At 42.1% G+C, this 71725-nt stretch overlaps 3 protein-coding genes across 5 annotated transcripts in view; 2 read left to right on the top strand and 1 right to left on the bottom strand.

The window, feature by feature from the left end:
- Positions 1 to 928: 928 nt before the first annotated feature.
- On the top strand, positions 929 to 47996 carry gas7a (growth arrest-specific 7a). Of its 3 annotated transcripts, XM_030735858.1 has the most exons (14): positions 929 to 949; positions 5418 to 5541; positions 11385 to 11462; positions 15554 to 15636; positions 18181 to 18243; positions 26362 to 26451; positions 29255 to 29370; positions 31624 to 31698; positions 33295 to 33373; positions 35596 to 35727; positions 38575 to 38698; positions 40698 to 40777; positions 41856 to 41954; positions 46282 to 47996. In XM_030735858.1, exons 1-14 carry the CDS (start codon positions 947 to 949, stop codon positions 46393 to 46395), a joined length of 1260 nt encoding a protein of 419 aa, XP_030591718.1. In that variant the 5' UTR covers positions 929 to 946; the 3' UTR covers positions 46396 to 47996. The 3 variants fall into 3 exon arrangements, with proteins under 3 accessions (XP_030591718.1, XP_030591721.1, XP_030591719.1); XM_030735861.1 differs by lacking the exons at positions 929 to 949; positions 5418 to 5541; positions 11385 to 11462; positions 15554 to 15636 and adding an exon at positions 17002 to 17101; XM_030735859.1 differs by lacking the exons at positions 929 to 949; positions 5418 to 5541; positions 11385 to 11462; positions 15554 to 15636 and having other exon boundaries at positions 17640 to 18243.
- A 3018-nt stretch (positions 47997 to 51014) lies between these two features.
- On the bottom strand, positions 51015 to 54020 carry rcvrna (recoverin a). The gene is made up of 3 exons (XM_030735863.1): positions 53511 to 54020; positions 53014 to 53125; positions 51015 to 52921 (listed from the first exon to the last, which is right to left on the bottom strand). Exons 1-3 carry the CDS (start codon positions 53889 to 53891, stop codon positions 52803 to 52805), a joined length of 612 nt encoding a protein of 203 aa, XP_030591723.1. The 5' UTR covers positions 53892 to 54020; the 3' UTR covers positions 51015 to 52802.
- An 8090-nt stretch (positions 54021 to 62110) lies between these two features.
- Positions 62111 to 71725, top strand: part of LOC115784580 (germ cell-specific gene 1-like protein) — a 10281-nt gene continuing 666 nt past the window's right edge. The window contains exons 1-4 of the mRNA XM_030735862.1: positions 62111 to 62414; positions 63599 to 63646; positions 64834 to 64986; positions 67544 to 67655. Of these exons, the coding sequence (XP_030591722.1) occupies positions 62111 to 62414; positions 63599 to 63646; positions 64834 to 64986; positions 67544 to 67655 (617 nt within the window). The remainder of the gene's footprint in view (positions 62415 to 63598; positions 63647 to 64833; positions 64987 to 67543; positions 67656 to 71725) is intronic.

A 71725-nucleotide genomic window follows, 5' to 3' on the forward strand; every position in this document is an offset into this window, starting at 1 on the left:
TTTCATGTTTTCGCCATATTTGTGTGGATTTGCTTCAGGTTCTCCAGTTTTCTCCCACGGTCCAGAGTCACGAACTTAGTGGGGTTAGGTATGAACATGAGTGTGAATGGTTGTCTGTCTCTCCGTGTTAGCCCTGAGACGAGCTGGTAACCTGTCCAGCGTGTACCTTGCCTTACACCCTATGATAGCTGGGAAGGCTAAGTGGGAGAAAATGGATGGATTAAAAACTAATGGATGATTCTGTACGGCAGTCTTATGTTCATAAGTAGTTTCTGCTGCCCCCAAGTGGCCAAAAAGAAAGAAAAATTCTATTGCAGGATTTGACAGTTTGCTTTCTTTTTAATACTATTACCTTTACAGCATTTATATTTTTTGCTTTTATTTTTGCTTTGCAAACTGCCCTCATGCACATCTGCACTGTGCAAACCCAAATCTCTAAAATCCTTCAGGGCGGGAGCCGCTGCAGCCACAGGCATCTTTATTCTCTGAGAGACACAGACAGACCTCATCTGTCTGAGCATGAGCAGTCTGACACTCATATATGTAGAGCTAATTCATTTTAACAGAAGAGAACAAGCCGGTGAGACAGAGAAGTTCTTGTTGTGCACCCCTACATCACAGCTCCGTCTGACAGTGCCCGCTTTTGTGTTCCCCAAAAACAGACTGACAACCACTGGCCTTCCCTGCTCAACAAAGCTTTATAGAAAATGGCCTGCATTGATCAAAACCAAAGCGTGTCTGTCTGCCAGGCCTTTTATTTGGTACAAGCAGGAAAAAAGCCTCTCAGTGGAAAAAGATATTCAGTGTCTCTCCTCCTTCTGCGTCTTGAGCTGTGACCCTGGAGAGACTCTGGATCATTCTGGACAGTAATGAGCTCTAATAATGCTTTCAGTCTCTTCATTCGTTTCCAGTGGCTGGTTGACTGACTGCTTCTCAGCTCAACAGCATGGTAGGAACTTTATTTTAATTGCCTTATGTGATTAAAAAGAAGGGAGTAGCATCAAATGGACTTTAATTATTAAAAGGAGATACTGTAGCTAAGTGAGACCTTGTATTTAGTTTAGCTTTTTTTGCTTCTAAAGGAAGCAAACATGTAGACACACAGCAAATGTTTATGATTCTGTGTAAAGTAATTTAAATTAATTTGAATATTAATGGTTCTGGAAGAGCTAACACATCCATATACTGACCATAACATATAAAGAAAGGGTAAGGAAACCGTGTTGCTATAGACAGTTTCACAGCATCCCATGATGAGTCAACATAGTCTCAGTTTATAAAATATTCACAACTTTTAATCTATTGATTCATATTTCAGAACATGAATTCTCAGACTTTTCATGTTCTTTGGACACAATTTTTTATTCTGACAAGTCTCACATGTGCGCTGCTGATTGATTATGAGTATTATTATCATTTAAAGGTGCCATTAGGGTTAGACAATAAAAAGCATTTTTTTAATGATAATTATTTTTTTCTGAGGCCCTCATTAAAAAAGTGCTTGGTTTGAGTTAGGGCCCAGTCACACAGGCATAAAGACTGGTCTTCTAACTCTTAGCAACCAATGGCTGTGGGCTGTGTGGTTGCTGGAGGTTGCTGCCAGTGAAACTGGTTGCAAAGAGGTTGTTGTGATTGTTCTTAGTTTGCATGGAAGATGCCAACTTGTCTGCAAATACTTGTCAGTTGCTCACCGTGTCATAGTGAAGCAGAGACCATTCACCTCTGAAGTAGAAAAAAAAAAGTTTGCATCACACTTCTTACAGTTTTACTGCACTTGGCCAGTAGTTGACGAGTATTTGCAGACAAGTTGGCACCTTCTGTGCAAACCAAAGGGCGAGTGTGCTGGGAACCAAAGCGATGACAGAGTTGTTTTTTTTTTTGGTGCATCATCAGGTTTCACCTGGCAGCTGTGAGTAGCAGCAAGTTTTCCATTAAATTTCAATGCAAGTGGATCTTTACTGCAGGTCTTTATCCCAGCATTTCCTTCCTTTCTGTTTCAATTTGATTCCCAGGTAAAAGTAGCCTGTGCACACCTTACCTGTTATATGGCTGTCAAACAGTTCCTGCATTTGCTGAAGTTCTCATTGGACACATAATGAATCACAATGTGAGCTTACAGGTAACCAAAACTGAAAGACTCCTACATTGTTATGGCTGCACAGAGAAACCCTTATCATTAGGTTCTTATCAGCCACTGATTTGCTGTTCGCATTCATTTCACACGTCCTCTGGCTGGCAGTGAAAAGTGAGGTGATATCTGAGCTTTCATCAAAGCTCTTTTAAAAAAACATACAAATCTGTAAGATATCTCAGCCAAATCCCACAATCCTCTGGGGCGCTGCTCTTGATGTAACTGTCGACTCGTGGTGGTGCAGTTTTCTCTGAAAAGGAAGAAACTAACAAGACAGGCTGTGTCAGAGCTCTCGCTGCTTTCCTGAGCTTCTGCTGGTTGATGAGGTGCTGGCGGGGAAAGAAAGGAAGCATTTAGATCACTTACTACACAGAAAACCAGATTAAGGAGCCTGAACTTTATTATCTGCTCCATAATGAAATTTAAAACACTTAACACCACAGAAAGGGATTCATTTTAGACTGCAAAAAACTGACTGCGGGCCATAGTAAATTAAGAAAATATGTGTAGAAATAACTTAAAATTAGAACTTCTCTTCACTGAGATGTCAAAGTAATCTTAAATCTATTTGAGGCTCTTAATCTGAATGCAGTGGTTAAGCAACCTTAATTTATCTAAGCACCAGTGTGTAATTGTAGACCGCTCCAACAACATCTAAAGCACCATTTTTCTCACGGTTTGTTTCTGTGTCCCGGGGCAGCTGCTGACACTTTCAAACAGCAGCAATTATAAAAACAAGAGGAAGCCTTGGGGGGGGACGTACTCCCACTCGACACAGGACGCTGATTTAGAAAAAGAAAAGAAGGAGTGGAGGGCGTGGAAATTATCTCAGAGGCTAAATTAACTTGTAGTGATACATTGCTCAGCCTGGTAGTAGGCTGTTTTTTTAATCTTTCTGCAGCCACTCTAAAAACTAAAATACCTGCAGCTGTGAAAGAAGATGCTGCAGTTTAGGAGATCTGTGAAATGAAGACTGGTGTCATTTAACCAGAGGACACAGCCCTGCTAGCAGCTCCGGGATGAACAAGATAAACAGGAGCTGTGCTTCCATCAGAAATAGGGGACTGTGTTTCCACTGCCATCTAAAGCCACGTTAAGATTAGGGAGATTAGTCTTGAGACGGTGACAGTTGTGTTATTACATCATTATTTTTTTTACAAAACAGCGACTGGCTGAATGGTGTAGCTGGTGTCTCACATCCCGGTGGATGTTTTTCTTTGTATTCTTTATAAACACTAGTTATCATCTAGGGCAGTTATTCCCAATTAATCCACACTGAGCTAACGGCACGCCCTGTTTGGAGGAGTTAACTAATGTTAACGTGATGCCAAGTGAACTAAAGAGGCGCGTTAAAAACCAAACATCCCTCAAAAAAAAAAAAAAGCCCTGGATCTGAACCAGAGGCAGGACCGAGGGGCCACTGCATAAAAGTGTCTGGGATAGGTACGACTTATATGCAAAACAGCTGCAGATGTCATGTTCAAAAGTGCCTTCATCTCATAAAACAGTCTAAATTATTGGTGATATAATTCCAGTTGATAGAAAGGGTAGTTTGTGTAGATATGAATACAGATATGCTTTGAAGTTTTGACCTGCTTTTGGCCCGCCTTGGGAACAAAAAGTCTGAAAACCAGTGGTCCACGGGTTCCAACTCACCCTACACTGGTTAAACAGTCAAGAAAATGGATGGGATGGAGAGACTTTATTAATATTAGAGGGCCTTTGTCACCATAGTTAAAATAGTCAAATTCAGTATTGATAGTTTCCCATGTAGAAGTTTTTTTTCTTTTTTGGTCCTTCCATTAACCCTGGCCTCCTCACAGTGCCAGAATTTGGGGAGTGCATCCATTATGGCACGCTGCTTTCTACAGAAATATTTAAACTACAAAGGCTGTAAAATATTCTTTATTTAATTACAAGAATGTGTGTCATGGTCCTGGGCCTGCGACCTTGAGTTCTGCACCTTTTAGTTCCTTGTCAGAGTTTCATTTGTAGCGTCAGACCTTCTTAGTTTAGTTATTTATGTTCTTGGTCAGGCTTTATTGCATTCCCTGAGTTTCATCTTAAGTCTGTGTCTGTCATGTCCAGTCACGTTTCCTGCTCTTGTTTCGTGTGTATGATGTTCTGTTTTGCTTTCCCTCGTCTTATTAGTTAACTCGGTTCACCTGCTTCCCCCGGCTGTCTCCTCTCTCCCCTCAGCAGCTAACGCACTGCAGAGATCCACAGCTGAAGCTCTCTGCTGCTCTCACAGCAGAAGCAGAGATAGAAAAGAGCCATTGAGTCCCTTTTAATGTTGCACATCAATCGCCTTTATCCACCCACTCCGCCCTGTTACCCGTTTGAACAAAGAAACATGATACGACTCCTTTATCGCTCCAGTTATAATCTCCCCGTTTATATATCTGTCCGATCCCATCCGCCCACCTCCCCTCAGATGTCTGATTGGAGTGCACCGTCCTGGAGTTCAGCAGAGCCTCTGTCACACTCAGCAGACAGATCTGTACGGGATACGCTCGGCTGCGTCTGAAAATGAACAGCCAGGCGGCGGCGATCCCTGCAGATTAAAAACGACTTCTTCCTTGTAAAGCACATTGCAGTAATTTCTGGCCCTGCGCGCCTCGGAGTGCAGCCCAAATAAAATGGCTTCACCGTGGTGGAGGCTCCTGGGGATCGCTGATAAGGTGGAGCGAGCATTTATCATTATTTACCCATTCACTGGATCATATTTCACCACATGAATAACACCATTATTTAGCAAGTGAGAAGTGCTGAAGAGCTGAATGGGAATGTGATGATAATGACATTACTTATCCCAGAGGCTGTCATGACTCCTTTCATTTACGGTGTAAGCAAGCTTGTGGAAATGTGGTAACTTGATATAAACTTTAATGACGCAGCAGCAGCATCACATTAAAGACATTCTGACTCAGTGCTCCTGTACTCAGGGTAAACTCAGCTATCTGTTTGCACAGCCTTCAGGATCCTCAGCAGTTAATGGCCACATTATTAAAACAAAATAGCTTCAGCTGCCTGCATCCATGATTAATGAACTAAATGTGCCACTGTGCAACTTGATAGAAAATTAGGAGACAAACCAGCTAATTAAAAAATTTGCAGCGCTAACCAAAAGGACATATGGTTGTCTAAAAGGTCAAATATAACAATATGTTGCCTCCTGAAGGCTGTACATCTATATTAAAACAATTTACTGTAATATTTGCATGCAGAAACACTCAAACACATGCTGGGTTTATGTGGTAGTAAACTGGGAATTTGTTTGTGACAGAAGTCAGCCGTTGAGAGCTCTGCGGCACCCGGAGAGGAGACCGACAGGCAGCCTCTTCCCCCGGGATGGAAGAGCTACATGTCACCTGAGGGACTGAGGTATTATGTCAACAGCTCCAGTAAAGGTACAGTAAGAGCCACGACTGAAACAAAAGATTAGAGATAACAGGCAAATGATGGTTAATGATCAAATGAGGGTTCCTCTGTCTCTCTAGCATGTGTAACCACACACTAAACATTCAAGCTGCATGTAGCCACAGTGGCATCACCCATTCATTTCTGGAATCTGCACTTTGAACTCCCACTGCTGGCGTTTTAGCCTCAACCGTGCTGAGGCTCACCTGCCTGAATATAAAACCAAAATAATTCTTCATTCTTTATAAGGAATCAACTGCATAAGCATGGTAGAGGTCCAGTTCAGTAACTCATGTTAGTGGAGGTAGAGCCTGAGGCCTCAGTCACCGGTCAGTGACCTCTTGGATATTCCCCGACTGGTTTGAGAGTGGTTCCTGGAGGTTACTAGCTGCTGCTGCTGCTGCTGCTGCTGCTGCTGCTGGGTGAAATCAATTGCAAAATGGTGGCTGCACCAAAAAAACCTCCTTAATATTGCTTTGGTCACTAGAAGATGGCTGCTGTCACCCATAGTCTGAACGGGAGATGCTGATTGCCTGCAAACACTCGCCATTTACTTTCGGAGCTTGAAGAACTGAGATGCAAACCTGGAAACGAAGAACTTCCACCTTCAAAGTAAAAGCTGTGCCTTATTCCTGCAACCAACACATTTCAAAAGGCTCCACTTTTACTCAGAAGGTGAACCGTCTTCATTTTGAATTTGCTTCACACTTTTTAAGCTCAGAGAGAAAATATTAAAACTACCTGTGAATGCGGCAACTGTTGGGGATTTTTTATTGCATTGGTGGTAGTAGTTGCATTAATCATTTCTAGTAACATTTGTTAGTAACAATAGTGGTCACATACACTGGATTGATGAACACTGTATGCTTTAGGTTAGTAGTTTAGGGCTGAGGCCTGTTATATTTACACTCATATGCACGAGGCCTCATATTCACACATTTTGTTCACATTACATCATATCACCTCATATTGTGTTTTATTTCACTTTATGACTGTGTACCCCGTGAAGCATGGCTCAGGGTCTGTCTAAAAGTGGAGGTGTAATGAAGGCCTTTTAATTGGAGGAGGATCGATTAGTTCCCATGCCTGTCAGATCTGTTATAAAGTATGGGGTACTCTGGTGACGTGTGTATTTTTAGCACACATGGGAACATAGTTGGAAGTTTGCCCAGAAGTTATTGGTCTGTGATCAGGTTTCAGGGGAAGACACTTTATGCAAATTAGCGAGGAACCAAGGCGGCGGGGGGTGGAGATAGTCCTGTGGGGAATCCTATACGAGCCCCCCTATAGGTGTGTGCAGGAGCTTTTCTGTCTTTGTCTCTTTTGCCTTGTTTTGCTGTTGTGCACTTTGCTAACACTTAACTGCTTAAGGCAGACACCCCGGGGAGGTGCTTAAACACTTTCTTGTGTTTTTGTCTAACTCTGTGTGTTGCAACAAACCTGCTCGTTCTGGTTTTAACTGAGTTTTGCAAAAATTCGAATTGTAATCTCCTCGTCCGGAGGAGAGTTCATGGGGACACCGGTCCGCCACCCAACAAAATCTGCTAGAAACTAAAGTCACCAACTGGTCTGTGGGCCTGTGTAACTGTATTGGCATGCCCCCAACTTTAAGCCTTAACAAAAATCCAAATGGATATGCGATATAAAAAAATTAATACCCTATACAGTTTTTATGGGGGGATTAGCTACAGAGACCAAACCTGTGTTTTTGTTGCAGACATGTTGATTTCAGCTGTGGACATTTTAACATGGGAGTGTGCGGGGAATGACTCGCTTGTGTATCCAGCCTAAAGTGGCCACTGGAGGAACTCCAGTTTTTGGTTTTTACACATCAGCTCATTTTTCAGCGCCAGGAGTCGCTGCTTGGTTTTAATTGAAAAGCTCTGATCAAGGTTATTATTATTATTTCCAACTACTAAAAATTAAAACCAGGTGAGAAAATGGGCTGAAAATAATAAATAAAGGCTTTACATGCATTTTGTGATATTGCTTTGTTTTTGTTTGTAAGACTTTTTTTGTTGTTTGTTTTATATGAGTAATTTTGGCCCTCCATAGTCACAGAGACTTCTATACAAAGGTACTTAAAACAGCTTATGCTGTGCTTGTTGTGTGACTTAATTGCCCTGCATATCCATAATGATTTTTTTCTTTTTTTTAAACACAGTCTTATCTTTCTATAAAGGAATCGATAGCCAGTGACAAAAGGCTCCGTCTGAATCCAAATGAAACTGAGGATTACAGTTCTTTGGTTGCACATACTGAAAATCAATTTAAACAATCAAACTATGCTGTTCTTGCCTTTGGGCGGTACAGTAAAGCTACACCTCCAATATGCTGATTTCAGTAGATGTGGTTTAGTTTAGATATCTCAGCATTCAGCTCTCAGTGCTTTAACACCGCGGACTGTGAGGCCTCATTATCATTCCTCCCTATCATTGTCTCTCAGCAGCCCGTTCATGTGGAGAAAGGCCTGCAGATTCGATCCACTTTAATCTGATTATCTTAAACGTGCGGCACTCGAAGGCCGAGCAGCGCGGCCAATATCTCAGCAGTGAGATCTGCGAATTCAGGGACGTTTCTGCTGTTTGTGTTCGGCTCCCAGCGCTGAAGAGTCGTATTAATACAGAGGCTCGAAGACAAGTGACCTTTCACAAACATCTGCTCTAGAGTGTGTGTGTGTGTGTGTGTGTGTGTGTGTGTGTGTGTGTGTGTGTGTGTGTGTGTGTGTGTGTGTGTTTAACACCTCATTTGGGAAGGAATCCAGGGGGAAAGGACAGGATCCCATGGGACAAACTGAGGCTACATCAACAGCAACTCTGGCAATGATTGCTCTTTCACTCAAACACACACATACACACACACACACACACACACACACACACACACACACACACACACACACACACACACACACACACACACACACATACACACAAACACAAACAGATGCACAGAGCAGAAGAAAATAACCCCAAAGCTATTTTTATATTCAGAAGCCATATGCCGCAGCAGTCTCTTTTTATTTGTTAGTTTGCTGCTGTTTCACGTCTGAATTTGAAGCTTAAAAAAAAAACACTGCCACTGGGATGCCAACATGCATCGCTGTGTTTATTAGAAAGCTGCTTGTTGTTTTAAGTCTGTGCCATTTACTGTAATAGAGGAGCTGCACAAAGGAGAATCAGCTGAAATCTTTCCACTTAATCCCTTTGGAGCTGCAAATGTGACAGTAGGATTTGGAATGATGAAAAGAGCTACTGGGAGGACGCGAGGCTTGAAAATTTGTTATTGTGCATGATAACCTTTGGTGCTGTTAGCAGAAATACAGAAACAATGAACAGTTTACAGTCAGCCTGGAGTAAGCTGATGAAGCATGTCTCCAACTACAGCCCCCCCCCCCCCCCCCCCCCCCCCCCCCCACACACACACACACACACACACACACAGACACCACCACCACCACCGCCAAATAAACATTTATTTACAGTTAAAGAACCTCTTGCCATGTTCATGTAATGTGGGATAGATGGTAATAATAGGCCAAGATTAACATGTCTTTATGGGCTGATATTAATTATCAGCCAGGTTCAGCACATCAGTTATTGCAGTTTTGTTGGAAAGCCACAGACAAGACTCAGTTATGTCGAAGGTGTTATTTGATGATTGAGTTTAACGCACTGGATTATGGCATTTCTTAATGATGATGGTTGCAGGTTGTATCATACCCAAACAACAATCTTTTCCAAAACCAAGTAACTTTTCAGTAGCTACATTTAATCAATTCATTTTCAGTGATGTCACCAAAAAGGTTTCTTTGTTACTAAATCTCACAAAATAGTTTAGTACCTTCTCTTCTTACTCATTTTTATTGCCTCAAACTAACCAAGTACTTTTTAGAGCCTGATAAATCTAATCAAGTAGTTCTTAGTGCCTAAACCTCACCTGGTATTTAAACCTATTGTGTGAAAGCAAAAAACAAAAACAAAAAAAGCTCAAACCTGCAACTTACACCACTGCCACCTTTCACCCATATTTTGAGAACTTTGTACGTCTCCAGAACTGAATCATTATTTCTCAGTGGCCAGTATTGCCATAGCCAGTGCATCGATGCAGCAACACCAAAGGACAAGTTGGGTATGACAGGAAGGCACAAAACTGCATTCTATTAAACCCTGTGAAACCGTTCCCCACACTTGTGGAGTTCCACAAGGCTCCATTTTTGGGCCTCTCTCATTCAACATGCTCACAGTCGCTCAGATCGTAAAAAACATGAACTGGTTCATTTTAAGGCAGTGAGCAGGACAATTGCTCTCATTGACTGACCAGTTAAACAAGGACAAAACCAAAATATTGTTATTAGCCCAAATAGTCAGCATCTACCGAAATTAGAAGGTGTGAATTGTGTGTTTAAATAAATAAAAAATTGTGATATGTAGTGACTGTTTATGGATTAAAATGGCTGAAACAGATTTCAGCAGTTCTTGATTTTAAGCTTTTGGTTTCACACATATTTGGACATGACAGTAACGTCACTGCTGAATATCGTTCCTGATCCACACTTAGTGTTTCTCTTGGAAGAAGCCGCCTGATGAGGACCCATACTAATTCACCCACAGTTATTGCAGCGTAAAGGACTTCCTGCTCTGCTAAGTGGAATGATTGATCATGCTAAATGGCTAAACTAAAGGAAGCAAGTTGAAATTGATCCAGAATGGCATTTTGCACCTAAAAGGTTTGCATACATGGATGAGTACGATCTCATTTTCTTGTATTTTTCAGGAAATTAACTCTTCTCCTTTCTCCCCTCCCCCTTATCTGCACTCAGTTTTGTTCTGATGCCTGAAAAAATTTTTAAATTTAAAAAGTCTTTCTGTGCTGAGATGGGTTCAAAAGAATAAGAAAAAATCCAGATAAAATTTCAGAAAAGAATAAAAAATAATAGTCCATATTTTCAAATGAAATTATAATATTTAAATCCTTGCAAATCATTTCTACATCAAGCCATCTATCCATACGCAGCATGCTGTAATGTTCTCCACTTTCCTGGTACTGAGCTGCTATTTAAGTTTGTTCTTATTGGTTTGGACTGGTTTGGTCACACAGGTCTCCTGTTCATCGGCTGCCTGTTAATTCCAGATATTAATACTGCTTTCCTCATCCAGCGACCTGAATGATCAGCCCCCCCCCTCCCATTATTACAATAATGTGATACTTCACAGTATCACATTATTGTAATAGAGCACCTCGCTCTCAGACTGCAGGCTCACTTGTGGCTCCTAGAGTTTGTAAAAGTACAACAGGAGGCAGAGCCTTCAGCTTTCAGGCTCCTCTCCTGTGGAAGCAGCTCCCAGTTTGGATTCAGGACACAGACACCCTCTCTACTTTTAAGACTTCAAACTTTCATTTTTGATAAAGCTTATAATTAGGACTGGATCAGGTAACCCATAACACTCCCTTGGTCATGCTATAATGGGATCAGGCTGCTGAAGGGGCTTTAACTCACCTCTTTTCACTTTCATGCCACTATTAACTACTTCTGTCTACTCTCTCCCATAGTTTGCCTTTCTGTGCTTTCTCTCTTCCTTTTCTTCTTGAAGACGTTTCCATACATAATCTGGAATGAGCGGAAAACTGCACATTCCCGTTAAACCGTGCTGTGATGTGCTGCTGTGAGTTCCCTGCAAACTTTCCAGCACAGGTACATCTGCCACTCGAGCCTCATTATCAGATATGGAAACTTCAACATAAAGGAGTTCTGTGAGACTGTGCCACATTTTGTTTGTTTGTTTTTGTTTGTTCCACCCTGTCCTTCTTCCTGTTGTTTGTATCGTTCCAGAAACAACATGGCGACGTCCGTCCTCGTCAGCCGGAGCCCCACAGAGGCCGCTGGCACAACAGAACTCCTCACCATATGGTAAAACTGGGCCTTCATCATCCCAGCCATCCATTTTTAGACAGCATTCCTAAAGGCACAAACACACGGAAAACAGAACAACAGCACCTGGAGCAAAGATAGAGGCTGAAGGAAGGAGAAGGAGGTTTTATAGAGGTTTGTGTAATTAGGAATGACCAAGATAGAGGAACACAAGCTGAGGGGTGTTATCTCAGTGGATAAATTGCTTCCATCATTAAGATTATTTCCGTTTGAAGCTACAGGTTATGACTTAATTTTTTAACATTTATCCAGTCAGACAGATTAAGCCTTTTGGCAATCAGTCATCATCAGTACTGATCTGCTTATTATGCTAAGACCAAGTTCCTTCAGCTAAATGTGACACAATACTAATCATATTTCCAGACACTCAGTAACACTTTCCCAAAAGGCTCTTAAAAAACCTTTTGACAAATCCCTTGTAATTCATTTCTCTGCTACATTATCACGAAGCTCATCCAGCACCACGAGAGGAAATCCTGCACTTTCTTAATGAGCGGCTTATTATGTTCCATCGCTGCCAGCATCCTCACTAACGACATCTCTGCACATAGCAGATGGTTTGCGTCTTTGTGCTGGCATGTAGCCCAAACACACTTAGAGGAAGAACAACGAGGGAGGCAGTCAGCTGCAGGGGAGTTTGTCAGCGTTTAACCAGACAAGCGCGATCCCTCCTCAGAGAGAAAGACGTTTAATGAAGGCCAGGTTCAGATCTGAGCCGCCTGGACATCGACTTTAACCTCTGGACAGGAAACCGTGGATCTGACCAGCTGGTCCGTGCATGCAGGGAGAAGAAACAGCACGGGATCCAAAGGGAAGTAGATAAGACTGAATTGCTTGACACATGCTTTAGGACAGCAGATACATAAACATGTGGCCTCTGAGGGAGGGAGCTGTCTCTTTAGTTAATAAATGCTCCACTATGTTCATCAGCTAGAATCTGCTGTTTCCTGGTCAGCAGGTGTGCAGAGGCTTTTTTCTCCCACAGCAGCTGCACGAACTTCTGCTTCTAGAGGCTGGGTGCCACCCAGTGAACCCTAGAATTAGACTTTATGAAAGTAGGTCAGAGAAAACCAGTTCACCCCTGAGCCTAGCATCATTTTTTTAGTCTAAGTTGCATAACACAGTTATGGATGTTCTGAAGACATATGGCATAGGCCTGCCTCTTTTCCACTGATGCAGTGCTGGTGCTGAGACAGGTTTGCCTCCATGCCTTCTGGGACCCACCCCACATTTTGACAGCTAGTGTTGTGGTTCCTGGTTCTGTTTAGCATCAGTCTTCATGATTCCATGCTTGATCCTGCTTTCCTTTACAGGTTGGTCTTCGTACGTGTGTTGTTTTGGTTTTACTTCCTGCTTCTGTTCCCACTGTGTCTCCTCTGTAATCAGCCCTCTGTGTATTCTTGTTTTTAAACCAGTTAGTGAACCTGCTGTGTTTTTAGAAAGAGTCCCATTTTCACCCTGAAGCCGTCTTCTTCACATCAGGCCTCACAGGCTCCTGATGGATCTCTGCTCGCTTTTGTGATCAGAAACCTGCCAATATTCAGTTTTATGGTCACTGACCAATGGTCAACAAGGGTTGTGGATTTTTTTAGAGCCCCTTTGAGTAAAGTGACCGTCAACTCTATTTCTTGAGCGGCCCTGTTGTCCTGGAGGGGCCCTGATCTGATCAGCATCCCTGGCTGTGACGCGTAGCCTCGGGGGTCACACTTCACCAGGCTGACGTGTTTACCTTGAGCTGGAGATGGGCCGATCTGATATGCTACGAGCCGACAGCTCACGAATCACAAAGGGACGAGGAACCATTATGGGCCTGCAGGATGAAATCAGGGACACACTACAGAGCTGTGAACCCCGAGGGGCCGGCATACAAAATATCTCAATATGCTTTCATGTGTGAGTTTGAGGAGAAGACCACACTGTACCAATGTGAGATGAGAAGACTGTAGTGGTGAAAATACTCAGTGTATCCTCCTATGACCTGACCTGCTGCAGTTTTAACAGAAGCTGAGTTAAATGGTAATTAAAGTATAATCATGAGGCTAGTCCCAAATAAATAAAGAGAAACAAACGATCCGTTAAGTAAAAGTAAGTAAGTAAGCAAATAAAATTTATTTATATAGCACTTATCACAGATAAAAATCACAAAGTGCTTCACAACAAAAAACAAAAATAAAAGTACAACAATATAAAAACAATAGAATACAATATAACATGTTAATTAAAAGCTTGTCTGTATAAAAATGTCTTCAGCTGCTTTTTAAAAGAGTCAATGGAGTCTGAACAGCGTAAAGACAGTGGAAGAGAATTCCACAACCTTGGTGCCACAGCCCCAAAAGCCCGATCCCCATGAGTTTTAAAATGAGTGCGAGGGACCAACAGTAACCTTTGACCTGATGATCTAAGAGCTCGGGATGAACAATATGGTTTCAACAGGTCAGAGATATACTGGGGGGCTTGACCATGTAAGGCCCTAAACGTTAAAACTAAAATTTTTAAATGAAATCTAAGATTTACTGGCAACCAATGAAGAGAGGCCAAAACTGGAGTGATGTGAGATCTTCTATTGGTGCCAGTTAAAAGTCTTGCTGCAGCATTTTGCACAGTTTGAAGGCGATCCAAAGCTGATTTGTTAAAACAAGTAAAAAGACCATTACAGTAATCCAGACGGGAAGAGATAAAAGCATGAATAATCATCTCAAGCTCAGCCTTTGACACCAGTAATCTGAGTTTTGAGATATTCCTTAAATGATAAAAACAATTCCGAACCAGCTGTTTGGAGTGATGCTCGAGGGACATTGAACTGTCAAAAATGACACCTAAATTTCTGAGGCTTGATTGCACAGAAGGGCCTAAGAAGCTGATATGTCGCCTAATTTCCGTGATCACGGGGTCAGGAGCAATCATCAGTGTTTCGGTTTTATCAGTATTGAACTGGAAGAAGTTGTCGTTTAACCATTGCTTGATTTCTGTCAGGCAATTACTTAAACTGGACAATTTATAAAACTCAGAGGCTTTGAAAGAGCAATATAGCTGAATGTCATCAGCATAGAGAAAGAAACTTTTAAATCTGGAATCTAGTTTTTAAACATCTTTAACTCGAGTTTATCACAAGCTGTTGTATTAAAAATGTTTAAAGCCAAACCTTTTCATAGATCTTAGATACTGTTTTAATATTTTAATGCTGGTTTTAAGAAAGGAACATTTAGGGTTGTTTCTAGAGTTTAACTGGAGGTAGCCTCTACAAAGTGAATGTTTTATGAATGTGGCTTATTTCTGGGTTTTCAGGACTTTATTATGGAAGTTTACAGTAGTTTTCCACATGAAAATTTGCCAGCCAGTTTTTCCAGTACTTAAAAGGGAGTTTTTCCTTCCTGCTGTCACCAAGTGCTTGCTCATAGGGTTTGTTTGACTGTTGGGTAATTATTGTAGTGTCTTTTGAATTGAACTGAACTGAATAGAATCTATGGAGTTAGTGGATGATTGGTAGAAGCCCCGCCCATTTCCATCCTGAAGATTTTCCTACCACCAAACTTGGTTCATCTGCTTGACCCATCCAGATATCATGCATTGGCTTTCATTGTGACTAGCTAACGAGTCTTTGTGGGTGTGGCCAGTTGCAAACAAATCTCACTAAGACTGCTTTGTTTCGCTTACTCCACAAGGGGGCAGTATGGGGGAAAAGGGAATACCCTTCCTGATGCAACTTTCCCAGGGATTTGTATCTCCTCCTGTCTCAATATAAATCCCTACTAACCATTTAGGTTAAAGGATAGAAACACGGTTGCAGTTTAAATAGTCAAGCACTGATAAGTGAATGTTAGCCTCATACACTCTCCTGCATTCAGGCAGCTTCCACAAGCAACCTGCAACAACTTCAGACAATCATACTGAAATTTTAGCAGGAAATGCACTTTTTATTTGTTTATTCAGCTTGATATTAATACATTTAAGCCGTTATAAGCTGAAGAAGTGTTTTTTCTTGTAACTAATTTTTTTTGTGAGTTTAAATTCTGCATATTGGGACCTAACTCATCCATTTGTTCACTTTTTAATTATCTGTTTTTCTTCAGCCAACGGATGCCACAGCAGCACAAAGAAAGGTCAGCCCGCAGAGGCCATGAATGTTTCTCTGAGGAAACCGATGCACAAGCAGGTAAGCCAAAAGAGCCACACAACGATGTTCAGTCTCGATTATCAGCTACTAGATTATAGAGTTTCATGGTCTAATTGTTGTTTCCTCACGGCAAGGCCCTTCCACGTTGGGTTTCACGTTGTTCTCCTACTTCTGTGGCAGGGTTTCTCCTGTAGCTCCACTTTCTCACCCAGTAAAAATATTCCGGGTAATTATCTCATTACCTCAGAGTTTGCTTAATTCCAATTTTTTCCCAAACATCGTTACGGTCAGGGTTACCTGTCATTACTGATCACAAACTCAAAGGGGTAATTCGCTCATCTTTGGCTCAGCAAGTCTCCAAAATGTGAGCACATCTGGCAGCCCTGCCTTCAGGAAGAGATCTTCCTTCTGTGCCTTTCAAAGCAGTCACTGCTGATTGGTTTGTTGGTTGTCTGGTTGATCAAACTAAATAATCACAAACTAAAACTAAAATCCATGGTCTTTATTATTTTAAACCTCTGAGCTCATCTGTTTGGGAGGACAGATTCGATTTGCAGGTTTCTCAGAGAGGACAAACTGCAGCTTTTCTCTGCTTAAAATTGCATGAAATCTCTTTAGGATAATAACAAAGCAGTCTGTGAGCATAACCTTGGTCGCAGAGTGCTTGGAATTAAGCTCTTAAAAAATATATTTTGTAAGAGTAGCTGACAGCTATTTTTGTTCACATTCGGCAAGAAACAGACGTCTGTTCAAGCAGATAAAAATGGAAAAACCTTCATGGTAAATATTTAGAACCTGCATGCAGTTTTGAATCACTGCAGGTTCCCCAAAGTTAATGAATTACTGTATACTAACTATTGTAGGATGACAGAGAGATTGCTTTTAAATGCGCAGAAAAAAAGCAGAGCATGCATGCGTTTTACCTGTGAAACAATGACTCATAATGCAGGAAAATGTAGGGGTTTTGTTGGCTCGTTGTCTTACCCTTTGGTAACAAATCCTCATTGTCATTAATTACTCAGATATTTCTCAGGACTGGATATTGGATATACTTTCATTCAATGAGGCATTGCCCAGATTTGCTGCTAAAACTCTTGTGCACTGTATTCAGCTGTAAGAAGATGCCACGTCAGAGGAAGCTGACACTCTCTGTCCACTGGAAGCAGGGCCGCTCCCGCAGCTCTGATGAACCCGGGCCAACTTCAGTTACATGCCAACCCACGTGACTAATTACGAGTCAGATGAGGGCATACTGTGTCATGATCACACAGGAGAGTATAGATGGATGGCCAGTTGGGTCATATGGGCGGCTAAGACTTGAACTCCATATGTCAGAATTTGTCAGGACGGAGGCCAGCCAAAAAAATAAAAATAAATCAAAGCCCACACTGGGAGAACTGGGAGCTCCGGGAGCTCTGGGAGTGCCAGGCCCACGGATCCTGCGAAATCTGGACTGTGGTTGTTGCCGTGAGAGCTGCCAGCCGCCATGTTTTGCACGGCCAAGGTGAGAACGTGTTTGTTGTGCTCCTCTCGTTCAGGCTTTGATGGTGGTGTTGTTGGACCAGGTGGGTGTTGTGTGAAGGTGTGAGTGCTGCAGCGATCACGTGCGGCGAGGAAGCTGCTCCGCTCCACGCGCAGCTTTGCGTTTGATGCCTCGGGTGAAATGCTGTCACGTGAGGGAGACGATAACGATGTAGCTGCCAGTGTAAACACACTGTTTACACACAGCTGAATCTGAACACTCCTTTAACCCTGAAATGTGCATGCATCTCATTCCCAAACACACACACACATTACTTCTCACACACAGACGCTGTTTCTCATTGGCTGCCTGTTTTCCCTCCTGCCCTCTCTCCTCCCACCTCCTCCCAGTTGTAATTTGTCTCTTAAATATCATCATTCAGCCATTTCCATCAAGCCAACCCCCATCACTGCCACCTACGCCTCTGCTGCTCCCTCCTCCCTCACTATCTGGGTCTCTGGGGAGGGAGGTGGAGCAAGGATCCTGTAAATAACACCCCCCCCCCCCCCCATCTACCTCCTCATCGCTCTCTTTTTTCTCTCCTTGTGTTTTTCTCCTCTTCACATCGTCCAGTGTTTCCATCCCTGAACTGTCTCAGTGGTGTTTCCTCATCTTTGTCTCTCCTTCTGCGTGGACATCACTGGGTGAGAAGGGTGAGGTGAAAGGGGAAAGGAGGTGTGGAGGTGAGGTGGTGGTGGGGGTGCAACCTTAAAACTAGTGTGACAGCAGCTTAACTGGAGGCTAGACTTCGTCACGCTCCCACAGCCGCCACCAATTCCCCTTACAGCCCCCCACCTTCCCCCCTCACCTCTCACACTACCTTCCCACCACAGCTACACAAACCTCCCTCCCTCCCCCTCCTGCAACACAACTCCTCTCCACTCACTCCGCGGCTTGCGAGACTGAAGGCAGCCTCGGTGCGCGCAGGGAAAGAGAAAGGAGAGAAGAGAGAGTGAGGCTTTCCCAGAATAGAGAAGCAGGAGGAGGTGAGAGGGATGATGATGGAAGCCAGCTTTGACACTGAGGAGAGTTTTGACGATCCCTCCTGTCTCGCCCCGCAGCCCCCCGGCTCCATTTCGCCCGCCAAGCGGCAGATCAAGGAGGTCAAGGAGACCAAGATCACTGTGAGTATTCAGAAACTTGATCCTTCTTCTTCTTCCTGCCTCTGTCTCTGCATCCTCTGTGAAGCTCCTCATAAGTTCAAATCTCTAGTTTCTCATCTCCTTTCGACCGTTTGTTGATGTTAAACTCAAATCATAATGCATTATGTGTTTTTGTGGAGTAGTATGAGGGGGTTCCCTGCGATATTGGATATCATTCATCTGAATGAAGAAGCTGTCCTGGAGTCTTGGACTCATATCTGTCTCATTGACTTGAGCGGCCTCAATCTATAATATTGATTTTATGCCTGTCAAAGATTAAATCACTCTTTGAAGACACTCAAATGTTTTTTTTAATGACTGATAAGTGAGGAGCCTGCAGAATGCTGTTGGGTTTTTTTGAATATGTCAGATAAGGTGCGTGTTTGTCTCCTCCAGCTGTTATCATCCTCTGCAGGTCACACTGGGAGTAGAAACTAAGCTCTTCAGCAGGGTGCGTTCATTTTTCCGTGAAGTATACAGTAGCTTTGTGTGAAGATGCCCAGACAGTAGTTGCAGTTATGTAATCTCTCAGTCCATAATGATGGTGTGGTGAGGGGGTGGTGGGGCGATCGTGCGGCGTTGATGGAGAAGGCAGACAGAGATGGGTTTTGTGTCTTGCGAGGGGCTCATTTTGCACTCGGTGGGCTCGCTGACCTGCTGCAGCCACAGGAGCCGTCAGTCTGGCTATTGTGAAAAACCCCACCAGACCTGAGAGACATGCAGCAAGTCCAGTTTCCATGGTGACAAAGGCAATAGCACTGATTAATGGGTGTTGAAATGGAAAACACCGCCATAGGAGAAAGTGGGGAGGGGGGCTATTCAGTGAAGACACCGTTTTGAAGATTATTTGTTCCTCCAGGTTTTTTTTTTCCTTTTCAAAGACTCACAGTTCATAGCTCTATTGTTGTTCTTTGGCTTCTTCCACTCAGTTCTCATGGAAAACGTTTTTTTTGTCTTCCTCAATATAAAAACAATGATTTCTGGGAAGTCTGGATGCTTGGGAAAAAAAGACAGTCATGCATGTTAAATACCTCTGCAGCAGCTGGGGGGAAAAAAAATACAGGTGATAACAACCAAATCAGTGACGTCGACCCTCAGAGGTGTCGTTTTGTTTGCCGTGGTGCACCTCACATTACACAACCCCTCCACAGTTGTCATGGAGACGCTCACATCCATGACTGTTGGCAAAATGGACCCTCGCAGGGCGCCGAGGCATCACACACGAGAAGCAGCCGCTGTGCAACCTTGTTTTCACCTTCACCGCATCTGACCGATCGGATCTAATTTAATGATTCTTGGCACCTCGAGTTTTTAATGAAACATTCATGGTTTGACTTGTTGCTGTGCTGCACGTGCTCACTAGAGCATCAGCTGGCTTTGTTGCAGAGGACTCGAAGAGGAGGTTGGGATTGTTCTGTGAAGAAAAGGTGATCCGGGTCCAAACAAACATGAAGAATAGCTATAAAAAAAAAGGTTCACATTTTTTTTCCAAGTAATCATTAAAAAGAGGAAGCATTAAAAAGCTGTTAGAAATTTATAAGCAAATATGAAAAAGTAAATACGAGCAAAGTTTAGTTAGTGAAGTCAAGCTAATTAACATATGATCTGCCGTATAATAGCTAGCTAGGTATCACTAGGGTCATATTAGGGTTTCTCGTGCGACATCATGCACATGTTGCTCAAGAGCTATCCGACATATCGGATGTGGTACAACCACTTGTTGTTGCTAGGAAAAAGCATGTATTCCCCGACTGGTTGGCGGTGGTTCTTAGACGTTTCCTGGCTGTCGCTGGATGAAATCAGTTGCAAAGAAGGCGCTGCATCAAAAACCTCCTCGTGATTGGTTGCTAGCAGGGTGCCATGGTTGCCTGTAGTGTTTCATGTTTTTCTGCAAATACTCGTTAACTGCTAGCCCAGCAATAGTAAAACAAACTTTCTCCACTGACTTTTTGTGTCACAATTTCACTACAGCTCGGAGAGTAGCTGCACACTGTTTTTAGACAAGTCCGTCACTTCTATTCAGACCACAACTGCAGTAATATGTTAGCAACCAAAGCAACCTGTGTGCCCAGGACTTTAGTAATCACTTTCCCAGCAACTGCCATCAACCTCCAGCAGCTACTCACAACCGGTTAGAAACACACCTTTCCCCCCACATGACTGGTGGTTACCAAATGATTGCAGACTGGTTTCTAGGCCTGTGTGACTGGGCTCTTATTTACTTGGCACTGCATTGTCACCATGATTGTCAAAAATCCAAAATGGTGGACAAGTTAATGTCACATGGTTAGTGGTTACTTGTCTTCAAAACCTCAATAAATTCAACAGTATCTGCATTTTGTTACAGTACATATTCATTTTTAATATGTTAAAATAAAGCATAACTCCAAGGCATCATTGAAAAAGAGGATTTACCATACAAGGTTTAGAAGAGCTATCATTAAATTAGCAGTGTGTTAGCTATCTAGCTAATGAAACCATTCACCGCCCAATGTTAGTGCTTAATATGCCGCTTCTAGGAATGTGTGCGACTAGTGGACTGGGTATTAAAATATTCCTGATATTGCTGAACAATGCAACAGAAATACTTTTGGATAAGTAAATTTTTCAGATTTCATTGCAGTTACTTAGTGGAGCCTGCAGCACTACTCCTGACGACAACTTGCAGATAAGCAAGATGGAAACTGCTGTGTGAGCCGAGGAGGTTTTGGACCATATTGATCTGTCAGCTGTGTCAAAGTAAATTGGCATATAACCACTCGACCGATGGGTAAAAAACAATTGGTTTGAGGAGCATTGTGGTAACATCCTCTGTTGGTCTTTACGTTGCAGAACAGTCCCCATGTGGTCTGGTTATTTCTGCACAGTGTATGGACAGTAGCCTCCGAGGAAAGCAGTGCGAACAACGTGAAACAACGGAGCCATAATCCAGTTCAGCAATGTGTGACGTCACCCCATTCAAAGCGAATGGGAAGTGAGAGGGTTAAAGCCTGAAACGCATCTGTGTGAATTCTGCCTAACCTGTGTGTAACTATGTGTGTGCAAAGTGAGACATGGCATCATATTTCAGCTACCTTTAAAAGATGATTCAAATAATAAACAACCTGATTAAGGATTTCAGATATATCTAAATGAATAACTTCATCAATTAGATCGTGCTCTGTTTGAATTATTTTCCTGAGTGTTTACTTAATTATAGATTAGTCGATAAGTCTTATTTTTGTCTCCCGTGTTATTGACTAGTAAACTAAGAGCATCCCTGGTTGCTCCCAGGTTTACCTGCACTGAAATCTTAGTTGGTGAGAGAGTGATTCATGTTTTCTGACGCATTAAAATAAAAGCGTCTATGAGTAAAATCACAACTAGTTTTCTAGGACACGTCTATTCCGAAACAAGGGAATAGCATAAGCTAAAAATATGAGAAGTAAGTAAGCCAAGAAGCTTGAAAACAGCATTAACAGACAATCAGAAGTAGTTTTTTTTATAGCGAGGTGAACCTGCTGATGGCTGTGAAGGTGGGAGTCTCGCAGCAGAGTGCTACATGCTGCTCCAAAATGAACATTCACAAGGCAGCGTTTCAGTTGTTTGTTCATCTGCCAGGTTTATGTCTCTCACGGACCATTTGTTCTTTGACTGGAGTCCCCCCCCCCCCCCCCCACTCTCGTCAGCAAAATAAATAAACACAAAAATATGTAATGAAATAAGCATTGCCTGTAGCCTGGATGCCTATGAATGCTGAGTGAGGACCAAATGTCCCAGTTCACTCAGCAAATCTGCACTCATATACAGCTGGGCAGCTTTGTTTTGTGCTAGATTCAAAGAGTCAAGTCCCACGGCTGGACTTCAAACACCCCCTGCCCATGACTGGCCTCAGTGGGATTTATCACATGCTGTGGCATAAAGGTAATCTATATTAATATTTTATTCCTGGCCCCAGAGTGCCTCACTAAGCAGCCATCAGGGAGAAGTAAGTTAGCCAGACAGGCTTCCTTTAGATGAATGGTTTCATTTTGTGCTGGATGTGAGAGGCAGATAAACAACAGTCATGATAAATGTGGAGCCAGTGTAATGGAAAATCTGGTGCCCATGACAATCAGTATGATCTCTGAGGCAGAAAATGAACAAAGTGACTGGTCGGCACACAGACTAAATCACACCGCTGCTCCTTTACATTACAATGTGCTACTGCGACTTAGTGTTGTTTATTAGTTTGCTGTCACGTCCGTGAGTGTCACTGGCAGTTTGCCAGATTAGCATTTCCTTTGGATTTTAGGGATTATGTAACAGTGAGGGAAAGAGCATTGCTCATCTGTTTTAGGTTGTGTTTTTTTTTGGAAGCTGTTATGATGTTGTGAGAGGAGAGTGAAGAAGTCATTTGTCGAGTGTCCACTACCTATTCATGTTGGGGTTGGTCATGTTTAAATGCAACACAAGCTTTTATGCAAAAATGTACCTTAAGAAAAAAGAACATTTCTCTGACAGAAACTCTGATTGTCTAAAAAAAATAAGGTAACTACACCTGATAGACTGCTTTTTGGCCTTTTCTATTGAACCATCTATGACAATATCTGCCAAAACACACATGAAGATGTTTGCAACATAAATCTACAACAGGGCTTGTGCTAGAGACTTTGTAAAAACCAGAAAATAGTCTGCAAATAATCTGCATCTCAGGTACAAACAAGTGGTAGATCACAATAATATAATTTTACCATTAAAAACCAGGTGTCATCTCCCTTGACAACAGAGATTTATATGATTAACAGACATTTATTTTCATATTCAGTGCGTTAAGTTGTTCAGTCGCTAACACTTTACTGTTTTGGTTCACTCTTGGCCTCAGCTACACTGCAGAAAACAGCGAGCAGAAATCGTTAAAGCCTAGCTACTGATCATACTTAAAGAAATGTTTCTAAAGAGCCACAGTTTTCAATTGGGAGATGATGGAGCACAAAAACAAAGCCAAAAGGGGTGAATATTACAATTTATAACAGCTAGTGTAAATAAATATAGACTCTAAACTAATATTGATATTGTGCTATCATCTGCCCCTCTCATGATGCCCTGAGAGAGGCAGATCTGACTGAGATTCTATGGTATACCACATAGCAGGTTGACTTTAACGGGGATCATAATTTACAAAATGAAGTTCATACTGTGTACAGTATCAGATGTGTTTACTGAGGTAACTGCAGGTTTAAGGCACTACCATACTGGTTTTACTTTTCAGACCCAGAAGCTATATTCATCTTTTGTTCTCTCTAGGCTTTCGATATGGTTGCTTTACCGGATGGAGGTTGCTCTGGAACCCATTGTTAGCTCATCTGGCCTATATTATTGGTCAGATTTTAGTGAAACTTGCATATAATTATGAACTAATGGATCTTAATCCAAACTCTGGTTAAGGTCAGGGTTACATTTCTCATTTTACAGACAATAATCTGTAAATTGTGATGGATTGTGAGCCAGATGAGCTACTGCTTCATTGACATTCTTTCTGTTTATATTTTGAAGCAATTCCAAATAGAATATTTTGATGGCAATAGAGGTCTTTTGCAGTTAATCTCACAACACAACACATGCTTCACTGGCCCGACACCTGGTAGTTAATTGCATGTTCTTGGCAGTAAAAGCACATCAAGCTCGCCACGCAAGGGCAAAAACTATTTTGCCCACTAGTTTAAGACAGAAAATAATCCCATAATAATCCTGTAAACCTTTTTTCATATTCAGTTGTTCCATGGAAATTTAAAACTCACAACCCCCTTAGCAATTCATTCATGCTAGTAGGCAAGCTTGTAAGTCAGTTTTTATTTGCATTGGAGTCTGCATTATTGGTCATTATGCTGCTGCTAGCAATTAGCAGGCTACATTTATATGCTAATGTTAGATAATATTATTGAGAGAGGAAGGAGGTAACATCCTTTTCACTGCTGATTTGCCCAAGTCTTTTCTACAGAAATCATTTTAACCATTAAGGTTTTGCAGTTGCATGACAATGGCCTCATGACGTTAGCTTATCTGCAATTTTGGATGTGACAGTCATGGGGTGTGTCCAAATTCAGAGGCTGCATCCTTCTAAGGCTGTGGCCTTCTTGGTCTACATAGGTCACAGCCTATGAAGACCGGGAAGGCTGGAAGTGAGGGGCTGTTAAATGAGAAGGTCTAGCTATTCCCACCCTTACCTCAGTGAGCTTCTGTGCCTATGTGCCGGGAATCAGGTGTTCTCTCCGGGTATATTGACCCTGTCAGCTGACAGCTGGTGAGGCAAGCTGGCTGTTAGACCAGCTGGAACGGATGTCTCCGAAAACATCAGAGAACTTCTGCAATTCTCACCTGAAAATATCTGAAAAGTTTATTGTATGTCACAGAAACGGTAATATGATACACCCCACAATGAATCATGGGATAGGCTAGACCCAGGAAGGATACACCGACCGGTCCTTAAAATCCAGGGAAAACAAGGCCATATTTGTGGGCCACATTTGGAGGCACCTCTGAATTGGGACAGCCTTCTTTGCCTGGCTGTGACGTACAGTAACTGGTCTTAAAATGCAGCAGCACCCAAATTGGGACACAGTCGTGGTGACAATGTTGGATCAAATGAATGAGGCCCCAGTCACACAGCCATAGAGACAGGTCAGTGACACCACCAGCAACCACTGGCTGTTGGGAAAAATACATATTTCCCAACTTACCAGCTACTCTCTGAGCGGTAATGAAGCTGTGAAAAGTGCAACAAGTGGAGACTGTTTGCCTTCAAAGGAAAAGTTGTGCATTTCGAAATATGTTGGCTTTTACTTTGAAGGTGAACCTTCGCCATTTCTGCCACTGTTTGGCTAGTGGTTGACAAGCATTTGCAGAGAAGTCTCCATTTTCCTAACAAACTGCAGGCAACTGTGGCAATCTGCTAGTCCATGTTGTAAATTTTGGTCACGCTAACTTTGATAAAGGACAATTATCCAGGGTATGCTAATTCGCTAACAACTTGTGATTGGCCATTTTTTTGTACTTTTTTGGTACTTTTTAGAGGCAACCATAGGTTAACTTACATTCAAACAATTAAAACATCGGCACTAAAAAGAGTACAGAATACCTGAAAATGCAGGTTTAAGTGTGAAAGCTAAACCACTTCAACAGCAGTGTGTGAGAAACATGTTTACAGGTTTCAACGGGGCTGTTAGCAAATCAGGCTTGAGCTCCACCCACGCATTCATGGCAAAAGTAGCTCTTTGTTTTTGATCATACTGCTTGGTGCTTTCAATTTTGTTTAGATAGGTACTACATAAAGTATGTTGTATATAAGTCTTACATGGCTTTGAAGCTTTCACTTTTATTGGCTGTGCACCAAACTCTTATCCAAAGACAATTCAGCAGCATTGCGCTTTAATCCTGAAGCATTTACTCACAGCGGGAATGGTAAACGTGGATGCACATGACTGATATCATGTTGCTTATAAGCTTCAAACGAACCCTCTCCTGCCTCTTTATTAGAAATGCTGGAGTAAAAAGAAAGAAGCAGCTGGTAGATGTTGTTTCTCTCCAGCCTGCATGACAGCAGTACAGGGGTGAACTCGTGCTGTAAACACTGTGAGTCAGTGTGTGTTTTTGTGCGTTTGTGGATGAAGCAGCCTGTCTGGATGCCCGTGCAGTATGCAGCAGCGGTTGGCATGGCACAGAGGGTATCTTGCAGTGCCAGGAGGGAGGACTCACAGATGGTGAACATTACATAATTGCAGCTCGGAGAGTAATTGAAGACGCTGTGGACCATGGAGTCTGTATTCAGGCTGAGTGCTGGGTGTGTTTATCTCTAACACTACATATTGTCAAGTGTATAAAGTTAATTTGTTCAAGTTGACGGATCCAGTAGAAAAGGTTTCTGTGTTTCTCTCTCCCTCGCCTCCCTGAAGCCCCGTGGGTCACCTTCCTCATCGCCACATGTTTACTCATGCCTGACCTTTTTACTGCCACGTACACGATCCAGATAAAACTCTAACCTTGCTTGCTTCCACATTTCGTTTCCTTCCCGCAGCACTGCAGCTCTGTTTCAGCTGGGTCATTACTCCTCACCTTTCTGCCTCCTCTCCTTTCTTTCTTCAGATAAACTGTGTGACTTTTCCTCTGCCTGGAGAAGGTCCGGAGCAGCAGCTCCTCAAGCCCAATGAATGGAGTTACTGCGATTACTTCTGGGTGAGTTCCTGAAATGCACAGGGACAGTAAGAGTCCCGACTTGCTCCTGGCCTTTATTTTTGCATTTCCTGTGACAGCATCAGAAACCTTTGTGATGTGCACCAGCTGTTTTGAAGCCCATTCTGTAAATTATGGTTATTCTAAGAGTCAGAGATGAAGATGTTCACTTACAAGTCGTAACACAATGAGCATGTGGTTTCACTGTCAGATCCACCCCTCACTCGTCATGTCCCGTTTCAAACCTTCAGGGGTGAAGTTGGACACTGTGTCCACAAACAGTGGCTGTGTCCATCTTTTATACCATCAGATGAGGTTTTCATCTTTGATCCAGGACACCAAATATTTGAATGCTTTAGAAAATGAATCACTGCCCGGTTGACTTCAGTGTGGACATTCAGCTTAAGATAAGAACATTTTCATAGCGAGTAATCCAGACCACACAGTGACATATTAATGACTAACCTCATGTTGTGGATGGATCATCTCAACGTTCTCTTGGCTGAAATTTGGTCCATCTTTGGCATCTTCTTCCTGCCATATGACGGCATTTTTCTCTGCCCATCGGGGAGCATCAGCATGAAGTTTTATTCCGCAGTCAGACTGAGGAAAACAGCAATTGGAGATCGTGGCACAATGAAAATTATGGCAATGAATTTGTCTTTGAAATGGTTGGTTTAAAGCCGGTGATGCGGTCTGTAACCACACACTCAGTGTTTGATTTTTGGGTATTGAAGGAGCGTTTGGACCAGAAAATGGCTAAAAACAGAACACGCAAATAAAGAAGTAATAAAGAAATAAAGAAATAGTAATTAAGAAAAACCAGTCACAACTTTCAGCGTTTGTCAAATCAGAGAATAATAGTTGATCATTAGACATTCTTAAATATAAAACAGGAAGAAATCTGATATTTAATTAAGACACCGAATTCCTAATAATTCTCAACAATGTAAGACCCAGAAAACTAGTGAGCTGCCACATTTGAGAACCTGTTTTTGGAGGTGGTTTTTTTTTTGAATAATGGAGATTATCTATCCATCCATTTTCTTCCACTTATCCGGGGCCAGGTTGTGGGGGCAGCAGCCTAAGCAGAGAAGCCCAGACCTCTCTCTCCCCAGCCACCTCCACCAGCTCATCTGGGGAGACCCCAAGGCGTTCCCAAGCCAGCCGAGAGATATAATCTCCCCAGAATGTCCTGGGTCTGCCCTGGGGCCTCCTCCCGGTAGGACATGCCTGGAACACCTCTCCCAAGAGGTGCCCAGGAGGCATCCTAGTCAGATGCCCGAGCCACCTCAACTGACTCCTCTCACTGTGGAGGAGCCTACGATGAGCCCCTCTCGAATGGCTGCACTCCTCACCCTATCTCTAAGGGCCACCGTTCAGAGGAAGCTCATTCACCGTCTCATTCATTCGGTCACTACCCCGTGACCACAGGTGAGGGTAGGGACGTAGACTGACCGGTAAATCGACAGCTTCGTTTTCACGCTCAGCTCCCTCTTCACCACGACAGAGTGGTGCAGTGTCCGCATCACTGCAGACGTAGCCCCAATCCAGTGGAACGGTTCGCAGCCGAGTGTGAAGCGGCTGGCAGGAGAATCAGCACCTCTAAGTCTGAGGCCGTGGTCCTCAGCCGGAAAAGGGTGGAGTGCCCACTCCAGCTCAGGGACAAGTTGCTGCCCCAGGTTGGAGAAGTTCAAGTATCTCGGGGTCTTGTTCACAAGTGACGGGAGAAGGAAGCGGGAGCTGGAGATTAATTTCATCTTAAACTAATCCTTTATTTGACTATATTGCTGCTCTACTCAAACAGCTCAGGGCCTAAATCCAAAACTGAAACTGAAAATGCTTCATTAAAAAAAAACAAAAAAACATCCAGGACATGTTTCTTGATTTTTCAGATGGAAGTAAAACCACAGAAAATAGCTACCATCAGACTCGTGCAGCTCCTCCCTCCTTCTGTGTAAAGTAAAGATGTTTTCTTTGCAAATATAATGTGGGATCCCATTTTTCTTATCTAACACATACTGTAAGCAAAGCATTTTTTTTATTCCCGTCAGCACCTTTTGTTGACCATTTGAGCAAATCTTTGCTGGTAGAAGCAGATAAAAGCAAAACGCTCACATTAAATTATACATGCTGACAGAAAACGGTCAATTCATCGATCCAGCACTCTCCTTCTCATTTAACAAAACGTGCTATCGGTTTTCATGCAAACACAATAACGTGTCTCCCGTGGCTCCTGCAATTTTCCAAACATTACCATTCCTAATTAGATTTGTACACAAAAACCCTCGAGCCTGTCTAAGTGACTGAAATCCGATCCCCGTCCCCCCGCCGCCTCTTCTGCTGTTGTTTGGCTCCTTGTTTGCGGCCTGTCATGTCTCGTTGCGATGTGTTGTCTTGTTTGTCTGCTGACCTGCTGCTCGGACCTGCTGTGCGACATGAATCAGACACTTCTGTTCCACGTTTGCTGTCACAAAAGAGGCAGAGCGCTGCACATCCCGGCCCAGCCATTCGTGTGACATTTGTGTGCTCAGGAAAAAAATGCACACACACGTAACACACACACCTACCCATCGGTGATTGACGCACGCACACCAACACATGCCCTGTTTGACATGCAAGTGCGAGTCAGGCATTCATGAGGACGGTTTCTGATTCACCACCAGGAGCTCATTCTCCCATCACCCCCCCCCCCCCCCCCCCCCCCCCCCCCCCTTCTTCCACATCCTCTCAGATGTAAACAACTAAGAGGTGTTAGTGGACGGTCTGTCCATGACTGACTGAACGATGCGCTCCTCTTCCTCAGGCCGACAAGAAAGACCCCCAGGGCACCACGTCGGTGACGGGCTTCGAGGTGCTCCTGCAGAAGCAGCTGAAGGGCAAACAGCTGCAGAAGGAGATGGCCGAGTTCATCCACGAGAGGTAACAGCTCAGCCTCGCTGGAGAAAAGCAGTTTGTTGTCAGCAGATTTAATTAATTAACTGTGTCAGACACACAGCTGCTCAGGAGGCAGAAATAGTCCCAAAGCAAGAGCTGGAAAAAACACATTTTTGTGTTATGAAGCTCAAGAAAGCAAGGATTACCAAGACTGTTTAAGGAAAAGTCTGATCATATTCTGTATTGTCTTGTAGCCTGTATTATTAGTATTCTTATCTATCGGAAGTCTGAGACCTGCTGCTGCCATCCGCTGAATGGTTTGTATTAGTCTTTATTAATTCTTTACACATTGGCCTCTTTAGCAGGTTGTTATCACCTTGTTTCCAGGTTATTAGAGCAATAATTTTTTTTTAAACTGAGGCTGGAGAGAGTGCAGAATCTATAGCTGACGTAGCTATATTGAGCCATGCCATGAATAAATTCAGATATCAGAATATGAGCACTCCACGTGTACTTTCCAGTAATGTAACTGAGCAGCTTATCCACACCTTCATTTCCTCCCTGTCAGCTTTTTGCAACTCATTGTATTCGTGCCTGAATGATGCAACATCAACAGTTAGCATAAAACACAGCAGGAGGACTCCTCACAAACACGGTCCTTGCAGAATTATTGCAGCTTCATACTCGCTACAGGAGCAAGTGCAAGATTTTTATTAATTGCTTTAAAATCCCAACATACTGCGTCTCAACTTTACATCTCAGCTCAGCTGTTAACTGTTATCACACATGCAGATATCGGACAATCATCTGCTGTTCCAGGTCCCTCGATCCAGGTTTAAAAACCCACCAATGACTTTATTATCATAACATGAATTCTGTGCACATGATGATTTAACACCAAGGTTATTATAGTAACTAAAACTTAACTAAAAACTATGACTGGGTATGATAAAAACTTTTTAGTTAACAGAAAAAAAAATTTAAACTGTAAAACCTCTGGCTATAACACTGTCTCATGTTGGACTCCACTCTGGCTCTCTGCAGAGGTATAACATGAGGGTACGGTCCACCCCTATTTTAACTCCAGTTAATATCTCTGCAACACAATAGATGTGTTGGCCATAATGTCATAGCTGCTTCTTCACATTCTGTTGAGAGTTTTAATTAATTTGAGAAAGTTTTAAACATTTTTTAACTAAACTACACCTCTTAAAAACTTAAACTAAACTAAAATTAAACTGAAACTACATCTTTAAAAAATAAAACTAACCTAAAAACTAAAACTGAATCTTATTTTGCTTCTTCTGTCATAAAAGTTTATCAGAATTTATTAAAGAGTTTAAAATCACGATGATGTGTTTGAAAGCAAAAATAAAACTTTTATTATGATTAACACATGAAATCTACACAAAGTAGAGTTTAAAGATGAAGTTCCCAGACCTCATATGGTTTCACTCTTTAATTAGGGAGCTGCAGAACTCAACAGGGTATTTCCTGGCTCAAAATGAGCCTTTGGGAGGTTACCGTACACCTTAGCACCACTAGCCCACATCGTCATTAAGACCAAGAGTCTATGTTACCGTGTTTAAGAGAGGTTTGTGCTTTTTCCTGTTATTTCTGGGTATTTGACAAACAAAATGTCTTTCATGCTCGAGCACATGACGGGGTGCTCCTACTCAATCAGAACCAAGACGTCAGAAGCACCACAAATAACTTTTACATCCGATCTCACACCTCCCTATATAATTAGCGCCCCCTTAGCCAACAAAAGCTCCATTCAAGTCCAGCTCTGAGTCGTGGGAAGTGGATGAGGAATATGCTTATAATTGACGCAAGACTCCCAAATCCTTCGGGAAGATTTCTATTCAGGGCTGACCTTTTCCGCTGTGTTTCTCCGGGTTGCTCAGCGCCTGCGAGAATCCTTGCATAAAGTCAAGGAATGGGCCTGGCGACCTTCTTTGGGTGACAGATTTACTCAGGTGTGAATGGTGAATGTGAGGTGGTGAATGTCACAGAGGGCACAAACATGGCTGCTGGGGCCGAATGCCGCTCGGGGGCGAATACGAGTAAGTCTCATGATGAAGGCGAGAAGAGCCGCTCTGAAAATGAAGTGCAGGAGCTCAGCAGGACTGCTGATGTATGAGGGTCAGAGTTGTGTGTGCTGTTTGGATTTTTCTTTAAGATTCCTGTCAGAAAAGTATCCGTGTTAAAGTATTTTCCTCCACTCCACTGAAGCCGTTTCTGTCCTCCCTTGAGCCAGGCAGCTGACAGTTCCTCATCTTGTTGTTTGTGTTTCAGGATAAAGATTGAGGAGGAATATGCCAAGAACCTCTCCAAGCTGTCTCTCAGCCCCCTGGCAGCACAGGAGGAAGGGTGAGTGCAGTAAACAGAAGCTGTGAGATGAATCAGTGAGTGCGGCTCGAAAAGCTTCTTCTGCAAAACAGGAGACGGTTTCAATAATCACCAGAAGTGCTTCTAAAGATAGGCCGTTTTTAAAATAGATTCATCCTGTTTGTGTTTGATGCTCCTTTCCGAGACGACTCCTATCATCGTGTTTGTCTGTCGGAAAAATAACACGACAGCCTTTGAGCCGATCTCGGAAGCAGCGGGTAGAAAGAGAAAGGCTTGGTAGGGGAACAGTTTACTGCTTTCCAGATAGTTATAAAAGCTGTATTTAATTGAATGAGATGTAACCTGAAGTAAAATACTCTTAACTGCCACACCGACTGCGCAGCTGCCAACTACACTGACAAACCTTAAATACCTCCACACCGTTTCTCTGCTTTGATTTCAGTTTGCACCGCTTTACTCTGCTCTCACCTCTGCTTGTATTGATTAGTTTGCTCAAAGGTCACAGGGGCAGCAGGAGGTCAAGCCAATTCTTCAAACACTCTCAGATCATTATTTATTTTCCCCCCATATCCAAACATGGAAAGTGGCAGCCCAAACATATACATAGAAAATAAACAATCAAATGTTTGTGGTTACACAACCTCAAAAATCATTTCAAAGACACATTCTGCTCTTTTCCAGCTCCATGATTTTATTCTTGGATTCTACTAGAGGAGCTTTGCATGATTCATAGTTTAAAATAATCCATGTTTATATCATACTGGGACTTGGTGAAGCCACTTGGCTAAAACAAGTAGTTTTATCTCCTCTACCTTATGTCCACCCTCCATTCAAGCCAAGTTTCTTCTCACTGGCTGCTGACCTCCACTCTCAGTGACAGTATGAAGCCAAGTTTGAGCTTTCTTTCTACAAGTCTCGTCCACACACACCTTCATACGAGCGCTGTTTTTCTGTGCCTAAGCACTTTTAATCTGACATTCACGTACTCACACTCTGATGGATGCCTCGCGTGGAGCTCCAAGTTCAGTATTTTGCCCAAGGACACTTTGGCAGGCAGGTTGGAAGAGCCAGAGATTGCACCAGCAACTTTCTGATTAGTACGCTGCCCCCTTGACTTTCTGAGGCACAGCTGTCCCAAAAGAGTCAATGTTCTTACAATTAAATAAAACCTAAAAAATAAGAGTGACTAAAATAATATTGTGTACTTATAAAAGTAACTAAAAAAAAGAAAAATATACAAGAAATGTACTTTTACCTTCAGTTTGGTCAAGTTTGTTTATAGAGACTGGGATGTCCACACATCTGTCAGTCAAGTGTTTGTATCTAAATACCTGCTCTGACCTTTTGGATGACAAATGCAACCCCTTTTTTATAATTAATAAACAGCTAACACTGAAAGCAATAAAACTAAGCTACAATTAGCAAACACATTTTTGGAAACGAATGAATGAGTTAAAAATTCTGAAGCCTGGCCTGAGTTAAATTTTCCATAAAATAAAGTCTTTATGCTTTTTATGCCATTATAGCAGTAATTAAAATTATGCATCTTATAGCTGTATCATTTGCACACTTCAGTGCCTTTGCTCTGTAACTTATTTCACGCTGATGTTTCCTCAGGACTCTCGGAGAAGCATGGACTCAGCTGAAGAAGAGTCTCCACGATGAAGCTGAAGTTCACCTCAAGTTCGCCAACAAGGTAAAATCTGCTCATATGAAGATGATACACCAGTATTCGATTAATCAACACTATTATGGAGCTTGACAGAACAATGAAGATATTTTGTGTGTGCAACGGATCTTCTACATTTTATTTTCAGTTTTCTGCACCTTGAGGTCATGTGTCGAATGCTTTCAATCAGCTGTGGTAACGGATACTTGATCCGACCACATCCTGAGGTGACGGCTTTTGTTTACTTCAACCTCGCCTGTGTTGACCGCAGAAAATGACCCGTCTGTGAGTCCGATTACCGGTGATGCAGAAACAGCACAGTGGCTTCAGAGGCTGCCTTAAATAAAGCAAAGGCAGCCTCAGAGCTGTTGTCTAATTAATTAGCTACGTATTCTGACAACCTCACCCCACCACCCATGGCTATGTAGGCCATTCCCTGCTCCAGCAGGGCTCCATGCTTTGTTGTTGTGGGTGGAGGTAAAGAATAGCCAGGCGGAGGAATGAGGAGTCCTATCAAGCTCGCAGAAGCCACAACTTGTTTTTCTCTCCAAGTTTTAAATAAGCTACAGTTCAGCAGTAGCTTCTAGCTTTGGCATTTGCACCAGATTAGCATTCAGCATGCAGAGCCAACAGCTCTGACAGGCAGCTCGCAGTTTACTGAGTGTCATTAAAAACAAAAGAAATAGGCTGAGAGAACGAGAAAACAGACACTATGACTGTGATTGTCTCTGTTTATGGCCATGGGTCAGAACAGGAAGCAGGCTTTATTAGCAGTGTCACCCATTCAGCTGCACTTTTCCATAGTCAGTGTAATAAAGCTCCAAGTGAAATGCACTGTCAACAGATGCATTGATTTTAAGGTGCCTACAAACTGCACACAGGTTTTTTTAAGTCCACTCAAGCCACACTTTGGGAATATGGACCCAATAAACAAAGATGGGAGATTAATTTTGATGCAGGTAGACTGTGCAGTGGTGTGTGTACCCATGCTACACACATGAATGGTGCATCAGGTCTCCAATACGACGCCACAAAAGCACTGTCAGGCCTAAGGCCTGTTCTGTTAACTGCAATTTCCCCATTTGTGGGACTAATAAAGGCATTCTTGATTCTTGAAAACATAGGTGTGATTCTTCATATCTTGAGTCTGAAGGTGTGAGTTAAAATTTGCCTCTGCGGCACGTGAACGCCTACAAGCTCTCTTCTCCTCTGCATGTGGCCGTCTCCGGCCACACACACGAAATGTAATCAGGTGGAACAGCGACGCCCATCTCGGCACTGTCAGAAGGAAACCACACTCGGCTTTTGGAGCCTACATGATGAGGCTAAATGCTTCCATCTAGCCTGATAACATCCATCTGTTTTCTTCTGCTTATCCAAACTTGGGTTGAAGTGGCAACAGGCTGAGCAGGGTATTCCAGATGTCCCTTTGGGGATGCCGATGTGCCTCAGACATGATATTTAACCTCTCCAGTGAATTCAGGGTCAACCCGAGGATCTCCTCCCAGCTGGACATGTCCCCAAAAAAACCTCTGATGGGAGGCATCCTGATCAGATGCCCAGACCACCTCAACTGGCTTCAACACAGAGGAGAAAGAGGCTTTGGAGAAATTCATTGAGACACACACAGTGCTGCACTATCTTAAACTCCATGAATTTAGTAGACATGTTGGATTATTTTACAATCTTCTTTCCAGACCAGAAGACCCAAGACTTTGGTTAAAAAAATGTTTAAAAAAAAAAACTTTGGTTAGAAAATGAATCATTCATTCGATGCCCTGAACTGAAAAATTTACTTACATAAAGCAATCCACTCACTGTAAATGTCTCATCAGCTTTTAAATTAGGAAACATCACACATAGAGACACACAGAGTGCTTTACATTCATCAAAGTTAAACTTTAAAACCTTTTCTAGGACAGACGCATCACTGAATGATGAAAATAACCTAATGTTTCTGATTTCTGATTTTTCATATTTCAGTACAGACTCATTACAGTTACACGCTCTAAGATTTATGAGCCTAATTCTGCCTTCTAATTCGTTTTTCTTTTAGGACATATCTTGTGTGGTACAGAATTTGCCTGCAGAGAAAGAAATTGACATTTAAAGTTTTCGTATTTCTGTTTTTTATCTGCCTATTTACATTTTTTAACCTCAGTTTGACGATGACTGGAGCTGCAGACTGCATGCTGAATTAGTCTGATTTTTGTCCTGTTTACTTTAAATTTGCTGGTTTGTTTTCGCAGCTCCACACAGAGGTAGAGAAACCCTTGCTGACATTCAGAGGCGACAACTTTAAGAAAGACCTGAAGAAGTACGACCACCACATCGCCGACCTCAGGAAGCAGCTGGCCAGCCGCTACGCCAGCGTGGAGAAGGTATGTGGAGATACTGACACTGATGTGCACAAATGCCCAGCAAAGCTTCGCGCAGACCAGTGTTTGTTTGGATCGGAGTGATGACATAATGATAGCAGCTCCGGTACCTCCTACGCTCGGCCCTTCATGGCAGTCAGTGTTTTGTTGCTGCTTCCCACCTGCTGTATCAGCTCATGAATGGATGTGGATTCTGTCTTCCTTCACTTTTATTTTTGTGGCATGTTGTGGTGGGTGGCAGCAATATGTGAACACTGTGTTTTCACTGCCAGAAGAGCTAGAAGCAGAGCCAGCAGCCTCGCTTTGTTGGCGTTTTTTCATGCACCGTCATTTCTACTAGAGAGTTAGGCAGTCTTTTGGTGTTTCCATTAAGACTGTCGTATTAGTACAACACATAACATGTGTGCAAAATTAACCCCTTAACTGGCAGCAAATAAAATCACCTGAAACAACTACATAACACCCTCTGGTTATTATTGGCTCTGAACAACCCATTTCATAGCCTATTAATTGGCTGCGTCTGGTCCGCGGGCCGAATGAAGTGCATTTATATGGCAGGCTAGACCCGCCCATTTTGACTGACACCTCATTCGGCCAATAATGTTAAGAAATGGGTTTCCCAGAGCCAATAATACTCAGAGGGCGTCACGTAGCTTTGTCAGGTGATTTGGTGCAGCCAGTTACATGATTGGCCGAATGACGTGTCAATAAAAATGGGAGGGTCTAGCCTGCCATATAAAAGAGACTACAAACGGCCCGTCACCGGGCCCTTGCCAGTTAAGGGGTTAATTATTTTCTGCATTTAGTAAGTCATTTTTTAATCTGTTTTTATTTTGCTGTGTTGAAGTTATTTAATATGGCAAAATGAGGCAACGCCGTGTCGGTCGGCCTCAGAGTGCTTTTGGCGGCTCGGGATGGGGAAGCAGCTTCCTGTCCACGCTGTTTATGGTGGGCGTGAGGTTCAGCTGACCTCAGCTGAGGACATAGTTGGCTGGTGGATGGGATGCTTCTCCTCAAAGCCACTGACACACCTTCTGTAGTGGAAGCAGAGTTTGAATGCCCTGAGTTTCTGAAGGCTCTGGATGCTGTGGGGCTGTTGTGGTTGATGCCTCTGCAATATTGCGTGGAAGTCTTTTGGATTGGTGTTCCCCTCTTCAAGAAGGGGGATTGGACAGTGTGCTCCAACTTAAGGTGGATTGCACTACTAAGCCTCCTCACGAAGCTCTATGCCAGGGTGCTGGAGAGGAAAGTTCATCCATTCTTTGAACTTTGGATTCAAGAGAAATGATACGGTGTTCGTCCTGGTTGTGTAGGAGTTTGCCCAACCAGTCTACATGTGTTTTGTTGACTTGGAGAAGGCGACTGCATCCCTCAGGGTATCCTATCGGGGGGGCTTTGAAAGTTGGGGTATTGGGCCTGCTGTTGTGGTCTATCTGTTCCCTATACAGTCGTTTTTGAGAGCTTGGTCCGTATTGCTGGCAGTAAGTCAGACTTGTTCTAATTGGGTGTTGGACTGCACAGGGCTGCTTTTTGCAGATTGTCGAGCAATGACCGCCAACTTGCACCGGGGCAATCTGCAGCCAAGTGTAAAGCAGCTAGGATGAGAATTAGCACCTCAAAGCCTCATAAAAAGGGTGAAGTGTCTACTCTAGGTATCGCTGAGTCCTGTTCACAAGTGGGGGGGGGGGGGGGGTGGGGTGGGGGGGGTGAAGGGGGAGACTGACTCATGGATTGGTGCAGCGTCTGCGGTGATGCGAACGCAGCATCGGTCTGTTGCGGTGAAGAGAGAGCTGAGCTTCAAAGCTAAGGTCAATCTACGATCACACCCTCACCTATGATCACGAGCTCTGGGTAGTGACCAAAAAAATGAGATTGTAGATACAAGGGGTGGAAATAAGCTTCCCCTGGAGAGTGTTTGGGCTCCCCGTTAGAGATAGTTTGAGGAGTTCAGTCATTCAGTACAGACTCAGAGTAGAGCTGTTGCTCCTCCACATCAAAAGCAGGCAGTTGAGGTGGTTCAGGCAGCTGACCAGGATGCCTCCTGGGCATGGCCCACTGGGAGGAAGCCCTGGGGCATACCCAGGACCCATCTCTTGGCTCGCTTGAGAACACCTTGGTATCCTCCAGAAGAGCTGTAGGAGGTAGCCAAGGAGAGGGAGGTCTGGGCATCACTGCTTAGACTGCTGCCCCTGTGAACTGGACTGGATAAGCAGGAGAAGCTAGATGGATAGACTTATTTAGCCCTTCCCCTTCATGTAGCCAATTTACTGTATTATATTCAACTTTTTACATACTTTTCCACACTAAGGTCCTGCACTGTTTTTCAGTAGAGATTAACTGAGAAACATAGCCATCAGATTTATATACTAATAAAAATAACTGTTTAGTTAGTTTATCTTTGTATTATGAGGCAGAATATTAACATAGATTTGTGTTTTAATTGAGTATTTTTGGGTGTTTCCGGTCTGAACACGGATAAAACTGAACAAATATCTGCTGCTGAATGTCTCCTGTTGATAGCAGTGTTTTGGCTCACGTCACTCTTATTATATTACCGTATGTTTACCTTTCAAACACAATCACACTACGACCTTGGAGAGTTGCCTATGCACAGAATAAGAGGAAAGACTCAATGTTATGGATTAAGAAAAGATTAGAGGATGAGACCGGGATCGCAGCTCGGATGTCAGAAGCCAACATGAAAAGGCTGTAATGACTGTAGGTACAGTAAATCTGAGGATTATCACAAATGGCTCATTGTTTCTGTGTGTGTGTGTGTGTGTGTGTGTGTGTGTGTGTGTGTGTGTGTGTGTGTGTGTGTGTGTGTGTGTGTGTGTGTGTGTGTTGCAGGCACGTAAAGCTCTGGCAGACAGGCAGAAGGATCTGGAGGTGAAAACCCAGCAGCTGGAGATTAAACTCAGCAATAAGACGGAGGAGGACATAAAGAAGGCCAGGCGGAAATCCACACAAGCAGGTCAGAGGTCAAAGTTCCACAAAAGTGCCGTCTTCAAGTAATAAATGGAAAATTCAGGGAAGTTTGTGAGTGGAGGAAGTCCACAGGAATGTGACACAGCTGGAGAAAAGAACAAGAACATTCAGATTTAAAAGCGCGTCTGTGAGAAAAAGATAAAAAAGGTTTTTGATGTGTTTATAAGTCCCCTCATTTCTAGTGTAAAGGACTAGTTTGACATTTTGGACAAGTTGGGCCAGTTTTTGTTCAAAGAAATGAGGAAATGGAAACCAGTCTTATTGTTCCTGTTAGACGGCGACAGGCTCTTTCCTACTGTTTCTACCGTTTATGCTAAGCTAAGCTCATCTGGCTGCACTGCACTGGGAAATCAAACGTACAGCACCAGTCGAAGGTTTGGGCGCTCAGCCACGTGTGTGTTGCGACAAAGATATTTTACTTTGTGCAACAAACAAATGATGTGGAATTAAATACAAAAATAAAAAATATTTATATATATTTTACATCCTCTATATCTGTTTGCAGGGTGGAAGCAAACATTTCAATCATGGATTAAATATTCTACAGACTGTGTGGATGCATGGTTGGTGGGGCGGGGGGGGGTATCCTAATAAGGAAAGGTCCTGTTGTAATCGTTTCCCCTCACAGTTCTCCTGTGGAGAGGAAAAGCTCTGCAGGAGCTAATCTGTCCCTCCTCCCCTCAGTAGATCAGTCACGGTTCACAACACTAATCAATAACACTTACGGGGCTCAGGCGAATGATGTCAGCTTTGTGCTGCTGCTACCTTAAAGTTGGGCCAAATATCACTTGCTGCCAAACGCAGGGATGTGTTCTGCCTGTTTTACCTGCACTGAAGGGATTTCAATAAGTCTCTTTGTTTTTCCTGTTTTACTGTCTGAGTTTAAGGAGACAAAGAGCGTAAACTTCCTGCAGACTTTGGTCAGCTAATTATTCTTTATCAACAGGAAGTTTAGGATCAGTTTATTAGACATGGATGTAGCTACAGTGACCTCACACACTGATGTGTGGACTCTGGGTTTGAAGCATTAGATGAGCATTTTCACCATCATGTTTCAAACTGGATGTGATGAGTGAGGGGCGGATCTGACTGTGAAACCGCATGCTCATTGGCTAATGACTTTTCAATCACAAGTCATTAACCAATGAGTGACTGAGCCCCTAAAGTCATCAGGAAAGTGTTCAGAGACGTCAGGTCTGAAGGACATTTTGCCATACTCACTTCAATAGAACCACAAATGTTTTTATCTTCACAGACATCGCCCCCTGATGGCCATTAAACAGAATACAGTTTTAAAGTGTTGTCTTCATTTTTCAGAGCCAGAAACCACATTTGTGATCCTCGTGGTGTGCAGGGGCAGGTTGAATTATGGCCCCTTTTTTTTCAGCATTTTTGAGCCCCCATAACTTCATAAGCACAGGTGATATCCATGTGAGATAACAATAAAACACCTTTAAGCTTTAAGAACAAAAGCAAGCATTGGTACTCTGGATGTTTGATATGTTTCTGATCATTAACCACAGAAAACCTCAGAAAGTGCGTTTTGGGGAAACAATAAAGGTCATATCAGCATGTGGGACAGGTGGCTGCTCAAAACAAGATATATGAATCGTCTTCTTTTTACTTCTTATTTTAGCCATTCTGAGTCAAAATTATTTCCTAATATAGTCAGTTAATCTTTTATAAGATTTGTTTGATTACTATGATCTACATTTAGATTTTTTTTTTAATTAAAAGACACACTTAGAGGAAAACAAAGATATTTTACTTTGTGCAACAAACAAATGTTTATCTTGTCTTTACAGATGCTCAACATTTATACTACAGCGCTGTGATGGAGCGGCACTCACTGAGTGCTGATTCCTGAGCGCCCTCTGCTGATCATTACAGGCTTTGCAGCACATGTTAAAGAGTCATTCAGAGCTGAAACTAAATAAAACACCCTCAGCAATTCTTCTCACGGTGTCGCTGTCTGTTTTCTCCAGGAGATGACCTGATGCGCTGCGTGGACCTCTACAACCAAACCCAGTCCAAGTGGTTTGAAGAAATGGTGACAACCAGCATGGTGAGTTCACTTACATTTAAAGTGTTCATCTCTGTGAGTCAAAATTACTTATAAACGTTTTTAAAGAGAAATCTTTTATATAATATGGTGCTTTGAATTTGTATTTGTATTCTCTGAATCTGTGAATAGTAAAAAAAATAAGTGACATTTGGTACACCTGACCTGGACATTTCCCACACTCAGCTAATTAGGACACACCAAAGCGCTCCCATCACAGGTTTCTGATGCTGCGTCAGGGTTTTTGTGACATCCAGGCACGTTAAGTTCATTCAGTGCAATAAATGAAACAGAATTAACGTGAGAATAGCTTAAAATTGATCCAAAAAAACAAAAAAAACAGGCTCTGTAATTCTAGTCTGTGTACAAGGATGCTGCATGGCCATCTTTCGCCAACCGTTTTGCAACCAAATTAGTTGTCAGTCAAATGTTGTACTAAAAGGATAAAGACACGTGCATCGAAGTTCTTCATTGCAATTATCCGCTCAGTATTTCTTGCTTCCTGCTGTACTCGAGAACAGCGTTAACATCGGTCTGTGTGTGGTTCAGATTTTTGCCGTCACACCGCAACCAGTTTTGGCCCACGAGATCAGATCTCCACTGGCTGAGGAACCTTTTCCTACATCTGACCAAACAGCAAGTGAACGTAAACAAGGACCAAAAACAGGAGTGAGAGGAAAAGGCCACGCACTGATTTAAGCTCCACCTCCTCACTAAGAAGTGTTATAAATATCACCTGTATAACCAGGCATTACAGAGTATTAACCATTTTTAAAGTTATTATAACGGTTATTGTGATGTGTTACCATAAACCTAATCTAAGAAGGATAGCATAGTGTTCAGGTATTTGTCTATAACTTGTATGAATCTGGTCATGAATTTATAACATCTAAAATATATAATAGTTCCTAAATTAGTAATAAGGCCTTATGTTCACATCTTTATTATATCACCATCAAATGTGAAAGAAAGTTTCTACATACTCAGTGGTGGGGCGTCTGCTCAGTGATGCAGGAGGCTGATCTGATGTCAGCAGAGCTGTCTCTCTAACTGGGACGTCTGTCTTCCTTTGTCCCTGCAGGAGCTGGAGAAACTGGAGGTGGAGCGGATTGAGTGGATTCAGCAGCATTTACGGCAGTACACGACCCTGCGGCATGAAACGGACATGTTCAATCAGAGTGTGAGTTTGTGTCTCCTGCACTTTGTTCATAGACATATTGTGTTGACGTTACCTCCCCAGCTGAGAGTGTGGTGCTCTGATTGTTTTGTGTGGGTCTTTGTGGAAGTTTTGTTCTATAATTCTGGCTTCTGTTGTGATTTTGGGATCTGTTTTTGTTCTGTTTTTGTTCTGTGTTATGGCGGTTTTGTCTCTTTTCAGCTGTCATTCTGCATCTCTTGGCGCTGTTTCTTCCTTTGTAGCCATTTTCTGCATCTTTGTAGCAGCTTTTAGTCTTTCTGTAATCTCTGCAGCCTTTTTGTTGCCTTTTTTTAAATTTAACTCAATTTCTTGGTTTTGTTTCTTTGTAACAGTTTCTTGCTGTTTTTTGAGGATTGCTAAAAAGAAAATAATCATGAGAACTTTGATTCTCCAAATCTGTAAATCAATCCCCCAAACCAAAAATTTATTTTTTTATTTTTTGGTAATCATTTTATATTTACAGATCATCCTTAAGACTCTAGACGTGTTAGAAAAGATCGATGTTCCCACACACTGAAGCCTCAGTGTGAACTCAATATGATAACTGATTCCACTGTGTTCCCTTTTTCCAAATCCAATCATAAATAAATACATCCAATACATAAATAACCTGCAGTTTTCTTTGGGCCACAGTCAGACCTTCACTGGTGTCACCTGGCTTCCTGAGTTCAGCCATAGGTCCACCTTATATGGGCCCGATGTCAGGTACATTGGGACAATGTGTGGCCCATGTGACATATCTGGCCTACAGAACATGTGCCAGTGCCTGAACTGAGGCATAAGTGCCAGAAGGAGTCCAGATTAGTTCTAATTATGGAAAAACTGGCAAACAATTTGATATTTGATGAATATTTTCTGTCATTTTTGTGCCAGAATTAAGGGGGAAAAAAATCCCAAATTTCCCAATTTCAGCATTTTAAAAGAACATGTTCCTTATCTTTCTCATGTGTGATTAAAATATAAAAGATCTGAAGAAGTCATCTGGAACAAACAGGAGGCCAAATGAAGTCAACATCAGTGATCAGCGCATCAGAAATCTGAGCGAACCCTCAGCAGAGATTTCAGCTGCTGTGACGTGATGTACGTGCCTCTTGAGCTGGTGAGCGTAGGTGTTGTGACAGAGCGAGCCCTCAGCGATCCTGGGTCGGCCTTTGAAGCGACCCAGGATCTCGCAGCGCCTCGGAGAAACCCACCCAGATGTTCCACTTGTTTAGGAGCAAAAGCCTTTGAATGTGACGAGACGTTTTCTGTCAGCGCTGTGGGAAGAAACATAACGAGGGCGCTTCTCTGTGTGCCAGCTGACAACATGAACTCCACAGAGGTGACAGACGCACCAGAGATGAAACCAACACGATCATCTTTGAGTCGTGTAGCTTTTACATTTGGACTTACTGACTTTTTGTTTTCGTCTGTATGGAGGAACATTTTAAATGTGTATCAACACTGAAGCTCAGTGAAGCCAGACTAGTACAGATGTGAGTTTGCAAAGTAATCTTGTGCTCTAGTTTAGCCTCTGTTAGCGCAGAGACTTTATAGGAGAGAGGCATCAGACTCAAATAATTCTGAATTAAAATCTCTGGACTCCTTCAGGGCAGGTTCAGAGCATTTCTTCTTCTTCTTTAGTGGCCACCACAGTGTATCATCCTTCTTCATCTCACCCTATTCCAGCATCCGCCTCTGCATGTCCTTCTTCACTATATCCATGAACCTCCTCTGTGGTCTTCCTCTTTTCCTCCTGCCTGGCAGCTCCATCTTCAGCATCCTTTGTCCAGTATATCCACCATCCCTCCACTGCACATGTCCAAAACCCTTCAGTCTTGCCTCTCTGTGTCACAGCCAGTGGACGGTGACCATGTTGAGCGTGGAGGAGTGAGGACCCAAGAGCAGGACACGTAGAAGCAAATTGGATTAAACTTAAAGCGAGCCGTTTTTAATGATGGCTGATGACATTCGACAAAGACAAAACTAAATGCGAAAGGGAAACGCAGCTGGCTGTAGTTCAGGAGGTAGAGCAGGTCATCTGCTAATTGGAAGGTTGGTGGTTCAATCCCTGGCTGCTCCAGTCTGCATGCCAAAGTATCCTCAGGAAGGACACTGAACCCCAAGTTGCTCTCTGATGTGTTCACTAGAGTGTGAATGTGTGTGAATGTTAGATAGAAAGCACTTTGGGGTAGAAAAAAGTGCTTGTAATGATGGGTGGATGAAAACATGTTGTAGCAAAACGCTTTGAGTGCTCAGGTAGAGTAGAAAAGTGCTATATAAGAACCATTTAAACTAAAAAAAAAAAGGAAACACTAGAAAAATACTAAGGGACACATTACACTAGGGGTGAGGGGAAACAGAGAAGAGCTATGGGGATGAACTGACAAAGGACAAGGGGAGCCTGAGACAGCATACACAGAGCAATGATTAGGGAAGTGGAGACATCCGGGAAACACACAGATGAACTAAATTACAGAGGATGAGACAAGGAAGCAAAACTAAAAGCAAAGCAAAAGGAACACAAGCCCCTGCAGTAAAACAGGAAATGTGATAACTAAACGGTGAAAACAAATCCACGACCCAAACACAGGAGACCTGACACAAGAGGGAGGAACACTGAGGGAGGAATAAACTCTAAAGCAATGGGAACTAGGAATAGATTAGGGTTTAATATTTTTCCCGAAAATGACATGAATCAAATCCCGGGAAATGACGAGCCATTTCCCGGGAATCCCGGGAAAAAGTTTATTTATTTTTTTATTTTAATTAGGCCTTCTGTAGCCTGTGTCGGCCTTAACCTATTGTGATATTGTAGAGGTAGCTTTCCAGCTATGTCCTGTTATGCCCAGTAGGGGGCAACGTCGGCTTGATTAACGCAATAAAACCTACATCTCGACATTCGAGTGCTCGAGATATGCGGTGTTGTATCGTTCCTCAACACTCTCTTAACAAATATAATTCGAATATTCCTCCATTGTACATGGAATTATACCAAGATATTTTACAACTGCTGGTGCAAAACAATACGGCTCATCTCCACACAGCATTGATAAAGGCTCAGCCACGCTGTCGTGGCGACATCTGTTGCACTATATCTCCACCAGTGGAACGCTGTAATAGTCATTGAAAAGTTAACTACCGTACTACACTATAATATGGCATAACACAGGGCCTTGAGTAATGCTCCACGACTTGGTCATTGCCATTCTGGCAACAGCAAATTTATAACACCGTGTCTGAGGGTTAAAGTAGGTTCGCTGTGAATCGTCTTTTGAAAAACTGGCCAATCCTTATAGCCTAAAAAAATATACATTTTACTCAACTCCATTTTAAAAGCGAAATATGTTAAAGCAATCTATTTCATGATAATTTCTTCACACATTAGGCCCGTATCCTAATTCATGGTTGTTAGTAAGCGGCTGCAAACGAGGAAAAGAAACACTCGAAGTTAAACAGATATTTCTTTATTGTTCAGGGCAGGCATATTTTATAGGCTATATAATGCAATATAACAATATATAATAATATAAAATTATATAATACAAAATACCTTAGGGTAAACACATTGCCTACGATTTCAACAAATTAAAGAGGAAAAAAGCACAACTGTGTAATACCTCTATTAAAACGCTTGAGATGAAGGCTGAAGCCTTAAACGGAGGCTGAACGTGCCTGAAATGAAGAGTAATGCTTTTCGCATTAAACGAACCCTTCTCTCAATATTTCCTTTAAATTTAACATTCTGAAGCTTTCTTTTCTTTCTGAAAGTCAAATCGACGCGCGCGACTTTTTTCCCGGTTTCCCGTCTAACGTTTCCCGGGAAACGGGAAATGGTTCTGATCGCATTTCCCGGGAATCCCGGATCCCGGGATTAAACCCTAGAATAGATCAAGTACACTAAAAAGAAATCACCCCTGACACGCATTTGCAGCTTTTTTGTGGCTGATGTGGTTCTGTTGGCTTCATCAAGTGTTAAACCTCGAGGTCGCGCTGGGTGCTCTTTGCAGCCAAACTGACAGGCAGGTTGGTGGTACTGGCCTGTTTTAGGGAGGAGAGAGCTGAAATAATACATTACTGTAATTGATCATGTTTGTGTTACTGCATATAAAATCAATCAAATCTGTGAAAAATTCACACATTACCCCTCAGACCCAGAGATTATTTCCATGTAGTGGATTATGTAATGTTATATAAAATTTGATGTTTTGTTTGTCTGGTAAGCCAACCAACTTCACTCAGCACATCCTGTACGCTGTACCTGACCTTAAAGTGTTTCGAGTGAAGCCTGAAGTTTCATGAGGTCACATTACCGTTAATATCTTTCCAGATGGTCGAGCCGGTCGACCAGCTGCTGCAGAGCGTGGAGCCAGCCAAAGACAGAGAGCTGTGGGTGAAGGAGAACAAAACCAGCGAGGTTCGGCCTGTGGATATGGACATATAGCCCGTCCTGATCTGACCTGGGATCAGCCGTCCTGTCTTTGGTATTAAAATGCATTCACAGAGTCCAAGAACACTTCTGATACACTGATCCGGGGACGGTGCATGTTCAGACGTCTGAGGTCTGCTTATCTTCTCTCTGAGTGGAACAACGAGGAGGAAAACAGAACAGCAAACAGTAATGGACCCAAATACCAGCATGTTCCCTCTAAATTTAAACCCCATCATAATCCCCCCCCTAGCTTACTGAATGCCATTTAACATATTCTGCTGTTTACCTGTTGTAAAGTTGAGATTATTAAAAAAAAAATAGTTGTATTTTGAATTGTTCAGTTTAGCGTCAGCCAACACTTTTCCAGTCTGAGTAAACCAAACAAACAAAAACAAAAAGGTCTGATTATTGATATTATTTTGGATACTGAAGCATACTGAGATCCTGGGATGAATATGATATATTTTCATATTTTGCTGGTCCATTTTGGTGGAAATGCATGTTTTGAATATCTTGCTTTCACTGTATGTGGAGCGCTGCACACTCTGTGGAATCATGACGGTTGTTTCTGTGTAGTTTATTGAAGTTAAACAAGGTATTCTGTATCTTGTCCTTAATCTCGGAGCTTTCTCCCACTTTTAAAAAACAAAACAAAAAAAAAAAAACAAAGTGTACAGCATTAATATCCAGAAACCTCAACTTTTCCAAGTGTTTTTGGAATCGGGATTTGATTACACTCAGCACAAGTCCCAAGACACGGTCGATCGGATTTAGGCCAGGGTCTAATTTTGGATCAGCGTGGAGAAAAAAAAAAGGTGGTCCAAATTACACTGAAACACCTTTTAGTGCCTAACGGTTATATACCTGGAATGTCCTTGATTTATTCTTCTCTGCATCTGTGTACATTTGTACATACTGGCTAGATGTTTGCACTGTACAATGTTGTCTGTTTTATTGGGGGGGGTTAAGGGTCGACATGCAGCAGGAAGTGGAACTGAAAGAGAAGCAAAGCCAGCTGAGAAAAGTCGTTTTATCAGAGACTGCATGTAGACTACGTGTCAGTGTTTACATACGTGTTTGTCTGTCACTGTCTTTACATTTTGTCGTTTGTTTTTGATGCATTTTTCTTTTCTGTGTTCCCAAGAGGACAAAATGAAATAATAAAGATCTTAATCCAGCTGCCGGGCACTTAAAAAAAAAAAAAAAAATGCTAACCTGCCTTATGAGAAACACTGACCATCCGTTCACTGCAGCACATTCAGACTTTGCTTTGACCCCCTGACAGGTTCATGTGTAGGTTTGAAATAGTGTATCTGTTGTATTGGTTTTATCAGTGTGTGTGTCAATGTTGTGCACTAAGTGTGACGAGTTATTATGTTTCAACAAAATGTTCTTGACAAGAATCCACAATGACATAACGGTTGAGTTAACTGCCCTCCTGTGGTGAGTGTTTTCATTAATGTGAGTTTAATCCGATTTTCCCGATGTTTTTAAGAATGTTGGATCACAGGTGACCTCTGTCCCGACGGTGTACTGAGGAATGCAGTGTCCAAAATAAATCTCTTTGAAAATTAAATGCCACAGCGTGTCGTTATGTAACTCTGCCGGGCAGTTACAGCTGCAAGAAGATGTTGATGTTAATAAAAAAAAGTGTTAAAAATCATAATCATCGAGTTGCCTGCTTCTGAGATAACACGTGCAGTTTCTTATGGATGGATTTTAATGTAATAAATCCAAATATGATTATTGATTTTTTTCACATTTTACGCCTACAGTGAGGTCCATAAATACTTGAACAAGGATGCAATCAATATGTGATCAATTCAGCTTTAATTCAAGAGATTTTACAAACATTTTGCATTAACTCAAAAGTAATTGGATGATTGGCAAGTTACATTATTCCAGATTAAACTGATAAAAGATCTGGAGTTGATTCTCGTTCACTGGAACTCTCAGTACAAGGTTCAGATGTTCATGCAAGTGAAGGAGGCCACGTATAAATGTGAAATTCTTCAACTTAGGCTACAATCAGTGGCGGTTTCTGATATGGGCGACATGGGCAGCCGCCCAGGGCGGCATTTCATCTAGGGCGGCATGACCGCCCCCCTTCCCCCAACGCATTGCGATCGCCGCAGCAGCACCTACCGCACTACTCCACTTGTGGGGTAATGGGCGCCCTCTGCCTGCTGTGTATTGCATGTAGCTTTCTGCAATGGTCAGACAGGTTGTAACAGAAGGAAAGGGGCAGGCGGGGGATTCTCTGTCTCGCTGTCACTGCTTCACTAGATCGTCACACACACACAGTGCTGCCCCGCCCCCTTCTCCTCTCAGCCTGGGGTGCGAGTCAAGTGAAGCAGTGATGGCGTGAGAGTGAGACAGTCAGCCGGGTTCATTCATTCATGCCTGTACAGTTTTGGCCTGGTTACAGCCAACAGTAACTGCTGAATTATAAATAAAGGCAACTCACCCAAAGCTCTGTATATTTACCTCCGCCAAGGAGGTTATGTTTTCGGTCGCGTTGTTTGTTTGTCTGTCTGTTTGTCAGCAGAATTACTCCAAAAGTTATGAACGGATGTCACTGAAATTTTGTGGAGCGGTTGGAAATGACAAGAGGAAGAAGTGATTAAATTTTGGTGGCGATCCAAATCACGATCTGGATCCAGGAATTTTTTTAAGGATTCTTCAGTATTGCGGGATACAGGCAGAGCCTTCCCCTTTAAGAGACACCACCCACTTTTCTCTGCCCCGTGTGTGTGTATGCGGGCTAGCGTGGGAGACGAGCGCGAGGGAAAAAGTGTGTTCGGTGGCGGTGGAAAAAGGAATAAAAGTTCTGTTGCTAAAATCCTTCGACTTGCTGCATTTCTCCGCCTTGCTGAAGGTGACCCACATGGATGAGCAAGTTAGTTACCAGCCACGAGCCAAGCGAAGTAGAGACCAGAGGTCTCCCTACTACGGTTAGGAGCCGCGATCTGGTCGAGGTAACACACTATTGCGGGATAGGGGGTTATTGTTGTCTGGGAAAGATGAAAGATTATTTCAAAGTATTTAGATACACGTATTACAGCGTCAGTGACCCTATGGCCTTGGCGGAGGTTTGCGCTCTGAGTGCTTCTAGTTAAATATATATCACACCTGGTGCTATTAACATGAGTTTCAATGGAGGTTTTGTTGTGTTGGGCTGGCAACTGTCAGTCAGATCTGACAACCCTGTGGATGGGTGGTGGTTATAACCTATTCAGCTTCAGTGCAAATTACGGCAGATGGAAAGGAAAAGGTCAAAGCCATCAGGTGTGCAGTTTAGGAAAAAGAGAAAAGAAGAACAGGAGAAATAAGCAAAGATGAAGGTAAGCAGAAGCTGTGTAATATTTCAGTTTCTTCCATGTTTTTTCAAATAAAATTTAAAAGAAATTCTGAGTGTGCCTTTGACGGTGGGGAGACCTTCTGTTAAAACCTGTCTGTCAGACCATGGCAGAAAGCTACATGCACCACACAGCAGGTGCTCATTACCCCCCAAGTGGAGTAGTGCGGTAGGCGCTGCTGCGCGATTGCTATGGGGGGTGGGGGTGGGAGGGCGCCGGCAGGGATGCTCGCCCAGGGCGCCAAACAGGCTAGGACCGCCACTGGCTACAATAAGAAGTAGTTGCATTTTGCAAAATTAAAAACAGCTATAAAAGTCATAAAAAGCTATAAAAGTATTTCTTGTCAGGCATGCAAAACTTTAAATTTTTATGTCTTCTTTCCACTGCTCCCTTTAGGGGTCACTGCAGTGAATCATCTTGCCTCCATTTCACCCTATCCCAGCATCCTCCTCTGTCAAACCAACCCTCTGCATGTCCTCTTCTCACTACGTTCATGAACCTCCTCTGTATCTTCCTCTTCTCCTCCTGCCTGGCAGCTCCATCTTCAGCATCCTTTTATCTCTCCTCTGCACATGTCCAAACCATCTCAGCCTCGTCTCTCTAACTTTGTCTCCAAACTGCTCAGAGTGAGCTGCTCCTCTGATGTATTCATTTCTGATCCCGTCCATCCTGGCTCCTCCCAGTGAAAATCTTATCGTCTTTTTGTCACTGCCACCATCTCCAAACCATCCATCACAGCAGGTCTCACTACCATCCTGTAAACCTTCCCTTTCACTCTTGCTGCTCTCCTTCAGTCACAGATCACCCCAACACACCTGACAGGTATTTAAATTCATCTTCCTTCACTAGCTCTACTCCTTTCATGTTCCAAATGTATGTTAAAAGAATCTTCAGGTTCACATTTTCTTCACAAAAATCAGCAGACCTGTCTGTGTGACTCCTCAGCTCCTCCCACTGTTTGATGGTGTCCCAGCTTTTTAAGAGAGCAAATATTTTGCCCAGTTATGACTTTGCAGCTAACCAATAACCAATAGTTGTAAAGGTTAAAAAAAAGATTTGCATAACCCCGCCCCCAAGGTCCACTTTTGAATTATAAACTGTATATAAAAGATGGAAACTTCAAGCTGAGCGATGGTTGGATGGGCCTTCCATTATATACCTTCCCCTGTTTTATCCCACACGTGGCACATTCCCTCAGGAACTCGACCATACAAGGAGTAGAGAGGGGCCTGGACCGGTGTGGCAGTGAGAAATCCAAACAAATTCATCAAATACAAACCTTCAAGCTCTAATATTTTAATCAGATTTTCCTTCAAATTTCCTGTGGGATTTGGCAGCAGCACATAAAAAATACAGCTAGTTTAAAAGCACACTGGGCCTCCTCGTGATGCAGTACTTTAAAAGACAGATGGCAGTCAACAACAAGGGAAATTTAAGCATTAATAATAAATTGTAAAATATGCCTAAAATTTACCAGAAAAGTACTGTGACTCAAACGAGCTCCTGTGCAGGAGTGTATTGCTCCTTGTGCCAAGCACACATTATCCTAACTGTGTGAGGAGGCCGTGTGTCTCAACTGACCTTCAGCTCCTAATAGGATTGGCTGATACAGGAGGATTGTTAACCTGAGCCTAATTCCCTTAACAAGGAGCTCTCATCCCGACTTTGTTATCAACCTAATGAATGAATCCAAGTGTGAAAAAAAACATGCCAGAAAGCTGGACTGGACTTTGTTTTTTTGGATTTACGTCACTCAGTAAAGGCTTGTTTCCTCAGGTCGTTTCATCCTGATCCTTTTGATGCATCCGAAAGCTGTTTCAGAGTTTATATTTAGTTCATTGGCATATATATTTACATCTGTGTGCATTACATAGTTTTAAAATAAATAATTTAATGTGGTACAATCAGGGGTGTGTCCTGAGGCTGGGGCCATGGTGGCATACTTTAAGTATATTTTGGTGTTTATTACTAAATCCTTCTTCCACCATTTTGTATTTAACACAAAGTCATGTTTAGACCCTTCTACAGTGACATTTTTAATGTTCACAGTTTTCTACACCAGTGTGCTCATCTGGATTTCTTTCTGATCATATTCAGATGTCCTGTGGCCCCCACTGTCCTTGGTATTGTTCCCCTCCTGTGCCACTAAATAGTCCTGTAAATAACCCCAGATGGAAAATGTAAACACGGGGATTAAAATACAGAAACCTGACTGAGTTTAGGCACAAGAGCGAAACTAAAGTGTGTACAGTTTATATCAGTGAAGACAAATTCACGTGTTTCAAGCACATTTCCATGTCTTTGTTAAACAGGTCGGAGTCGAGGACGGGGCCAGGGTGTCCTTGTTGGACACTCTATGCTGTACAATGACACATAGAAAGCACTAAATACACTCAGCCAACACATGAAATGCACCTTTACAGGCTGGTTTTCCATGCACACAAAGAAGGAAAATTTACATGAATGACGAGTTAACTTCTTCACTACTTCTTGGCTGTCACCAACTACACAAAAAATAATGAACCAACTATTGTGCACTGCACATTGTAAAAAGTGTGCTTTAAAGTTTTATCAGCATGTAATCATCCCTTCGCCACTTAGCTTGTTCAAACAAGTGCAGCATCTAAACCAGGGAGGCCAAAAAGGTCCGATCCAGCTGACTGTCTCATTTTGCAAAGTGTGAAAACTGCAGAAAGAAAAAATATTTATCACGCAAAACTTTAACTGTTTCGTACCCTTTCACAGCCCATTCACTAAAATGCATTGGACACCCCTGTGTCCATGCACATGCACAGGTTCACTGTGCAGTTAACCTGGTTAAAATAGCTCCACTGTGTAGTTGCATTAAATTTAAAATTCTGAGTTCCTCAGCTTTTATTTTCTAATATTAAATGTGCTTAATTTCTTTATTTGCTTATTTCTTTTGCAAAGACAAAAAACAAAACACTTTGACTAGTTTACCAGAGGAGACCCAAAAATGAATAATTGCAATAAAAAAAAAGATAAATTTAGACAAAAAAATGAGTCTTAAAACCACATGAGGAGGTTTTAGCCTGGGCTCTACTGCTTCTTCTCCTTCAGCTTATCTTTGATTTTCTGAGGTTCGTCATATTGTATCAAGCGCAGGATGTCCTTGTTGTCCATCACGCCCTGAATGAACTCTCCCTCTGAGATTTTATCTGCAAAGAACAAAACAAAAGCATCATTAAATGCTTGTGCTTTGTAAATATGTAGTAAATAATGAGGTGAGGGTTAATAAAGTGCAATTTACCGTTCTCCTTCTTTCCGAAAAACGTCCAGATCTTTTCAGCCCTTTTCTCCGGCGTGTTTTCGTCCTCGGGGAGTCTCTTCTGGTCGTCGATGGGAATCATGTTGAATATTGACTGCAGGAGAGTAAGCACGTTTTTAAAGCAGAGCAAAAGCCAGGGCTTCACAGGGAGGAAACAAAATTTAAACCATGGAAGGGCTATTTAGACAGATTTACTGATTATATGGATGGTAATATGAATTCAAAAACCATGACCTAGTTTGCATCATCACAGGCTCATTAGTTAGCTTCTGAAAAAAGTTTTTTTGTTTGGTTTTTTTTGATTCATTGCAGAAAATTCCATAATAACAGAGTAAATGGAAGTGCGTAAGTTCACAAATGTTTTTTAACATTTACCCATGTAAACATGTGGCAGAGCTCCATACAAACAAAGGCCAAATGGAAATAGAAACTTATCAGCATATTCAGAGACAGATCTCATTAGAATAAAGTATAGGTACCCTAACAATCTCTAGGATTTCATTTTTGCTGATGGTGCCATTCCCATCCACGTCATAGAGGCCAAAGGCCCACTCCAGCTTCTGCAGAGTCTTTCCCCCGGAGGTGAGGTGCAGAGCAACAATGTACTCCTTAAAGTCCAAAGTGCCATCTGCATTAGTGTCAAAACTCCTGAAAACATGCCGCGCGTAAGCCGTGGGGTCTGCATTTGGAAAGAAGCTGGCATAGATGCCCTCGAACTGCTCCTTGCTGATCCTCCCGCTGGGACACTCCTTGAGGAAGGACTGGTACCAGGTGCACAGCTCAGCCTCCGTGTATTTGGTGTTGGACTTCAGCTCTTCCAGGAGCTCCTTTGACAAAGCGCTGCTCTTAGTATTCCCCATCCTGCTGAAGAAGGGTTAACCTCTTCTGTCTCGTGCAAGTGGTCGTCAAACTTGTGCGGAGCTGGTTCGCTCTCTCTTGTGTTTGCTCTGTCGAGCCCCTCAAGGTGCCGAATGGGATTATAGTTATCACTGCCTAAATCCAGACAGCTGTCTTGAAGATTAAGGGGGATAACCACGTCACACTGCATTGAAGTATGAAATCAGGGTTGATGTGGATTCTCTATCTTTCTGAGTGAGAAGTCCGAGTTGAGGGAGCATTTGAGGAGTTTGAATCAACCTCATGGTGCATATTTCTTCGCATTCTTACTTCTTTCTTCAGCTAGAAAGTATTATTAGGACATTCAGGAAGTACATCCAGCTAACAGCTAACTTACGCCTCTGACCTCACTGCAACTTTCATTTTGGAGCTACACTTCAACTAAGGATTGAGTAAAGGCAGCTCGTGGATGACCATTTAATGTTTGCTGGGCAGTAAACACTCGTTCTGATGACTTGGACTCAGTTGCTAGTTTCAGACCATACCTTACTGAATGAACTTTTTGTAAATTATGAAGATTAAAAAAAAGAGTCAAAAAGGAGGGTAAATCAGAGTGTGCTCAGCATGTGGTGTCCTTGTTTTCAGTCAGATCCTTTTGTCCTTTAGGTCTGGTTTCAAAACACCAAGATGACTATGGTGAAAACACTCAACTCAAGGCTTCCCACTCAGAAAGGTAGATAATCCGCACAACCTTGATTTCGTACTTCAAGATGGCAGCAGCGAGTGTAAACAGCAGTAAATCTGTGGAACTTGTAATCTGTACTGCCACACACAGATAACCAACCACGCTCCATCCATGAATGTGCTGCAGCGGCGCCACTAGTGATGGATGAACAGCTCTAGGAAGCAAAACAAAGCCTCTTATTCTGACTGTTACTGGAACACAGTCAACTCAGGAGTGACATCACTCAAAGTTCCACGTCCAGCTTAGGCGATAAAAAGCACGAGCGCACAATGAGCTGCTCTTATCACAGATTCATAATGCTGACCTCGGGGGCAGAGAGGAGCCCGTCCAGACACGCCGAGTTCACCATGAAACAGCTGGAACAGAATTTAGATGTAGATAAATATAAATGGCTTTAAAGTATTGTTCATAATTTTTTTAATGACTCCAGGAATACTGGTCTGTATAAGGCGCACTTAAAATCCTTAAATTTCCTCAAAAATCGGCAGTGCGCCTTATAATCTGGTGCGCCTTATGTGTGAATTTTCCTTGTGCTGACTGACCTTGAACCAATTTTATGTGGTACACTGCGCTCAAAAATATGTCGAAATGTTTCAGTGCGACTTTGGTAAGGGACGTTTAATATATATAGAAATATTCCGAAGCGCACAAAGCGTACAACGGGGGGGGGGCTGTCGTCTGACCGCTGATGGCCGAGGCATCCACACCACTGCACCACTGCACCGGAGTCACGCCATCCGCGCTTGAAAAGAATTTGGTTCAACCCGTGGTGCCTTTAGGTGCATATTCCTACAGTTATTTGACTTGAAAATGGTCTCAGGTGTAGTGGAGGAAATGTTTAATGATGATATGGTGGTGTTTGCAGAAAACAATTTGATTTGAATTTTTTTTATGTATTTTTGAATATCTGCTGATGCAGCAGTGATTGTGTCCATATTTCTATTTCTACGCTGCAAAATTTTTAAATGTCTACAGCCATTTCACTTGAGATTGACTAAGGATGTACTTGAGGATTGGGTGAACAGGAATTTTAATTGTTGATAACAGTTTGATTAGATCTTTTTCACACAGTTACAACCATGTACCTATGTTATTGAATCTAGGTATCATAATGCATTTGACTTATCTGATAACTATCTAATAGTAGCCAAATGTTGCATTAACCATTTGGAACTTGCCTTTTCACAAATAAACTATGAGTATGAACATGGTGCTATATGCTTGTAACAACCTGATTATGATACTCTTGGAGATATGCAAATATGCCTGTATAGTGTTGTTTATGTTGCGTGTCACTTTAGTTTGTATAGAATATGCAAACTATTACAAAAATGCACTAAATTATATTATTTAAGTCTGTTAAAGTATAGATAGCTAAATTTACGAGGTGCAACTAAAGGCACCACGGGTTGAACCGCATATACTGATGTAAATGCGCAAATTCTTTTCAAGCGCGGATGGCATGACCCCGGTACCATTGCATGGTCTGCAGCGATATTTCCTCCAGTCTGGCATATCAGTTCAAAGGCCTCATTGAATTCTCTTAAATAGTCCATCATCGATTCACAAAATGACTCTATTGACGATATTAAACAGGAACAAGCTGTGAGTGCGGCGCAGCAGGTGTGGAAAGCAGTCGAAGCTGCCGGAGATAAATTCAACAAGAAGTGGAAACATTGTTCCAAAAATAAAAACCATACGCAGTAAATTCTACATGTTCCGGCCTATTTTCATCTATACTGCCCCGGATATTTGTGCGTAATCTAGTGATCAGCGGCCGGCGCTGTTGCCAACTTTTGTGCAACAAAACTCGCTGTTGGCTGTCTCAAAAGTTGCCCTTTTATTAACAATTAAATGGTTGCTGTTTGCCGCAACCAAAACAAAACAGTAACAACAATGAGACTGACTCGGATAATGACAGAGGGAACCCGGCATGCTTGATGCTGAAATCGCCCAACTGTTCAACTCAGACACTGAAGATGAGGAATTTAAAATGTGAGGGTATTTTTCTGTATTTGTTACAACTGAACAATATTCTGAGTTATTGTGAATGAGTTGAATAAAGTTCGACTTACCTGACGCTTTTGCTTCGCTCTACATATGTTTTTATCATGCGCCTTATAACCCGGTGCGCCCTATGCTTGAAAATAGATCCGTTCATTGATAGTGCGCCTTATAATGCGGCGCCTTATGGTCCGAAAAATACTGTATTTACTTGCCTGAACAGGAGAATTTGTTTTTATTGTGGTCCCAGTGTTTTCAGTTTATTCTTGGTCCTTAATTAAGAGTTTTTCTACTTTCCTGTGTTCTTGCAATTATATTTTTGGACTATGTGCTGGAGTTATAGGTTATTTTGATCTTTTGGTACTTACTTCCTGTCTCGTGTGCGTTGTGTTCAGTTTTGTGTCCCCTTGTCTCGTTAGTTAGATTCTGTTCACATGCGTCTTGTTTTCCCCACCTGTGTCCTCTCTCCCTAATTACTTTGCGTATTTAAGCCTTCATTTGTGTTTAGTTCTTTGTCACGTCCTTTGTGACTGGGCGACCCCCAGTCAATTCCTCGCTACCCTGTTAATAAGAAGCCATATGCAGTGTAAAAGCACATTACTGCATTCTGGATTGGAGGAGAACAATTAATCATGTTATAAGTTACTAAATTAATGTTTAAAGTAGTATTAAAAGTAATGAATGAAAATATATTTAGTTATAATATATCAATTATAGCTACACAATGCCTTCCTGTAGCCAAATGTGCTTTGTATTCCGGGATGCAAACTGTGGCAACTAGTCGAACCAAGGGCTCACTTGGACTGATATTTGGTCATGTGACATCTGGCAGTTCCTACAAGTGATTCATAAAAACACTGCAGCATTCAAATTGTTCAGTAAGTAAAGAAGAAGGTGGTTTTGACCGGTTGACTGAGCGGTGCTGTGTTAAACTGCTGTCCAGAGTACAGCACCACCTTCCTCTGCTTACTTCATCTACTGTTGCTCCCACCGCAGACACGTCAAGCCAGTAAGCAGACTCGGCGCTCTCAGGTGGACAAAAGAAACCACACTACCAGAAAAAGCTGCAAGTTTACAACCTCATCAGCCGATTTACACCAGAGTGTGCGCTGCTAACAAGAATAATGTCAAATCTTTTGCTAGAAATTATAAGATATTGAAAGGTTTGGGCACCTTTTCCCCTGACCTGATTAATTGATTGTTAAGCCATGAGGCATTTAATAAACACAGCACCATGCATACTACAGCCCACTTATCCTATTGTTTAATGACTGGCACAGTAAGATTAATAAGAATTACTGCTCCTTGAGTTGTACATATTTGATCCATCTACATCTATCTGCTTTGAACTTTATTGCGCTGTTATTCCTCCTTAGAAGACGACAGAAGCATTTCACAGGATTGAACTTCCGTATCTTAGACTATATTAGAAGATATAATAAATCTCTTGACTGGTGGTGTAAATGAGCTTGCAGTTTCTCCTGCAATAACCCCCAAAATATTTCTACAACATGCATTATATGCTGCACACTCTTTAATCAAAATGATGAATGTATGTGAACTTCTAACCATAACTGTAGGTATATATAGAGAGAGATTTGTGATATATTGTGATCAGCATCAGCATTAATCCACAATAATCTACTGGGAGGTCTCACACGTCAGGGACCAAGAGGTCAGTGCTGACACACATAACAGCTGATTATAATCCTGCTTCATCCTGTGCGAGGTGCACCGGCTATGATAACATAAATGAAAACAATTGCACATTTATTTAGATTTTTCTTTATTTTAAATAAAGCTAAAGCTGGAGAAAATTAATAAATCCTGTATCTTCCTTTGCTGAATATAATCTGGGAGAATCTCTCTGTAAAGCTGCATCTACCTTTGCAAAATCAGATTAGGTAAAGGCCCAGTCATTCATTTAACTGTTGAAGTGCCATCACTTCCTTTTACATAATCGTTAAGGTTTCGTTTTAAATTGCGCAAAATGTTGAGCATCAGGGGAAAAGGCATTCGCTCAAAACCTCACATCTGTCTGTCATAACCTGGCAGGTATTATGTAAAAAGCACTAAGCCTGGGAACTGTTCACTGTACCAACCAGCTTACCACATGATGAAATGTAATGCTCGACTTAAGAGTCCTGAGTTTGTAATTTATTACACCAAATTTAATGTTCAGTATAATCTCTGTGCATTTAACGGGAATCACTCAGTCCACGCTTACATACCTCATAAATGACAGTAATGTGGCAGACATACAGATGGCCAATACAAGAAGCATATCACATTTATTTTTTATTTTTGTTTGTTTAATTTCTGCCTCTGTGTAAAATGAAGCCTGTTTAACGTGGCCTTTTAAATCTTCTGACTGTATGGGGCTGTAGTGGATATTGTGTAACACAGTCAAGACAAATTGTCCCTACATGAGTTTATCATGGTCATTACTGTGGATTTACATCACAATAATCCTGGAGTGCGGTTTCTTTTTAAGCTTTCATGTTTTAGTTTATGTGACTTTGTTTTATTATATTCTGGATTTGTCTACAAAAACATGATGATGTTACAGAGGGAATATTCGGGATCTCGGAAACATGGCTGACAAACATGGCTGTTAAATGAGCTGCAGAGTTGTTTGTACTCACAATACTGTAATGAACAACTGAGACCAGTATATATACTGCTTACCTGAGTATCAGTATAATTGAATGAGTTGAACATCAGATACATGCTGTGTCGCTAGGTTACAAACTGCTGTGTGCTGTTAGTTATATATTTTAGTTTCATACATTACAAGATTTACTGATGGCTAAATCAATTAAATAAGTTTGTATCATGGATTACTTTAGCCAGTGAAGCAATCTAGCCAACACTAGCCAACTAGCTAGTGATAACATTACCCACCAAGCTTCAGGAAACCTGGCAATTTGTAATATTAGCTGATGTTGAAGATTATGAATTAATTACATGACCTTATCCACTCAATACAGTATTCTGCTTTAACTTGAAATAACTTGTCCATGTTAGCAGCTCAGGGTTAGAAATGAGCCCCAAAACCAAAAACAAATCCCTCCAAAACATCAAAAGTTCTGTTGATGTCAGTGAGATTTATCCACTGTTTGGCCAGACGAGCTTCTTTAGATAAAACTCTCTTTCTTTCTAATGTTGGCTAATGTTAGTTTTTCAAGGGAAATTTTTCTACTTAACTGTAGGTCCAAAACATATGTGCTAACCCTGCAAAAAAGGCCATAGGGGCTCATATCGGGTAGGTGTAGGTGAACTGTGGGGCTACCATTTAGGGCCCCCCGTGAGGGAATTAATTATGTGGGCAGCCCAGCTGGTTTAGTTCATTTAGTCCATGCAGCCCCCATGATGATTTTTGTTTGTTTGTTTATTTGTTTTGTTTTTTTGTTTTGTTTTTTGGGGGGGGGCCTTACAGTGTTTTGGGAGATTGCAAATAAAGTCATCACTCACACATCCAAATCATCACACATCCAAATTCAGGTGTTCCAGTCACTTCCCTTGCCACTAGGCATGCAGACTGCTTCTACAAACATTAGTGAAAGAATGGGTCGCTCTGAGGAGCTCAGTGAATTCCAGCATGGTACCGTGATAGGATGCCACCTCCGTAACAAGTCCAGTTGTGAAATTTCCTCACTACTAAATATTCCACAGTCAGCTGTTAGTGGGATTATAACAAAGTGGAAGTGATTGGGAATGTCAGCAACTCAGTCATGAAGTGGTAGGCCACATAAAATCACAGAGCAGGGTCAGTGGATGCTGAGGGTCATAGTACACAGAGGTTGCATTAGCTCATGAACAGTATGTAGAGAGCTTCATGGAATGAGTTTCCACAGCTGAGCAGCTGCATCCAAGCCTTACATCACCAAGCTCAATGCAAAGAATCGGATGCAGTGATGTAAAGCACGCCACCGCTGAACTCTAGAGCAGTGGAGACGTGTTCTCTGTCTGGCCATCTGATGGATGAGTCTGGGTTTGGTGGTTCCCAGGAGAACGGTACTTGTCTGGCTGCATTGTGCCAAGTGTAAAGTTTGGTGGAGGGGGGGTTATGGTGTGGGGGTGTTTTTCAGGAGTTCCAGTGAAAGGAACTTTTAATGCTTCAGCTTACCAAGACATTTGGGACAATTTCATGCTCCCAACTTTGTGGGAACAGTTTGGGGGTGGCCCCTTCCTGTTCCAACATGACTGCACACCAGTGCACAAAGCAGGTCCATAAAACATGGATGAGCCAGTCTGGTGTGGAAGAACTTGACTGGCCTGCACAGAGTCCTGACCTCAACCTGATAGAACACCTTTGGGATGAATTAGAGCGGAGACTGTGAGCCAGGTCTTCTCATCCAACATCAGTGTCTGACCTCACAGATGTGCTTCTGGAAGAATGGTCAAAAATTCCCATAAACACTCCTAAACCTGTGGAAAGCCTTCCCAGAAGAGTTGAAGCTGTTATAGCTGCAAAAGGTCAGCCAACATCATATTAAAGCCTATGGATTAAGAATGAGATGTCACTCAAGTTCATACATGTGTGAAGGCAGACAAGCAAATACTTTTGGCAATAAGGTGTAGATGACAAATGCTTCCAAAGGGATGTTTAAGTTGAGCAAGTCTATTTGATACCTCTAACAACAGGTGAGGAAAATATGCAACTCAGCCGTGTGTGTCAGCTTTTAAAATATTTTGCCTACAGCTCAAAGCAAAGATGACGCATTGGTTAGTGAAACTCGAGCTGCAGAAAATTATGACAAGTTTAATGACAGTAAACTATAGACAAAAGCATCAGAGCAAGGGCAGCAGATGTTTCCTCCTACCATCTGTCTCCTTCAGATACTAAACTTCTAAGTAGTTTGTCTTCATTTGTGTGCTACATCAGCAGGCTGTTAGAAGAGATTTGCCCTGCTTACACACACACACACACACACGCACACACACTGAATGGATTTTCATATGAGACTGTCCACATTATGTCACGGGTCACCAACTGTAAAAAGGGACTTGATCTTGTGCCTGTGGCTGCAATTACTTTGCAAATGCAAAAAACTCAGCCGTGTTCTGGATTATAATCTAAGCTCGTTGTAATCTCTGCTTTTTACTAATATGTTCAAAGGAAGTCTGGACTATAATTTGCCATTTGTAATGGATAATGTTGCAGGCAAAGCTTTGTAGAAGGGGAGGAGCGATAAGGCTGGAGTGGCATCACAGAAGGGACAGTTCAAAGAGTTCAAATGAAGGAAAACAAAGACTACCATGGGTTTCTATTGTCTCTGTGGGAGTGCAGAAGATGAACCCTTTCATCAAGGTGGCAGCATATCAGAAGAGCTGGCAGAGAGATGTACACATTTCTCACCCAAGGAGCCCCAAATGCAACAAGATTATGAAGATTTGATATATCCGCTGGGAGGCGAAACACGGTGGCTACATATCAAAAGCCAGGATTAGTTGCCTTTTCATTTCATCTCCTCTGGCCTTGCCTCGACCATGAGGCTAGAGCGCGGGCGGCGGGCTTCTCTGGCGCTCACCCTCAACTTTGTGGCGTTTGCTTTTGCCTTATCCGCGGTGACCACCAGCTACTGGTGCGAGGGGACAAGGAAGGTGGCTAAACCCTTCTGCACAGGCCCGCCGGTGAAGAACAAGGAGTGGTACTGCATCCGCTTCAACAGCACCAACCTCAACGACAGCCGCATGGTACAGTACATCTTTGAAACGGGGGAGGAGAAGTTTCTGATGAGGAAGTTCCACACGGGGATATTCCTCTCCTGCGAGCAGGCGGTCGACATGAATGGTAAGATGACCCTAAGCTCTTCAGCCCTTTAGCTTCGGGGCTGGGCTTGGTGTTTCAGCTGCAGGCGTTCGAAAACAGGAAGCGCCGATGGAGGAAGCAGCTTATAAATGTCAACCTAGTTACTGGAATTGTACCATCTGGAGACAGTCTTTAGAGTCGTTTAAGGTTGAAAGTGTGCTTTGGCACCCAAACAAGCTGAAGTACTTATATTTCCTATATTCATCAGCTGTTTTTAATGGAGGGAAATGCGTGATTATGAACAAAGTTTGGCTGGTATTTTAGGCTCCTGGCACCTTTCACTTTGATAAAATACCCAGATGTTAAGATTTCTACCTGAGTTTATGCCGGGGGAGTAAGCCACGCCGGGAGGGGGGAGGGGGGGGCGTACCACACAAGGAAAATGAAAAAGAGAAAGTACAGATTAGGATTAATGCTATGACATGCTGCATGCAGGTACTGCAAAAAGGTCCTTCATGTTGCATCAGAGCTACAGCTTTCCACAAGGTCAAAGCTAAATCTTATCAAACAGGACATAAAACCTAATTACAGACCTGTACATGCTTTCTATGGGAGTCATACTGGCAGATAAGCAGCAATCTGGTTGGCATGGAGGACGTAAAAGCACAGGGGCTGTAACATAGAAATAAATTTCCCTATGAAATTTTAAGCATCGCATAGAAGAGCACTTTCACAGCCTAAGAAAGTTTAACTTTCACAGTGCAAAATAAACAGAGTGCATATTTTTCAAGCTACCAGATTAGAACCATCTCTGTTGCATGCAAGCCTCCCCAGTTGGTTTCATAAGCTCTGGTGATGAGTTTGAGTAAAATACATTTTTATGAGGATTTGCTTGCAACAAAGCAATAAACTGGCTACTGACTTCCACCAAAATGATCAGAGCACAAGCGCCAGTTCCTCAGGAGATCCCAAGGTGCTATTTTTGGTACTAATAATGCACTTAATTATTCATTATTAACAAATTTGAACAGCAGATTAACCAAATAACCATGAAAGTGAGATTTGGTTACAGGCATACATAAAAACTTTGCAGTGAATAATGTCAGCGTGCAGAAATGATGCTTGGGGGATTGCGGCTTTTAAGGAAACGCAGATGTTTCCATGATTTGTCCCAGTTTGGAGTCTTTTCATCCGAGAAACTTAGATTTAATTTTCTTGATTTTCAGGGTTTGACTGTCGAGACTTCTCAGAGATTGCACCTGAAAATGAAAGAGGTTGGTGAAATTGTGACATTTTTAACCGTCTTTTGGTTTCTTTGAGTTTTCATGGAAGAGAGGCTGCTCAGGCTGCTGAAAACATAATCCGAAAGGACACTGAGATATTTACCTCACGTTTGCATGAGGAAAATATACACTGTATATAAAAGATGGACATGGCCACCATAATGTCAACCATTAGTTCATTAAGTCCTTAAGTCATCATGTCATCATCTCAGTACATTGAATTGAATAAATTCAATTCAATTTTATACAGAGAGCTCCAAATCACAACAAACAGTCACCTTAAGGTGCTTTATACTGTAAGGTAAAGACCCTACAATAATTACAGAGAAAAACCAACAGTCAAAAACAATCTCAATCATATTTGATGTATTTTTCACTTTCTACCAGTTTAACCCACAGCCCAGACCTCCTCCTGAGCCTCGGCCGCAGCTCAAGAGGAGGAAGTTCAGACATACAAAGCACTCAAGCTTCACAACTAAAGTTTAGACCAACTTATGGATACAAAACATTACAGCCTAAGCAGCCTCTCTTCCATTTTCAAAAAATTTCAAACACGCTTTGTCTCTAAACCAGTGAGTCTCAAATCGAGGCCTCGTGGCCAAATGTCCTGCAGGTTTTAGATGTGTCCCTGATCCAACACATCTGAATCAAATATAGAAGTCATTAGCAGGAGGAGAACTTGACTGCATACTGAGGAGGTAATTCAGCCATTTGATTCAGGTGTGTTGGATCAGAGACACATCTAAAATCTGCAGGACACTGGACCATGCAGCCTGGATTTAAGAATCACTGCTCTAAACCAAGATGCAGTCTTCCATTTACGTGTGATGTGAGTGCCTAAACATGATGTAGTGTAGTTCTACTATTTCTAATAATGCTAAGAAACCTAATGCAGTTCCCTTCACAGGGTTGGGAAACACTTTAGTAACCAGGGGCTTCAAACTGCACTCACATCAGGAAATCTTACCTTTATAAGTCTTGCATGTAAGGAACAGCTAGAATTAGCAGCTGCTGTCCTGATTTTATAAATCTACTCAGTCTAGACAATCTGATTCAGATCTCCAGACATAAAATGAGCAGACCTCTTGTACATGCATGTGTGCCTTTAAACAAGTGGGATTATGCATCCTCCTTCCCTCCCTTCCTCTGTTTTTTTTTTTTTTTTTCTGTATTCCCAGGAGTGCTGTGGCTGTGTATCGTGGCGGAGACCCTGTACCTCACCCTGCTCTCCATGGGTGGGGCTCTGATGATTCTGGAGCAGTGCCCCTGCTTTAGTGTCATGAACAAGCTGAAGCTCAGTGCCTTCGCTGCCATGTGCACTGCCCTGTCAGGTAACACTGTAAAATCAGCTCCAGTGCAGGCTATAAAAGCATTCATGTTCCAAACTTAAGCCTTTCTAAATTATTTATGCCTCTTTTCTTTTAATTTACCTTTAAACATTTGGCTTTTTCATTACTTTTTGTATGGTTTTGTATGAACTGGATGCAGGTAGGATATGTTTATTAATGCCAGCAGTTTTAATACAGTCGCTCATAAGAGGAGTTATAGCTGCTGACTGCTTAAATCAACTTTATCCTAAACCCTTGATTAAATCTTTAGATGCTAAATAGGGGTAGGCTTGAAGTAAAGAGCCTTTAAAATCCAAAGTAAACATGGAGATGAATTATAGGTGAAGCTCGTGTAGCAGTAAATAAAAGCAGCAAGCAGGTCACGGTGGCTGGACGAGGTGAGGCTGACAGTGAGCAAACACTTGGAGCAGCTAACTGCTCTGCGTCCACTTGCTGCCTTGGAGGATTTGCTGGTTTGTGGACTAATCGGATTGGAGCCGGGGGCTGTAGTTTTGGGAGGAACTCCCTCCCACCCTCTCAACTCCCCCCATCCCCTGACTCCCATTGCCCCTCCCCACTGTTATGAGTTAATCCCAAGAAAGCAGCTGTGAAGAGGCAGACTGCTGGATGAGGGAGAGCCCGGATCAGGCAGGCCAGTTCACCTCACCCAGAGTCACTTAGAATTTCACATATACATTTTAAAGTGATGTTTCAGGCTTCAGTGGCCAGTACAGTAGTAATAATAATGTATCAGCGGTTTTTCCACTGAGAAACGAGGATGCATCCAAATCAGGGTTTTTTTTTTTTAATATGATATCTAACACTGGAGAAAAACCATTTGATTTTTAAGTTATAAAGCCTAAAGATTTATATAGACTGAAAAAAAGGTATAGTGTGGAAAATCTCACCACTAGATGTCAGTAGATCACATTCAACTGAGTTCTGTTTTCTTACCCCTCCCCATTCAAGTGCATAATCCTAGCTATGGGAAGACAAACAGCTTTTTCTTTTTTCAGGTTAGCATCAACTGTTCTTTCAAATAAAGAGGTTAATGTTGAAAAATACAAAATAATCTACTACTAGTGAAGCTAGCTGTAGCCTTATGCCAGTGACTGTGCTTTTAGCCAGCCAAGAGAGATCAAAAATAGTACATTTAGCTCATCTCATTAGAGCAGAAAGCAGTCAACCTCTGTGCCACTTTTCAAATCCTTCTCGCTCTGCTACTCCTTCCATTTGGAAAGGTTGCTGTGCCAATATTTACTCTCACTTTATTCTGATGCCGGTCACGTTGTCTTTTTCCTTTTTGTTTTCCCTTCTTTGGTGAAGGGGACCCCCTCTCAGGCAGTTAAACATAGATATGATCCTATTTTGAGTCTGAAGATATAGGCATGAATGTAAAGTTCCGTCCATTCATCCATTCACTTCTGCTTATCCTGTTCAGGGTTGGGGGGGGGGGCTGGGCCTACCCTGGACAGGTCGCCAGCCTGTTGCAGGGCCCACACAGAGAGACAGACAACCATTCACACTCACATTCACACATATGGGCAATTTAGAATCACTAATTAACCTAACCCCACTAACTCCATGTCTTTGAAATTTAAAGTTGCCTCTACAAAATCTGTTGACTTCTGCCTTTGGCATCCTTCATATGTTGTAAGTCTCCAGCCACAAACTTTAAACGCGATTAGGAGGAACAGAAGCTCAATCTGAGTCGCTGTATTCAAGATGGCAAAGTAACAAGGTGGCCTCCACAAACTGGCACCCAATCCTATGGATTTTTAATGGGTTGATTTTAAGTTTATGAAAATGAATTAGTTTGTTGAAAGACATAATTACATACTAATCAATGAATATTTATGAGTACAATATCCTTTTTGTTTCTCTTAAATAACCTAAAAAATGACTAACTGCACCTTTAACATTAGATATATAAAAAAATAACATTAGTACAAAAAGTAACATAAAACAAAAAAATTAGCTTATAAAAAATGTATTATGTAACATTTAAAACAGCTAATTTGTTATGCTAACACTACATTAGCATTAAAAAGATTAACACTAGTGTAAAAAAATTGCTCTTAAAAAAAGTTAGCATAGAAAACAACTCCATCCATCCAATCATTCTATATTAGCAGAAAGAAAATTTAATCTTAGCATAAAAAAATGAACTTGGCATTAAAAAGTAAAACTAGTGTTTAAAAATTAAGGTGTCAGAGAAAAATAAAAACATTAGCTCCTTTTGACTGCGCCACCCTGCAGGTTTGATTTGGCAGATTTTCACACCCTTCCTGACGCAGCTCCAAAGGGATTTCTGTCTTCTCCAAAGATCAAATTGAGGATCTTTCTTTTGTTTGGCCAAAGTGTAAACCAGTACCCTGTGGGGCCACTAAAACAAGCAAATGTTAATATAAAAATGGGGGGAAAGGCAGCTTTTCACTCCTGACTGTGTAAATAAAGTGTAAACTCTATGTAAACCTTTTCATTTTTGTCTTTTTTTGTGGTTTAAATGAACAATCACTTGTTGACTTGGTGTCTTTTTTTTATCTTTTTGCCTTCTCAGGCCTTTGTGGGATGGTGGCCCACATGATGTTTACCACCATATTCCAGCTGGCTGTTGCCACCGGGCCAGAGGACTGGAGGCCCAAAACATGGGACTACAGCTGGTCTTACATGTAAGCACTTTTAACATTTCAGTGTCTTCATCTGTGGTTGTCTTGACATTTTTAGTCACTGGATTGAGCAGTCTCTGTGTCCTCCATAGTAGAGGGTGACTGTGCCTCCACCTAAACACAAACATGAGGATACTCAGGGGTTACAGTGGGATTCAGAAGGTGGAGGAACCCTAAGATCAGCTGTAGTGGCTCTGCATGGGGAGAAGAATCACAGCTTTCTATTGTGAGCTGCAGTAAATGATGTTGGTGTGCAGGCTGTGATCAGCTGACCTGCTGCTGCTGCTCTGAGGTTTACTGCTCTGTGTGGATGAACTGAACTCACAAAGATGTAACCCAGTATTTCACAGCTATCTGAGCTGATCTCCATCCCCTACACTGACAGCATACAGGCTGTAGAAATGTTGGATTCAGTGAATGAATCTCAGCATCAGCAGCTTTGATTCAAACTCATCTCTGCTGCACTGATGTAACCTGTAACTCTGACCATGAACACAGCCTCTGTGCACCAACACAGAGCTTTACTGTAAATACAGTACAACAAGCTGACCTGTTTATTACACACTAAACTGCAGTATTTTCATACACTCTTTGAATTACACAAAGTCAGCATACTTCAGTTTATTTTCCAGTCCTTACCTTTAAATCTAACCTCTCTCCTTCCTCTCCTGTCCTCTTTCTTACACCTTTCTCCATCAGAGTGAACTTCTCTCCCTTTTGTCTCCCTGGAAATACAGCAGCCCTTCTTTTAGCTAGCAGACACACTGTCTGACAAACTGCACACACTTTGTGTGTTTGCTGATATTTGGTGAGCATTTCGAAACGTTGCATTTACCTGCCACATGTTACTCCCTTTATGCTCACTTCTCTTCAGTGGTGCTAGTTAAGCTGTTTCCGCACAACTTACGGACTCAGTCTGGCCCACTGTAAGTCCTGATTATAGAGCTATAAATGATACATTATATGGGTTTGCATATTTAATCCCTTTGTATGCGATAAATCCCGTGGTGGAGGATACGCCAGTACAATTGTTTCTTAAGTGTTATTATTCCTCCGTTTAGGCTCAGATTGTTTGATGTTTGACGGAAATGCAAACTTCTCCCTGACGTGTTAAAAAATAACGAGTCTGTTTTGAAAATGTAAGAAGTAGAAAGTACAGATACTTGTGTAAAAGTGTAGGGAGTAAAATTGAAAGGTAGACATAAAAATAAACACTCAAAGCACAGATACCTGAAAATTGTACTCAACGAAGTATTTGTACTTTGTTACTTCCCACCTCTGCAGAAAATAGACCCCTTTTCAATTCTGTGTTTCAGGATATAATAAAAATTCATCTGACCCACTCTTCTTTACAGCGGTACTTCAATAGTAGTTTGCGGGCATTCATTTATGTACAGCTCTCTTAAGGTCCCACCACAGCCTTTCAGTCAGGTTGAGTTGGTCCATCACAACAGTTTGATTCTTTTCTCTTTCAGTCATTCTGTTGCAGATTTGCTGCTGTGCTCCAGATCACTGTCCTGTTGAACCAATCTGGTCTAACCTTTAGCTGTCGGGCAGGTGGCCTCACATTTAATTCTAGAAAACTTGGTATACAGAGGAGTTCATGGCCCACTCAATGACTGTGATGTGTTCAGGTCCTATGCCTGCAAAATAAGCCCATATCATTCCCCATCCACCACCTGCTGACAGTTGGTATGAGGTGTTTGTGCTGATATGCTGTTTGGTTTTCTCCAAATGTGGTGCTGTGCATTACGGCCAAGCATCTCCTCTTGGTTTTGTCAGTTCAAAAGACAAAACGTTGTTCAAAAAGTCTTGCAGCTTGTATATATGCGAATTTGCAAACCTAAGCTGTGCTGCCATGTTTTTTTAGACAGAAGAGGCTTTCTTCTGACAACCCTTTCAAAAAAGCCATGCTTGTTTAGTCTTTTTCTAATTGTACTGTCTTGGACTTTAACATTTAGCATGCTAACTGAGGCCTGTAGCGTCTGAGATGTAGCTCAGCTGGGGTTTTTTTGCAGTTTCTCTGACCACTGTTCAGTCTGACCTTGGGGTGAGTTTGCTGAGACGTCCACTTCTGGGAAGACTGTGGCTGTGTGTTAACACACACCTGAATGCAGAAGACCAGCAAATTGCTAAAACCTCTGTTTTTTATAGTGGTGCTGACACTAAGCATCTACATGTGAAGAATTCTGTTGCCACAGTGTTCAGTGTTGCATACCTGCCCAAAAATCAGGGAAGCTTACTTTAGTTTTGTTGTTTGTTATTTTCCGTCATCTTTGTTGACAGATGGGTTGATACTGTATAAAGTGTGTGGATGCATGTATTCTGGTTATTCATAATAAAGTCTGAGGCTCACAAAACTTGAGTTTCCCAGGAGAAACAACAAAACAGGTGATCTTAAAAAAAACTTGGGTAAAACTGTAGTGTTGGTAATTATGGCGTTGGGTCATGTAACTCTAAAAGTAACTTGTCGGATCCATCTCTTGCTTGTCACATCTGGTTTTAAAACACAAAGATTGTGAAAATTCTCAGTTCAAGACTTTATAATGGGTCATCACTAAACACTAGATGGCACAAACTAATGCAAATATTTCCACAGTGTAAAGGCCATCCTCTCGGCCATTGAGCTAGACTATCACAAGGTCTGGATATAGCTACAACCAAGGAGTTGGAAGTGAATATGGTTACATTTTACCAGTACTCTGTTGGCAAAAGAAAAAATAACAATATTTTATTGCGTACTCACTGCTGGTACATCATGGCACAGATGCTAAAGAATCAGAATCAGAAGAATTTTATTGTCATTATATGTCAAACGTATAACAAACATAATATATAACGAAATTAAGGATACTTTGTATGTGTCTCAGACAAAACATATAAACATAATCCTTACGGATCCACTCAATTACTTGACTAGACGACTAATCGTTGCTATAGTTACTAGTTGTACCAGACGTACTAGTCAGTTAGCCTAATTATTAAGGTTTTAATCAACCCAGTGCTGGTAAATGTTTTTCCTAAATGTTATGCAGCCATCTGCCACCAGATGGAGCTGCAGCCCTAAAATCATTATAGAAAAATGCCATAACGTAAGCACACCTCCAAAGAAACACCCTTCCTTCCCTGCATCCCCAGTTTATACAAAGAAGTGAAAAAACTAGCGGGACAAATGTGTTTGCCCCTTAAAAACACTAAAAGTAGGAACCAGGAGGGCAAAAGTGCCAGCATTTTATGTTTCTGTCGGCCGACACTGCATGTCCATGACCGAAAGGTATCTGACACATGCAATGCACCTACACAGGTATAAACACAGCAACAACATCGGCCACTTACATCATAGCTGAAGTCTGAATCCGGGGTAAAGTGGAGGAGGAGGCTGGGCTCCACTGATGCCGCCCCGGATAGAGGAAGAAAATGGATGGATGTCTATTGTATTGTTTTTAGCAATACAATAGACGTGTCATGAATTGTAGAGTAACGAGCATCATTGATAATGCGCAGCATAATGTGCCACACTTTTAAGTCACAATTTATTTGTTTTTCGGATGTTATTTTCTCATATTCAGTGATGCGTAAACATCATATGCTGTAATGCGTTTTGATGTATTCATTTATTAATATTATATCAATATTATATTTATCAATTGATTTTATGTTTTTATTCTTCGTTGTTTGAAGTATAACATGCAGTGTGTTCATAATGCACAATGTTCGGTGCCGCACAGTTAAGCACCATTTAAAGTGCAATTCATCATAGAACGTGATTTATGTTTCAAATGTCTTTGTTTAGACAGCTTTGAGTGTTTCTTAGTTTTAGACTAGTCAGTTAGTCTAATTTTTTTTTCTGTTTATTTGTCCATAAATTAGTCACCAGGAACATCCCTAATAATCATGGTTCTGTCAACAGTACATCGATATTTAGGGTGGCTGTGGCTCAGGCAGTAGCATAGTAGAGTATCCTTGGACAAGATAGTGAACCCCGAGGTGCTCCCAAAGCATTCATCGACATGTGACTGTGTGTGACTGTTAGATAGAATGTGCTGCTATGAATATGGGTGCTGGAGACGTGC

Source organism: Archocentrus centrarchus, chromosome 8, assembly GCF_007364275.1.
Source record: "Archocentrus centrarchus isolate MPI-CPG fArcCen1 chromosome 8, fArcCen1, whole genome shotgun sequence".
Classification (NCBI taxonomy): Eukaryota; Metazoa; Chordata; class Actinopteri; order Cichliformes; family Cichlidae; genus Archocentrus; species Archocentrus centrarchus.

Excerpts from the sequence above, each read along its gene's own strand:
- gas7a (XM_030735858.1), top strand. Across the intron at positions 35,728-38,574 it reads GCTACGCCAGCGTGGAGAAG|GCACGTAAAGCTCTGGCAGA; the intron begins GTATGTGGAGAT and ends TGTGTGTTGCAG. Across the intron at positions 40,778-41,855 it reads AAATGGTGACAACCAGCATG|GAGCTGGAGAAACTGGAGGT; the intron begins GTGAGTTCACTT and ends TTGTCCCTGCAG.
- rcvrna (XM_030735863.1), bottom strand. The coding sequence starts at position 53,891 with ATGGGGAATACTAAGAGCAGCGCTTTGTCAAAGGAGCTCCTGGAAGAG. Across the intron at positions 53,126-53,510 it reads AAATCCTAGAGATTGTTAGG|TCAATATTCAACATGATTCC; the intron begins GTACCTATACTT and ends ACTCTCCTGCAG. Across the intron at positions 52,922-53,013 it reads TTTCGGAAAGAAGGAGAACG|ATAAAATCTCAGAGGGAGAG; the intron begins GTAAATTGCACT and ends TGTTCTTTGCAG.